General features: G+C 37.8%; 1 protein-coding gene across 5 annotated transcripts; it reads left to right on the forward strand.

The window, feature by feature from the left end:
• Nucleotides 1-529: 529 nt before the first annotated feature.
• Nucleotides 530-51,645, forward strand: LOC148874591 (chloroplast envelope quinone oxidoreductase homolog). 5 transcript variants are annotated; one of them, XM_088962778.1, is made up of 6 exons: nt 628-1,132; nt 11,066-11,368; nt 12,340-12,454; nt 13,752-13,893; nt 14,612-14,703; nt 50,651-51,645. In XM_088962778.1, exons 3-6 carry the CDS (start codon nt 12,407-12,409, stop codon nt 51,338-51,340), a joined length of 972 nt encoding a protein of 323 aa, XP_088818904.1. In that variant the 5' UTR covers nt 628-1,132; nt 11,066-11,368; nt 12,340-12,406; the 3' UTR covers nt 51,341-51,645. The 5 variants fall into 5 exon arrangements, with proteins under 5 accessions (XP_088818902.1, XP_088818901.1, XP_088818904.1 ...); XM_088962777.1 differs by having other exon boundaries at nt 11,066-11,360; XM_088962776.1 differs by lacking the exon at nt 11,066-11,368 and having other exon boundaries at nt 530-1,132.
• The last annotated feature ends 20,444 nt before the right edge of the window (nt 51,646-72,089 follow it).

The raw sequence follows: 72,089 nt of genomic DNA on the forward strand, positions 1-72,089 counted from the left end.
TAAGAACCTAAAAACCCAAAAATTTTAGCAAGGAAAATGCTTTGAAAATCATCTTTTTTTTGCACACTTGAGACAATAACAACCTAGAAACCCAAAAATTTCAGCAATGAAAACGCTTTCAAAATCATAATGATTTTCAGTTTTATTACCATAGTATCGAATTGGGATTTGCTTATAGAAGAATTAATTTTGGTAGAACTACCACAGTATCGAATTGGGATTTGCTTATAGAAGAATTAACTTTGGCTGTTGGGGGCGTATTTTAAGCTGGACATGTTTATAATTCATGCCCATGTCTATGTTTATGATTAAAAAAAAAAAAGGGATAATTGCCATTTAACCCCATTCTATGGTAACGTGGCATTTCTAAAAATGTTTTCAATAATACAGGTTGTTGTCTCTCAACGGCCAAAGTTAATACTCACCTCACACTCACACTTATGAATAATAATGTTTTCAATAATACAGGTTGTTGGCTCTCAACGGCCAAAGTTTATGTTCACCTCACACTCACACTTATGAATAATAATGTCAGCAGCACATAAGGGATGGGGAGCCCCGCAGGTGCCTCCATATGCACGTTTCAACGTGCATTGAGGACATCCTTATAACGGTGGGGGGCTGATGTGAACTCGATGTTCCGAATGTGCGAAGAGATACTGTGAGGTTGGTGTAGGAGCAAATCCGGATTACTGTCGAATCTGCTCCGCACATTACGCTCCTGACACTTTCCTCACATAGTGCACATCTCAGCGTGTATTGTGAATTCGTTTTAGACTCATTTCGTTTACTCTTTGCCCCATCACGGAAAAAAAATGACCCAGTAATGCGAGTTCGTTGGTGAGGGGTCGAATGTTCGAACAAATGCCACGTTTATGAAAACTGACAATTTGCTCCGTGGTTTACTGGATTCAGATAAAAGTGGAAAACAGGAAAAATTTCTTCTGGGGTTCATTGCAGTGTTTTATTTATTACTCTGAGCTCTGAAGAACTGCTGCATTCTTGATATTGGATTTGGTTTCTAATTCTACTTTCTCGATAGTTGGTTTTCCTTCTTCTTGTGAGTATGGCGGGGAAGGTTATGAAAGCTGTTCGTTATGAGGCTTATGGTGGTGGATCAGCTGGTTTGAAGGTAATCTTTAATTTTCTATTTCCTCCAGTCTTTTTACTTCTTTAGTTTTTTGCTTTTTTTTTTTTTGGATAAGATTTATTGGGTTTCTCTGTTAGTTTGGTTTAATCTCCAAAATTTGGTTTTAATCTATAAATTTGTTCTTTCTTCTTTAGGCTGAATTATGTGTTTTTTGGGTTGAAGGGGTTCTTTCATTATACATTTTCTTTAACCGGAAGTTCTGGCTAATTCAATATTTGTTTATTTTAATGAAATAATTTTCAATTATTGGAACCTCGATAAGGATAGGTAGATATATAAAAAGATGTAGTAACTCACTGATGATGAAAATTGGAAAAGAAAAAGAAAGGGATGAGAAGAAAATAGGAGCAAAGATACTGATACAGAGAATATATTGCTTAGATAAAGAAGAAATTAATGATGGAAGGGGTAGGGGATTATATACACTGGGTTCAGAGTTTAAGACCCATTAGACTTGTTCTTTTCTAGAGTTGTCCCTACATGCTGTTAGGGAAGAGCTTATGATGAAGAAGATGTTGCAAAAGGAAAAGAATCATGATAATGTTTAGAGCGCTATTTTGTTTACCTTTTATTTTAAGATCCTAGATGAGCTTAATTAGTGTTTCAGTTTTTTTTTTTCCAGATAAATTAGTGTTTCAGAATATTAGTAAACTTAAATAATAAAAAAAGAATATTAATAAACTTAACTTATCAAAAAAGAATATTAATAAACTTAACTTATCCAAAAAAATATTAATAAACTTAACTTATCCATAAAAATATTAATAAACTTAGAAAGTTGAAAAAAAAGGTTGAATTAAGCATGCGACTTGTTTTTGGAAGGTAAATATAGGCGTTATATTGTATTCAGTGTTGTTAAGGTGGCTAGATGATGTCTATGCCTTTTACCTAGCAATGCACAAGTGAAAACTAACAGTCGCCTAGGCTAAATAAATAAATAAAGAAATATTGTTATAAAATTATTTAAAAATAGCAAGGCACAAGTCTCGATAAATGGTGCTTAATATCTAAAATAACATATCAGAGTATGATACAAGCATATCATATGCGATAAACGTACCCATATCCGTGTTTGGAATTTTAGGGGATGGAGAGTCATTTTATTTTATTTTTTGATAGGTAAAAAAGAAAAATTTCATTAAGGTAACAGAAAAATACAAGGAGAAGGTGATGAGTCATCACCCAATTACAAGCAAGAATGTTCTGAATTTCCAGCACTTCCCCTAAATTTTCCCCCAGATCCCTTCTATTAATGTGTCTGTACTCTGGATGAGCCATAACCCAATCAGCAATTGACTTGCTTATAGCAGCCACAATCCTATTTATGTTATAGAATTTGGCTTAAAAAATTCTTCTATTCCTCTCCTTCCACAAGTTCCAACATATTGCAAAGGGTATGCAGCTCCAAAACACCTTAACCTTCTTGGAACCTCTTAACTTCGGCCAAGCAGGAAAGATTTCTGAAGCAGAATTTGGCAGAAAGTCAGGTACCCCAAACATTTTGGTGAACAGTCTCCATAGGAAATCTGCAAACTTGCATGTGATAAACAGATGTCTGATATTCTCTTCTTGTTCCTCGCAAAGACAGCAGACCTATTTGCCATACTGAAGCCTCTTGATTTTAGATGATCCACTGTTAGAATGTTGTCCATTGCCAGTAGCCAAGCAAATTCTTTTACCCTTGGGGGAACCGGACTTCCCCATACTCCTGACTAGATTGGATTCAAACTGTTTCTGTAATGTGCTAGATAACATGATTTCACTGAAAATTTGCCATTTGAGCACTCCTTCCACCAGAGTTCATCCCTCCTCTGAGGAGAAATCATCACCTCATTTAATTTTCCCAACAAATTTATGCACTCTACCTCTCTATCCAGCAGAGGCTGCCTGAATTTTGGATTCCATATCAACTGATCTCCTCTTCTTTCATAGCAGCTACTAGTAGTAGTTTCAGCCTCAGCCAGCTTATACAATCTTGGGCACAACTCCATTAGCTTGCCAACCCTACTCCAATCATCCTTCCAAAATTATACTGGATAATGCCTCGTACTTTAAGTACAAGGCCTTGATAAAGTTAGCTGAGAAATATAAATTTCAGCATTCTAAATCTGCAGCTTATAACCCCTCATCAAATGGACAAGCAGAAGCTTTTAACAAAGTTTGCAAAATACTTAAGAAGATGGTGTCGAAGAATAAAAGAGATTGGCATGAACGCCTCCCTGAAGCACTTTGGGCATATCGAACAACAATGCGAACAGCCACTAAACGCACACCTTATAGTTTGGTATTTGGGGAAGAAGCTGTTCTTCCTCTAGAAGTTCAATTGCCCTCTTTAAGGATTGCAACACAACTCATACATCCAGAAGAAAATGTAAAGATAAGGCTTGCTGAACTTGAGACACTTGATGAGAAGAGACTCATAGCTCAACAAAGACTTGAAGTCTACCAAGCCCAAGTTGCAGGCGCCTTTAATAAGAGGGTGAGATATCGGTCATTTGCGGTGGGAGATTTAGTGCTAACCGTCAGAAGGCCTATCATAATCACCAGGAAGACTTTAGGAAAATTTGAACCCAAATGGGAGGGTCCATACATCATCACTAAAGTTTTCCAAAAGGGGGCGTATGAGTTATCCAATTCTGACGGCCAAATTAGATATCCTTGTGTGAATGGAAAATTCCTTAAGCGTTTTTATGCTTAATTAAAACCCACCAATTGCTCTTAAGTGGTTAAACTGATGAGTAAAACCCACCGATGCCTCTTATGTGGTTAAATTGATGAGTAAAACCACCATGTCCACATGTGGCTAAATTGCTTGGACAAACCACCATGTTTGCTTCGACAAACCACCATGTCCACACGTGGCTAAATTGCTTGGACAAACCACCATGTCCGCACATGGCTAATCTGCTTGGACAAACCACCAATGGTATCAGTACGTGGTAAAATTGCTAAAATGCCCCACTAATTGCTCTCATGTGGTTAAACTGTTGGAGAGGCACATGAACTACGTTGGTTTGATCCCAAACGGGTACGTAGGCAGCCTAATATTTAGGTCCAGCTACATTCTCATTAATACCTTTTTTTTCTCTTTAATTCTTTGTAGGTTCTATATGATGATTTACACTTTGAGATCACTAGAACCTTTAATCTTGATTAATCTTTATAAATATTGGATCTTTAATCATCAATCTTGATAATTGTTTGAACCTTTGATTTTTTTAATCTTTAATCTTGATATGTTCTATATGATTTACTCTTGGGGATCATCAGAACCTATAACTGATTTTAATCATTTTCTTTAATCTTTATAGGTTCCGTATAATGATCTACACTTGGAGATCATAAGAACCTCTGATCTTGATTTTTAATTTTTGATCAGTTCTATATAATGTTCTACGCATTTAATCATCCATATGCTTAGTCTTTAACCTTTATTTCAATGGAAACCTTTGATTTTAATCGTTTTAATTTTTGATGGGTTCTATGTGATGATCTATCTTGGAGATCATCATAACCTGTATTTGATTTTAATCATTTTAATCTTTGATGGGTTCTATGTGACGGTCTACGCTTGGAGATCATTAGAACCTGTACTTGGTTTTAATCATTTTAATTTTTGATGGGTTCTATGTGATGATCTACGCTCGGAGATCATTAGAACTTGTACTTGATTTTAATCATTTTAACTCTTGATAGGTTCTGTATGATGATCTGCACTTAGAGATCATCAGAACCTGAAATTCAATTAATCTTTGAGAATCATTCATCTTGATCTTTGATGCTAATCGTTGCTGGTTCTATATGATTCTCTACACTTGGAGTTCATCAGAACCACTAATCCCTAATCATCTATACGTTGATTTTTATATGGGTTCTTAAGTCTCAATGAGATCATCAAAACCATTAAAATCTTTTTGATCTTAAAGAATTTCTAATCTGATTTTCCTTTTCTTTATGTGATCTACACCTGGATACCACTAATGTCTTGAGCTAAAATAGTTTTACCCCAATCTCAGGGAGAACGGGAATGTTTGTAAAACAACCTCAAAACATAATGTCAAAGATCAAATTCTCTTTCATCACTGATAAAAAAAATCACAATTCTAAACATTAGATAAATAAAAAAATTCCAGGATTAGGGGAATATCAAAACTGAATCCTTTCAAATAGAATCATACTAAATGATTTAAAGGGTCAACCTTTTGGTGTTGATAGCAGTTAAAAAAAGAGGCAGAATCATATTCAGCCTCTTGTTGTTGATAGCAAAAAGAAAGGAGGGCAGAATCATATTCAACCTTTTTTTCCTGTTAACAACAGTGAAAAAAGGGGCAAAATCATATTCAGCTTTTTTTTTGTTAATGGTAGTAAAAAAAAAAAAGATCAAATCCTATTTAATAGCTTTAGGATTTAGTCTTTTTTTTGTTGATAGTAGCAAGGAAAAGGATAAAATCATATTTAATGATTTCAGGATTCAGTCTTTTTCTGGTGGCCTTATTAAAAAAAAGGTTGAAATAAAAAAATAAACAATCCTATTTAATGATTTAAGGATTCAGCTTAAACATTTGAGGATTCAGCAGTAGTAAAAAAAATATATATAAGAGAGAGATTATCTATTTTTAATTAAACATTTAATAGAATACCTAAGATTTGGAAAAGACAAATCTGTTAAAGGTGCAACGGCATTTTGAGAAGTATTTGCTCCCTTTCGTTTTGAGCCTCCACTTGAATGGGACTGAGACTCAATAAGGCTGAGTCTCTTTTGTTTTTAGGTGGAGAGAAATTTGGAACACAGATCTATTGAAGGTGCAGCAACTCTTTGAGTAGTAGCTCCCTCTCTTTTTGGAGCCTGTACGTGAAAGAGATTGACTCAATAAGGCTGGGTCTCTTTTTTTCCTCTCTTTTGACTGGAGTAATGAGATAAATAAGTTAGAAACGTGTTAGCTCCTATATTTATCTAAATAGAAGTCCTAATCATAGTAGGACTTTTGTTTACGTAACTAATGGACTTTTGTTTAATAAAGAAAGGGGCCTGCAATCTAGTTTAATGAGCAGCAGGCCCCAAATTAATTGGGGTTATTTGTAATACAATAAGCATTTAATGGACTTGCAGTAGAGCCCATTTAATGGAACAACAAGCCCTAAAAGAATAAATCCATTTTGATTAATTTCTTGTGAGGTGTCCCACTTATTTATGAGGGGATGCCACTTGTCCTATTCTAACAAGAGGACTATTTTCCCTCCTTTAACCACTTGAAGTGGGGACACATGTCACCCTAGGGGAGAGAGTTATTTTCCCTCTTCTAACCACTTGAAGTGGGGGGACACATGTCACCCTAGGGGAGAGAGAGTTATTTTCCCTCTTCTAACCACTTGAAGTGGGGGGACACATGTCACCCTGGGGGAGAGAGAGTTATTTTCCCTCTAACCACATGAAGTGGGGGGACACATGTCACTCTAAGGGAGAGAGAGTTACCTCCTCGAACCACTTTAAGTGGGGGGACACTTGTCACCTTGGGAAGGAAGAGTTTTATTTTCCCTCCTTAGCACTCTAAGAAGAGAGGAGTGGGGAGTTACTTAAACCACGTCCCTCCTCTATATAAACCCCTCTCGTACAAGGAGAAGGGGCTAATGCCTTTTTGTTGGCTATTACTAATTTATTTGCAGGATTTCTAGCATTAAGAAACAAGTGGGAGGAGAAAAGAGAGGAAGATTGGGTGGAGAGCATAAAAGTAAAAGGAAGAAGAAGGTAGGGAATCTTGTTTTCTGCCTAGACCACTTCAATATGATACTCCTTGTGCTTCTCACATGAGATGGAAGCCTATATTCTGTCAATTCCTCTCACTCCTTTCTTTCTTCCTTTTATTTTTCTTTTCTTCCTTGTTTCATACTGAAATTCATGCAAGGAGACAACCATCTACAGCCTTGTTCATGAAACTTGGTTGATTATGGTTCCTTACAACCTATTAACCTATGTGTGAGGGGGAAACCATCAACAGCCTTGTTCATGAAACTTGGCTGATTATGGTTCCTCACAACATGATAATGCACATAACCACAATTTAAAGGCCATTTGTAGCCTTATTGATGAAACATGCTTTTTGTGATACCTATTTACTTGTTATGCATACAATCTTTGTTTCTTTATTCGTTGGATTTCTCTCAAACATAGAGGAAATATATACCAGAATTTTCAAAGGAAAATTCTGTAGAAAAATGATACTTGGTTTTGTCTCTATTCATTGGTATTTCTAAATCAGAATCAAAAGGTTTTCTCTGCCACTAGCAGAGATGTAATTAAGGGAATATCTACGTGATTTCCCGAATGTGGCCTACCCAAATAACAAAAAAAAAAAACCAGTTACTAGTCTAATTGGATGAATTATTTTATGTGAGAAATTATGCTAAAAAAGTTTCCATTAACACCATGTTATTCGAAAATCCTGTGTCCTGATGTTACATTTTTCGAATCGGTGCCATACTTCTCTCCTTCTGATATCCCTTCTCCTCTTACAAAGATTCCTCTTCCTCTTCCAGGTGATAATTCCATCCCGGTGGTTCTCATTATGCTTGAGTCTACACCTTCCCCAATGCAGGAGTGTACTGAAAGACCACCAATTCGTCAAGTGTATACTCATCAATAGAGGCCAGCACCTCCACCACCTTCTACTCCCGTGGCTGATCCAGCTCTTTCCACAATTGAATTGCCTTCTGATCTTGACCTTCCTATTGCAGTGCGGAAAAGTAAACGTAGTTGCACACTATATCCAATTAGGGGAATATCAGAACCGAAATTCTTTCAAATAGAACCATATTAGTGATCTAAAGGGTCAGCCTTTTTGCTGTTGACAGAAGTAAAAAAAAAGAAGAGAGGCAGAACCATATTCAACCTTTTTCCTATTAACAACAGTTAAAGAAAAAAAACAATCATATTCAGCCTTCTCTCTCTCTCTCTCTGTTGTTGACAGCAGTCAAAAAAAAAAAAAAAGAGAAAAGAGGCAGAATCATATTCAGCCTTTTTCCTATTAACAACAGTAAGAAGTAAAAAGGAGGCCGAAATCATATTCAGCTTTTTTTTTTAACAGTAGCAAAAAAAAGATCAAATCCTATTTAATAGCTTTAGGATTCAATCATTTTTTTCTTGTTGATAGAAGTCAAAGAAAAAGATAAAATCCTGTTTAATGATTTCAGGATTCAGTCTTTTTCTGGTGACCGTAGTAAAAAAAAAACAGGTTGAAATAAAAAAGGCAATCCTATTTAATGATTCAAGTGTTCAGCAGTAATAAAAAAAACATAAGAGAATGGTTATCTGTTTTTTGTTCTTAATTAAACAAAAATTTAATAGCATACCTAAGATCTGGAAAAGACAAATCTGTTGAAGGTGCAGCAGCTTTTTGAGAAGTAGTTGCTCCCTTTCGTTTTGAGCCTCCACGTGAATAGGACTGAGACTCAATAAGGCTGAATCACTTTTGTCTTTAGGTGGAGAGAAATCTGGAAAAGACAGATTTGTTGAAGGTGCAGCAACTCTTTCAGAAATAATATCTCCCTCTCTTTTTGGAGCCTATATGTGAATGAGATTGACTCAATAAGGCTGAGTCTCTCTTTTTCTTTGCTAAGTCTCTCCTTTTCTTTTCTCTCTTTTGACTGGAGTAATGAGATAAAGAAGTTGGAAATGTGCTAGCTCGTATATTTATCTAAACGGAAGTCTTAATTATAGTAGGACTTTTGTTTACTTAACTAATGGACAGCTGGCCATCTTTTAATTTGTTGAGCCTTTCTTTTAAGCCCATAAAGACAAGTGTGAAGTATAGGACCGCACTTTAAATAATGGCCCATACTTAGTTATTTAAAAGGCTTTTAAGGTCCATTGACATATCATTAAGGCCCATTTACATTAAAAGCTTGTAGGCCCATTAACATATAACTTGGGCCAATTTCAATTTAAAACATGGGACCACACTTTATGTGTGGGCCCATATTCATAAGTTTCTTAAGCCCATTTAATTATACTCTTTAAGCCTTATATAAAAGTTCTTACACTTAAGTTATATGGGCTATTAATAATAAAAGAAAGCCTAACAATATATGGTTAGTCCTTTTTTTACAATTTCCAGCCCATTGGAGGGGCTTTTGTTTTCAACTTCAAGTCTTAATCAAGTCTGATTCACAAAAATCTGGCCCAATCAATTAAAAATGGCTTAAGCACTGCAACCTCAAGCTATTTTTTGAGCTCACAGTTCTCAAGGGGGCACTGTTAAGTCCTTAAGTTTGCTGGACTGAGAGTAGGTTATTAAGATACTCCCAGTCACAACTTAAAAAAAAAAAATAATAAAGAAGATAAAAGGGCTTTCTTTTAAGCCCAATCAGTCCTATTGGTGGGCTGAAACATTTTAATAAAGAAAGGGGCCTGCATTCTAGTTTAGTGAACAACAGGCCCCAAGTTATTTGGGCATATTTATAATGCAATAAGCATTTAATGGGCCTGCAGTAGAGCCCATTTAGTGGAACAACAGGCCTTAAAAGAATAAACCCATTTTGATTAATTAATTGTAAGGTGTCCCACTTATTTATGAGGGGATGCCACTTGTCCTATTCCAACAAGAGGACTATTTTCCCTCCTCTAACCACTTTAAGTGGGGGGACACATGTCACCCTAGGGAAAATGATTTATTTTCCCTCCTTTAACCACTTGAAGTGGGTAGACACATGTCACCCTAAGGGAGAGAGTTATTTTTCCTCCTTTAACCACTTGAAGTGGGGGGACACATGTCACCCTAGGGAAAAGGATTTATTTGCCCTCCTTTAACCACTTGAAGTGGGTAGACACATGTCACCCTAAGGGAGAGAGAGTTATTTTCCCTCCTTTAACCACTTGAAGTGGGGGGACACATGTCACCCTAAGGGAGAGAATTATTTTCCCTCCTCTAACCACTTTATGTGGGGGGACACTTGTCACCTTAGGAAAGAAGAGTTTTCTTTTCCCTCCTTAACCCATTTTAAGTGGGGTGACACTTGGCATTCTAAGAAGAGAGGAGTGGGGAGTTACTTAACCACCTCCCACCTCTATATAAACCCCTCTCCTACAAGGGGAAGGGGATAATGCCTTTTTGTTGGCTATTACTAATTGGTTTGTAGGATTTCTGGCATTAAGAAACAAGTGGGAAGAGAAAAGACGAGAAGATTGTTGTCGAGAATATAAAAGAGAAAGGAAGAAGGTAGGGAACATTGTTTTCTTCCTACACCTCTTCAATATGATACTCCTTGTGCTTCTCGAATGAGATGGAAGCCCATATTCTGTCAATTCCTCTCACTCTTTTCTTTCTTCCTTTTGTTTTTTTTTTCCTTCCTTGTTTCATATTGAAATACATGTAAGGAGACAACCATCTACAGTCTTGTTCATGAAACTTGGCTGATTATGGTTCCTTACAACCTTTTAACCTATGTGTGAGGGAAAAAAAACCATCTATAGCCTTGTTCATGAAACTTGGCTAATTATGGTTCCTCACAGCATGATAATGCACACAACCATAATTTAAAGGCCAATTGTAGCCTTATTGATGAAACACGTTTTTTTTATGATACCTATCTACTTGTTATGCATACAATGTTTGTTTCTTTATATGCTGGTTTTCTCTCAAACAAAGAGTGAATATATACCAGAATTTTCCTTTGAAAATTGTGTAGAAAATTCTTACTTAGTTTAGTCTTTATTCATTGGTACTTCTGAATCAGAATCAAAAGGTTTTTTCTGCCACTAGTAGAGATGTAATTAAGGGAATAACTACGTGATTTCCCGAATGGGGTTTACCCAAATAACAAAAAAACCCAATTATTAATCTAATTCGATGAATTATGTTATGTGAGAAATATTGCTAAAAATAATTTCCACTAATAGCCTGATATCTCTTTTTCCGTCAGTGTGGTAAGCCAATTCATGTAGAATCCTTGGGTGCCTCACTAGGATGCAGTTCTTAGAATTGTGCGGTATTTGAAGGGGCCCCAGGTCGTGGGTTGCTATACAAGCCAGGAGGTGATCTTGAAGTAGTTGGATACACCGTCGCAAACTGGGCTAGCTCTGTATCAGACAGGAGATCCACTACAGGTTATTGCAACTTTCTGGGAGGAAATCTAGTGACTTGGAAGAGCAAGAAGGAGGTTGTTGTAGCAAGGAACAGTGCAGAAGCAAAATACAGGGCCATGACACATACTACATGTGAGCTAGTATGGTTGAAGAATCTATTGCAGGAAATCGGGTTTTCAATAAGCAAACCAATGAAGCTATACTGTGACAACAATGCTGCAATTCACATCTCATCCAACCCAGTTTTTCATGAGAGAACTAAACACATAGAGATAGATTGCCACTTTGTAAGGGAAAATGTCATTAATGGTGAAGTAAGCATTGAGCATGTGAGAACAGGTGATCAATGGGCAGATCTGTTCACTAAAGGGTTGAGTTCGGAAAGAGTGAGCTATATATGTAACAAGCTGGGATTATATGATATATACTCTCCAGCTTGAGGGGGAGTGTTAGAGTCGACTAAAGAGGGGTATTTTGGTCTTTTCCCCTAAGTGTTAGCTGTATGTCTCCTCATATGCAGGGGCATTTCAGTCCTTGTAACTTTTATTTTTTGTAATGTTTAAACATGGTCGACTGGGTTAGATGAACAATCTTTTCAGTTTGACACTATTCCCCTTCTTCTTCTTCTTCTTCTTCTTCTTCTTCTTCTTCTTTCTTCCTCTTTTCTCAGTTTGGTTGAACAAAACAAACATAAACAAAAAGCACTATTTGGATCTCCCTGCCTCAAACCTCTTGAGGCTTGAAAAAACTCCGAGATGCCATTTTGAAGGATTGAGAATGAGACAGTGGACCTGCATGCAAACATCCAAGATCTCCATCTTTCTCCAAACCCCATTAACCTTTGAACTTCCACCAAAAAGCCCCATTCGACATGATCATATGCTTTCTCAATGTCAATCTTACAGACTAAGCCTGGTCTCCTGCTTCTTAATCTCGCATTAATGCATTCACTTGCCACTAAAACTCCATCTAAGATCTGCCTCCCTTCCACAAATGCTATTTGTGACTCCCCTACCACCTTATGTAGGACTTTTCTTTTTCTTTTTAATAAGACTCTATCCAATAGCTTATATGGGCTGCTAATTAGACTTATTGGTCTAAAATTCTTCAGATTCACTGCTCCTTATTTGGAAACACAATGCCAAGAAAGAAGAGGCACTGGAACAAAAGAACAGTTCATGGGACTCAAAACTCCAAATGGTTGTGCACTAATGGTTTCTGAGAAGGTTCAGTACAAACTTTTTGATTTTTTTCTGACAAAATGTTGGTTTGATCCAATTAGGATTTTTTTTTTGTGTTTTTGCAAAAGTTAATGACTAGTTGCAACATTTACTCTCTTTAATCAACCTTTTTGGGTATATTGCTTTTTTTTTCCTTAACAGCATGATCCATAGGAGAAAAACCAAGTAATTTCAATATCAAGGGAGGATGTTATTTGTCATGTAGAATAGGAATTTGACATTTGACTGAGTTCTGATTTGAGTTTGAGAGTTCAAAACTAGTTTCTACTGTACATAGAGATTCAAAGTCTATTTTCCATACTTCAATTTTTCTCTTTCTATTTTAGGTGTTAGAAGCTGTTAAGTTTTATGTTGGTGAATGGTGTGAACATAGTTTTCAAGGCGACACCTTGATGAATTATTTATTTTGTGGGTTTATATATGAGTTTCCTTTTATTACTTTCTTATTTTTAGGGTTCAATCAATACACGTGTTGGTGTTAGACATTGTTAAGTTTTATGTTGGTGAATGGTGTGAGCATAGTTGTCAAGGTGACACCCTGATGAATTATTTATTTTGTTGGTTTATATGAGTCTCTTTTTACTTTCTTATTTTTAGGGTTCAATGAACACACATGTTGGTGTTTTTTGTCTTGATGAATTATTTATTTTGTAGGTTTATATATGAGTTTCTTTTTCTTAACATGTTTGTATTTTCTGTCTTGAACCCTTGACAACTTCGATGCTGATCGAAAAAAACCTTTATGACTTCAAGACCTGAACCCATAAGCAATAAAGATCTTAAGGTTTTTTTTTCCAATCAACACATTCTTTTTCTTCTCTTAGGACAAAAACAGGGGCCCAGCCTTTATATTTTCTGAAATTTGTCTTCTTTATTCCTTTTCTTCTCATGAATATGTTGATTTTCTATGTTTTAGTTTTAAGCTTATACTTTTTTAAGAAGGTTATTGGTAATTAGTAGTGATAGATGTTGCTTGTAATTTGTTGCCATGGACCCTGGGGAATTACCCTAAGATTCAAAGTTTTTATTAAGAAAAAAGGGAGACAACTTCACCTAGGCAATGCCTAGGTGCCCTCTATTGCCTAGCCTTTCCTTGAAAACTACAAGCATGTATATCCAATATTAAGATACCAAAAAAAGGTATCTCCAATATTTGTGTTTTATAGTTCAACATCTATAAAAAACCAAAAACAAATACATCTGTCAAAAAATATTCAATTACATAGATGAATGAGCTTTCAGCATGCTTACTTAGTTGAATTATACACCCTAATCGTTGCAGCATGTGGAAGTTCCTGTTCCAACACCAAAGAGAGATGAAATTTTGCTGAAGCTGGAGGCAACAAGTCTAAATCCGGTGGATTGGAAAATTCAGAAGGGCATGCTACGACCATTTCTACCACGCAAATTCCCTTACATACCAGGTACATCCTAAGGATTTTAATGTAGCTCCTAATTTAAGGTTTTCAACTTGGGTTGTGATCAATGCTTTTCTTTCTTTTTCTTTTTATTTATATTTTTTTTGGGGAGGGTGGTAGGGAGTTAATTTTCAAGTGGAAATCCACCCAAAAGAAAACCATAATCTTAGGTGGGACCAACCCATTTCAAATAGCCTTCACCAGAAAAACCTGCATTACAGTGGGGTTAGAAGAAAGGGCCTCAAAGAAATGGGCATAAGAAAAGGAACCCAAGGGGATTAGACTCCATATGTGTGTATTAGGTTTTGAATGGTCTAGAAATTCACTTCACAGGAAATGGCTTGCCTACCACTAGGTTCAAAAATATCAGCTAGCCTACCTACCTCACTAAACTTTCCTCCAAGTTTCACTAATCCAGATTGGGAATATGATTGGCTATCTATCACTTAAGGTCTTCCGCAACCTGAATGTAATCTTCTTTTCCTAATATATGTATATAACTTAAATTAATTAAAAAAAGTAGATAAAACATTTGGTTGAAAATGGTGGTTGAAAACTTAATGGCTCAAGCTAACACTTATTGTTGGAACAAGCATATTTATTTTAAATTGCTCCCCTCTTTTCTCAAGGATATGATGGACATGCTTATTCATTTCTTACTTATTTTTTTTCCAAATTCTAAAACCAGAGGTATCTGACACTTTTCTAATACTTGATGAAACAGCTACTGATGTAGCAGGAGAGGTGGTAGAGGTTGGGTCTGGAGTCAAGGATTTCAAAGTTGGTGACAAAGTCATTGCTGTGCTTAGCCATTTTGTGAGTACTCAACCTCTTATTTTTTGGGGCATAACGCCCCTATTATTTTCTTGTTCTTGTACTTCATTCTATAGGAATTACTGACTTATCGAGAAGAATCATGTGTTGTACATAGATATTTAGAATGATAAACTGCATATGAAAAGAAAACAATTTAGGTTTGGAGCCTTAATTTGGATAGATCAAGATCTGTAGTTGGTCCAATTATGTTGTAGTAGCAATGGTAGTGCTGCTCTGCTGCACCTTTCGACTAGGGAAAGACAACAGTGGTATAGATTGGATCCTAGAAGACCTAACCAACTGGTGTACTTAGCCAGGAAATAACTGTTAGACAGTTATGCCCTTAGCCCCAATCAGATTGATGTACTTATTGACATTTATTGTAAATAAATAAAGTGCATAATTGATTCATGTTATTGTGGTGTTTTTCTGCGTAATACCCTTAAACTGGAAACTTATGAGACTCGTGTTAGTTTAGAATCTTCACAGCCGTTTGATAGATCTGGGGAGATTTATCTTGCCAAGGCTAACACTGGTGTGCTACCAAGAAGGTTGGGTTCGCTTGTCTTAGCTGCTAAGGTAAGAACCAAGGCACATGTAGTGTGGGTTATCTTGAAACCCTGAATCAAACTAAATTCCAATATTGCCCTGGACCTTAGAGATAGATGGACAAAACTGAAATGCTACACCTGACCCCTAAACTCAATTATGGTACTGCACTAGGTGTCGGATTGTATTGTCTTTGATATGCCAATCAGTGAGATTCTTAACCGGGTCAAAACCTAGGTATGTTGGGGTAGTTCAAGAATTCACCTGAGTGGGTGATCATATTGACATGATCAGCCCCTTTGTCAGACAAAGTGAATGATCGGGAAATGCACTATCTCTGATGAAAACCTAAATTACCGGTAATGATTTCAAACTTGTTGAAATTTGTTTTACAAAATATATTTATATAAAGATATACTTATATATATTATGGTTTCACAAATTGTTTGCAAAAAGGTTTTAATTCCCGGAATCCATGTGTGTAGAGAGTGCAACACTATACCTTGCAGTCGAGGGAGAGGTCCTCTCTTGTCGGGCAGTAGTGTTTGATCATTATGGGCTGAGAGGTTAAGTGTAAGACCATTGAGGGTTATGCTTGATGGGCTAATCTTGCATCTTCCCACAGTCCTTGGGCCTTGACAAGATGGCTCGACCCAAAGACCATTTAGTGTAAATGTTGGGCCCATTAAGAGGCTATACTGATGGACTGAGGGGTTCACTGTGTTCTGCAGTGAATTCGGTCAGGCCTTATAACAGAGGCTAGGCTGAACCCATGTGGCTGATGTGTAGATCAATGCTAGGGTCTCACGCCATACTAAAGGGAAAATGAGTAGTATGACTTAATGGGCCTAAGGCCCATTTCGAACTGGGTTAATGGACTTAATTAAAAGGGGGCGAATTTGGTTTATAAGCTGACTAGGATTAGTAAGAGAATAAGATATGTTTTATCCACTTAAGAGTCTAGATCCAAATATCAGATTTGGATTAAGAGACTCCTTCCTAATTAGATTAGGAAGCTGGTCCAAAAGAAGGCTAAAAGTAGGAAGCAAATTCATCAGTTTAGATACACTTAGCAATCTGCAGAATTCTCCTCCAATTCTTGCCGCCCCTACCCAGTTCGTTCTCCTCTCTTGGATTGATTAAGAAGTATTTATTGATATTGTTTCTTGTTAGAAGTAGCAATTTGGAAGTTGTGCTCACCAGCCCGTACTTGATTCTTGCTGAAGAATTAGGGTTCTTGCTGAAGAACCATCTTGTTGATCTTGCCTCACCATACACTGTGTCATCTTCAACGGAGGCGGTTTTTGGTCTTCTCTTTGGGCGTGAACACCTACGTTGGGAGTTACTTTGATTCCGTATCAGGCATATCCCCCTCCCTCTTTTGGTTTCATATTTGGTCCGATTTTGTTTTAAGAACAAACCTTGAAAATGCAATTTTCTAAATTAGGGAATACGATTCTCGGATGGGAGAAAGAAAATTTTTGAAATTTCGCCCAGTCACCTTGCATGGTTCGGCCATCCATATGATGGATCTCCCATCCTTTCAATAACAAGGTTTAAAATGCCGATGTCGATGGGAATGTCGCTTACCCAAATATAGGACATATGTTGGTAATGTCGGAAATATCGGATGGAAATATTGTAAAAATTATAAACATTGGAAATATTATGAAATATGTGGAAATATGCGATGATATTCTGTAAAATTATAAAATAAACATTAATGCACTTTTCTAGACTGTTATCTTCCCTTGATGCATACCTTTTTGTTCTAATAAATAATTTGAATAAAATCATATAAACAATATAAACCATTTAATATTTTTATTATTAAGAAAATTATTTTATTTTATTCTAGTAAGTAATTAGTTTAAGTAATATTTTTATTATTATATAAAATATCTCACTATATTTGGTTTTTATGATTTTTTTATCTCAAATATAAACTTTCTTATTATTATTTCATTTTTTTTTACTTTTATAATGAGGGTATACAATATCACTCTATAAACTATTTATTAAATCATATGAATTAGACAAACCATTTAACATTTTATTATTATAAAAACATTTTGTTCATGCATTTTATTTTATTTTAATAGGTAGTTAGTTTAATCATTTGTTTTTATGAATATTTTATATTTTATCTTAAGCATTAATTTTCTTATTACTTATTCATTTTTTTTGGCTTTTATAATGAGGGTCTACAATATTACTATAGACCTTCATATACTTGTAATAAGACTAAGAATTATTAAAGATTCTTTTTATAAGTTTTCTATTAGGAGGTCTATAGTATTACAATAGAACCTACTACACTATAACATACTTGTAATTATGTTTTAAAGATTCCATTTAAAGGCGTGCTTTTGTGATGGCCTATAGACTTAAATAGACCATCATGTCTTTTATAAGATAAACTTAAACATTTAGGCTTAAGGGTTCATTAGTCATTCGAACCCTCAAACCTGAAATTTCGAAGACTCTACAAAGATGCAAAGACACAATGCGATTGTATGAGGATTTTAGGAATCTGCAGATGAAGGCGAAGAAATAGAAGAGGAAGATGAAGATAAGCATTCTCCTCAACTCCTCATCTTCTATTTTTTTCTTTTTTTCCCCTTATTTTTCATGGTTATTCACTGTGAGAGAGAAATAGGGATAGTATTGCATACCTGAATCAAGATGAGACTTGAGAGTGAGATGAGAGCGATTTCTTTTGGATTAGATGTCTAGTGTCCTGCGTCTTGTTCCAATAAGGTATTTCAGCGCAAGACCGAGGGTAGAAGCCACTCTTGTGCCTATTCGAGCCTGAAATTGTAGTTTTTCCAGCTTCAGGTAAGTAAACTGAAAACTTCTTTTTTCCCATTTAATCTCTCTCTTTTTCTCTTTTTGTTTATGATGAAATTTGATTGTCTTCGCCTTGAATATGTGCTGATTTGTCGACATTTGGATGAAATGTTTTGAAATATTGTTTTTTTTTTGTTTTTTTTGTTAAACGGCATATGCGATATTTACCGAAATGGTCGAAATATCGACCGTCATTTTGTATTTTTTTAATCCAAGTGAGAATTCATGTCGGTATGTCTTGACACTGACATATGTCAGGTGACATTAGTGAAATGTCGCGACATTTTAAACCATGGGAAAGAAAGAAGAACCACAATTGGATGGGTTGTAGACATATTTATGCTACTTGAATGAACCTTGAGAGACTTATTTTTCTATGGATGATTCATCATAACTTTTTGATCCATCAGAAACTGACAGATCACCAATTTACATCAATCTTTGTGAAAATGGACTCTATGTTGGCTCCTGACTCCAAAAAAGGTTTTTCTTGCTTCTGACATTTAACTGTGATATGGACATGGATATGACAATTGGAATCCGAGGTGTGTCCAGGAATCTGTTATTATAATGCAATGAAAGAACCTGATATTATCTCTTATAACTCCCCCTACCTCGATACCCCTGATGGGCCAGGATTGCCCAAGCTGCAGCTGTCAAAATCGAGTTTGAAAGGTCTAGAAATTGGAGGTCTCCATTTCCTTACAACTCTTTTATTGTTCAAACATTGAGTTTTACCAGCCCCTTGATTATCTTCAAAGTGGAGAAAGGAATTACATATATCCAATGTACCACCCTAAATAATATAATTTCAGTAACCTTTGAAATCAGTGCTAGGAAGGGTGAGGTAAGAGAGAGAGAGGGGGGGAGAACAAATGAAGACATATTTTAAAACATAAGTAACTAAAACTAAATTATACAACCAATTTTTTATGTAGGGATTAAGAATTTAAGATCCTATCATGGACTTATTTGGGCTTGCCTCAAAGAGTTCGGTAAAAAGCGGCTCGTAGAATTAGAGTAATGTAATTCGGAAAGAAATAAAGAGCTTGAAAGTTTCACATGCTTAAATTGTTAAATGCTTGAATATGTTTAATTTCTTATGTTTAATTTTATTGTTACATTTTCACTTTCAATACACATTATGTGTTATGTTTATGCATTTTAATCTGAGCTAATAGGCTTTTTAAAACATTTAGTTTAAATTTTAAGCATGTAAGTTTTTAATTAATATTAGTTTTAATGTTTTCATTTTTTAATTTTTTTTACAATTTTCTTTTTGCATTTTATTTGAAATTTTAATAACTTTGTGCCTTAATTCAAAAAGGCACACACCTTATCTTTCAACTTCCACCTTGAGTGAAAAAAAAAACCTTGCGCTTTTAAAACACTAAAGCTATTCGACCTGCCATGGTTTGGTAACTTAGCTTCTGCACTAGACCTTGCTACCACTGTTAACTTTTTACTCTTCCAGGTTACCAAGTTGCCTCCCACAAAGGTGCAATAACAAATAGTGGATCTTCTATCATCAGCTAAGCCAACCCAATTGGCATATGTATACACCTCAACCTTCATATGACTATGTTTAGCAAATAAGATACCCTATCCAGGGTGCCTTTGCCAGTACCTTAAGACCCTTTACAAGATGTACTGCTTGGGAGAGCGCATATGTTAGCTAAGGACCCCCCTCTTAGGCAATACCATATCTAGTCATTGATGGATATGGCAATTGTCCTTCAACCAACCTCTAGAATCTTTTGACATCAGGGAGGGGCTCCCATTCACCATCCTCCAATCTATGATTCTGTTCAATGGGACTGTTAACTGGTTTGACCCCCAGCTTGCTTTAATGTTGTAATAGATTTAGGATATATTTTCTGATCAAATATAAATAAAGGTCTAGCATATATTTCTTTTGTGATATGAAGATGCCCCTGTTGGAATGGGAAATCTTCATCACAAGGAAATAGCATAGAGGATAGATCCTTCACCTCAAGCTTAAAAACTAAGAACTCCATCAGCTTCTCTATTTCTAACTTCTAGTTACTTGTTATTACTATATCCTCTACATAGACAATCAAGGTTGCAATTTTATCTTGTTCTCTCTTTACGAATAACATGTGATCAGTTTGGTATTGCTTGAAATCCATCTGCCCCACAACCTTGTTAGATCTACTAATCCAAGCTATGGGAGATCTTTAATCCATGTAGGGACTTCTTCAACAAACAAACCTTTTTCTCACTTAACTTGAAAGCCAGGAAGTTGGATCATATACAACTCTTCCTCTAGATCTCCATTGAGAAAAGCATTCTTGACATCAAATTGGGGGAGATCCCAACAAGAAATATCTACCAATGATAGAGAATTCTAATAGAATTCATTTTAACAATGCCAATAAGAGCGAAGGTTTTGTCATAATCTACTCCATACACTTGCAAGAAACCTTTGGCTACCAATTTGGCTTTGTACCTTTCTATTGAGCTATTTACCTTATGGTTCACTGAAAAAACCCATTTACATCCAACTGAAACCTTACCTTCAAAAAGATCCACCAATGCCCATGTGTTTGTTTTATGAAGAGTTCAAATTTCTTCTTTCATAGTGTTTGACCATTCAAGTGAAGCTAGCGCTTTATAGCATTCTTAGGAACAAAAACATTAGTCACAATTGTCAAGAAAAAGTGGAAGGAGACAAGTGATTAATTGAAGTAAAGTGTGCAATTGGGTATTTGGTAGTGCAAGATTGAACACCACTACAAATGGCAATAGGAACGCCAATGTCATCAATGGCAATAGGAACATCAGTGTGAACCATATCAGAAGGGGAATCAACTAGAACAATATTAGATGAAGGATTAGTGGGAACAAGAGTACATTGATTTTTCTGTTGAGAGTTTGGCAGTATTGGTTGCACAACTTTAGGTCTCTCCACCTCTTGTAGGTTCTGATGATCCTTATGGTGATGTGAGTGAGAAAACACATGAAAAGGATGTGGAGGAGAAACATGAATAGATATGGGAAGCTGGATTTGCCTCTCCAACCTAACATTGCCCCCTAAAGAAAGGCAAGAAAGAAAGTTTGATTCTTAGAAAAGGATACATCTATGGAAATGAACTACTTTTGAGAGCAAGGATCAAAACACTTATGCGTCTTTTTAAAGAAAGGCTAACCAAGTAGCACACAAGGAATATATTTATAATCCAATTTACCACATAATGGGGAAATGTTATGAACAAAAGCATGACAGCCAAAAACATGGAGGAGAATAGGAAACAATGACAATTGAGGAAATAACAACTGATGTGGGGCCCAGAACTATAGAACAGTGAAGGGAAGAGAGATCCATCATATGGATAGCCGAACCCTTTAGGAAGGTTGGGCTAAATTTTAAAATTTTTCCTCTCTCCCATGTGGGAATCACATTCCCTATTTTAGAAAACTGCATTTTCAAGGATCAATCTTGAAACCAAACCGGACCAGATCTGAAACCAAAGGAAGTAAAGGGATATACCCGATACGGAGTAACAACAACTCCCAATGAAGGTGTCCACGCCCAAGGAGAAAACCAAAGACTGCTTCCACTGAAGATGAAACAATGTGAGGTTGAGCAGAATCAGCAAGATGTTTCTTAAGCAAGAACCAAATTCTTCAGCAAGAATGTGATGGAGGGCCGGTGAGCACGACTTCAGATTACCTTTTCTACCAAAAGGTAATATCAAGAACCTTTCTTGATCGCTTCCACAGGTGGAGATCGAACTGACAGGGGCGACAAGAGCAGTCAAACTATAGATTCTTCCCTCTGTGTATTCTGCGAACTGAGTGTTGTCTTGGAGGTTCGCCCTGCTCCTCTATTTATAGCCTTTAAAGAGAGCATCTCCTAATCCCATTAAGAGTTTCCTAATCCAAATCTTGTATTTGGATCTGGACTCTCTTTAAGAGGTAAGGATAATCCCTTATCTTATCTGCAGATAAAGATCAACCTTCCTAATCAAATTAGGAGTTTCTTGATCCAAATCTTTATTTGGACCTGGACTCTCTGAGTGGATAGGGATAATCTCTTATCCTATCTGGTGATCTAAATCCCTGAACCGCCCCTAATTAATTAATCTTAATAAGCCAGTTCGAATTGGGCTTTAGGCCTATTAAGTGTATGTGCTCACTTAACCTCCTAATTGCTGCCCAATTGGCTATCCTTGTATGGCGTGGGACCCAAACATTGATCTACACATCAGACACATGGGTTCAGCCCAACCTCTGTTACAAGGCCTGACAGAATTCACTGTAAGAAACAGTAAACCCCTGAGTCCATCACCATGGGCTCTTAATGGGCCTAGCATTTACACTAAATGGTCCTTGGGTCAAGCCACCTTATAAAAACCCAAGGAATGTGGGCAAATGCAAGATTAGCCCATCAGGTATTACCCTCAACGGTCTTACACTTAACCTCTCATCCCATAATGATCAAACACTGCCTGACAAGAGAGGACCTCTCCCTCGGCTGCAAGGTACAGTGTTGCACTCTCTACTCACATGGATCTCGGGAATTAAAACCTTTTACAAACATTTTGAAACCATAATATATATGTGTATATCTCTATATAAATATATTTTGCAAAACAAATTTCAACGGTTGAAATCAACTGCCGGCAGTTTTGGTTTCCATCAGAGAGATTGCATTCCTGATCATTTACTTTGTCCGACAAAGGGGCTGATTCTGTCACTATGATCACCCACTCAGATGAATTCTCGGACTGTCCCAACATACCCAAGATTTGACCCCCTCTAAGGATCTTACTAATTGGCATGTCAAAGACAGCCCAATCTGACACCTAGTGCAGTATCATAATCGAGTCTAGGGGTCAGGTGTAACATTCCAGGTTTGCCCATTTATCTCCAAGGTCCAGGGCAATACTAGAATTCTGGTCCGGTTCAGGGTTTCAAGAAAACCCACACTGCATGTACCTCAGGTCTCACCCTGGCAGCTGAGACAAGCCACCTCAACCAACTTGGCGGCACATCAGTGTCAGCCTTGGCAGTATAAATCTCCCCAGATCTATCCAACGACTGTGAAGATTCTAAACTAACACGAGTCACATAAGTGTCCAGTTTAAGGGTATTATACAGAAACACACCATAATAACATGAATCAAATATGTACTTTATTCATCTACATTAAATGTCATAATGTACATCATTCTGATTGGAGCTAAGGGCATACACTGTCTAACAAACAGAAGATAGCATTTTGTTGATCAAATATGCAACAATTAATATAGCATCAGCCCAAATTTATCAGGAACATTCATATGCAAAAGAAGACTACATGCAACTTCAAGCAGATTACAGCTCTTTCTTTCTGCAACACCATTCTATTGTAGTGTTCTAGGGTATGAGCTACACTGGAGAGAACCACAAGATGAATGGACTCTTGTATATCACCTTTAAAAGATTCTTTTTCATTGTTAAATTGAAATATTTATATTTCCACATGAAATTGAGTGAAAACCATACAATGAAACTCGTGGATAATTTTGGGTACTTCCTCTCTGGAACAAAGAGGATAGATCCATGTTTGATGTGAGTAATTATTAATAAAGCTAATAAAGTAGCAGTAACCACTTTCAGCCACAATAGAAGTAGGGCCCATAAGTCCAAATGAATAATATGAAAGGAAACAGAAGATCTTTTATTGCTTTGAGGAAAAGTAGTTATATTATGTTTACTTAATTGACACATTTGCAGGACAAAGATGACATTTGAATAGACTTAAACTCATGAAACAGGACTCTCAAAGATTCAAAGGATAAATGACCAAGACAATGATGCCATAAAATAGACTTACAACTCACTAATTGACTCATAAAACTGATAAACTTGATGTCATTGAACCATCTCCACTCTACAAATTTGTAAAGATCATCAACCATGCGTCCTCTACCAATCATTGTCCCTGAAGTCGAATCCAAGACACAATAGTGAGAATAAAAAAGGTTATAGAACAGTTTAAAGAATGACTAATACTATTGACTGAAAGAAGATTAGTGGGAAATTTATTTTTAGAAAAGATTGATGGGAAATTTTGGAACATTAAAAACAAAAGAAATATCAACACCCATTTGGAAGAGATAGGGTTCCTTGACTAGTAATGGTGGAAAAATAGCCATCTACTAGTCTCATTCTATCCCTAGTTCCCTAGCAAATAATAAATAATAAGAAGAAAACAAATTGGGCATACTAGTCATGTGATTTGAGGCCCTAGAGTCAATAATCCAAGGGGACTCAAAAGGAATAGATGACACATGTAGGATAGTTGCCTGGTTACCTGATGTAGACATGTTCCAAAAATGATGTAGATGGTGGGGTAAGTGAAGTCCTCTCGAATTCGAGCAACATCCTACCACTGCTCAAAGTAATCCCTCATGGTATTCAGAAAATCATCCTTAGGTACAGAACATTTTGGATGGTCACGGGGAGTAGTAGTGGTAGGCTAAGACCCTTGGGAAATGGGAAGCAACACTAACTGAATTATACTTCTTATTCTCAGGTTTCTTGGTGAACTTTGGTCTACCAACAAAATCCAAACAAGTCTCTCTAGTATGCCTGTCTCTCTGACAATAAGTGCACCATAATTTATCTTTGTCAACACCTCCATCAGGCTTCTTACTACCATCATTGCCACCATTGGCAACTAAAACAATCTGCTTCCCCTGAATAGGAGACATATCCAACTTATGGATTTCCTCTGACCGAATGAGTGCATAAACCTTCTGTATGATGAGCAGATATTTACACCCTAAAATCTGCATAGTGCATACATATAGGTCCATAGGTAGGATTACGACCACCCAAGAAAGCATAAACTCTCCTTTGATAACATTGTACGGTAGGCCTTGGCATCTTACTTTTTTATGCTATGGGTTTATAATGGTCCATCTCCTTCCACATAGATGTAAGAGCCCCAAATGATAGGCTGAAAGACTCTCTTCTCCTTGTTTATAAGCTGAAGATTAATCTTGTAATTGATACACTCTAGTATGTTGCCTCTGCTCCGAATAAGTGGCCTTAGCCAGATCCATATCTCTACTGTAGTGTCTGCCCACATGAAATTCTTTCTCAAACTAGGTTGGATTGTTGAAAGAAGCCATGAAACAATCATAATTTTCTTGAACCCACTCATGAGCTGAATCCTTTTCCTTTGGCTCCACAATATCACCATCTCAGTAACCCAATTTTCCTCTTCCCCCTATAAATAAATAGTTTCACACCTTTGGACCACTCCAAGTGACCGAGTCCATCTAGAGGGGTAATAGCCACAGGAAAGTTGTTTGTCTCCATGCTGTTACCAGTTGTAGCTGACTCTTCAGCTTATACTAAATGAAAGAAGACACTGATAGTAATTCAGCCCACCAACTAAATAAACTACCAGCAGCCTACACAGACTTTAATTAACATCCATATTCACTGCAATGTCAAGCAGCAATAGAAAACAGCAACTGCAGACACTGGGTATTAGAACTCACCTATCAGAAACAAAATAGTGGACTTCTTTATGGCCACTAACAGAAAAAGTCCTAGTACCTAAGAGCCTCAACAAGCCAATGGACAGGGCTGGAATCACCCTTTATCTGTAAAACGGTACAATAACCAATCACCATAACTTGTGGAAGTTCAGATGTACCTAAGGATAATCTGAATCTGATTGCATTGGCACAACTTTCAGTCCTAGAGGTATACACCCCAGCACCCAGAGCATCACTCAATCCAAATTTATTGGAAGAAGAATGAGTTCTACATTCCCATAAGCACTGCACAGTCACCAGAACAAATGTTTCTTGGTCCTATGACCAAGAAATAACAGAGAAAAGAGAAAAAAATAGGAGTTTATATCAGTCTGAGACCTTCAGGACTTCCTCCTGTGGCCCTTGTTCGATCTAGCAGCCCACTTGGGAAAACAACAAAAATGGATTGATTGTATCACCAAGGAAAGTTCTCTGATACCATGAAATCAGTGCCTAGGAAGGGTGAGGTAAGAGAGAGAGAGAGAGAGAGTAAATGAAGAAAATCAGTGGGTCTGAAGGTGCCCCCACAATTATTTTATTAGGGTGACATAAAACAATATAGAATGATCAAATTGATCCTGCACATTAGCCGAGGCATAACATACCTTACAACAGCCTCCTTTTTTGTTCTCTTTTACTCATTAAGAATTTTGTTGTTTCTCTTTTCCCAAATAGACCACAAAGTGGATGACTGCCCTTGCACATCTCCAAGACTTTAAGTCAACAAAAGGTGACCATCCACACCCACAGAGAGAAGAAATGAAACCCAAACACCAGAAGCAAAAGTGCAGGGGATTAATAGATGATGTGTAGTTTCCCCACTTGTTTCACAAAGAGAACAGATATGCAGTGAAAGGCAACAATTTTAGTTTCCTCCCACAAGAATTGGTTTCAAATTAAATACTTCCCAACAAAAAATAGTAATTATTATTACAAATTTTATACATGGTGTGCTAAACTATTTAGGATAAGGAAGTCAACTGATAACTGTCTTTCAGTTTACTGATGACTCTTTGATATTTGCAATTGCTCAACAATCAGATGTTGTTTCTTAGGTGCTGTTGATACGCTTTTAAGCAGTTTCAGGTTTGAAAGTGACCATCCAAAAAATGAGCCAATCCCAGTGAGAGGTGTCCCCAACATTGCAGAATTAGCTTCAACTTAGGGTGCAAATGCAACTCATTACCATCCAAGTTTTTGGAACTTCCATTGGAAGCTTCATATCCAGGGAGTTATGGACTCTGGTGACAGAAATATTTCAAAGATGGCTGGGTGGGAAAAGGGTATTAATCCAAGGACAGGAAGGTGCCTCTTATTCAAAGTGCAGTCTCAAACTTTTCAGTCATGGAATCAGTGATTCCTGAATTAGAAAATATAAGGTGGGACTTCTTATGGGGTGGGATAAATAATGAGATGAAAATTCACATGGTGGCTTGCATATGTCTACCAAAAGCAAAAGGTGGTTTTGAAGGGATGGGAGATCCATCAGATGGATGGCCGGACCCTACAGGAAGGTTGGGCGAAATTTCAAAAATTTCTTTACTCCCATCCGGGAATCCTATTCCCAATTTAGAAAATTGCATTTTCAAGGTTCGTTCTTGTAACCAAACCGGACCAAATCTGAAACCAAAAATAGGGAGGGATACACCTGATACGGAATCCACGCAAGAATGCTCCTCCTAACGTAGGTGTTCACGCCCAAAGAGTGTACCAAATCCTCCCTCCACTGAAGATGACACAGCTTAGGATGAGGTAGGATCAACAGGTAGTTCTTCACCAAGAACTTGTGATTCTTCAACAAGAATCGAATGGGATAATGAGCACAACTTCTAAATTGTTTCTTCTGGCAAGAAACAACATCAAGGTCAAATCTTGATCAAATCCAGGAACTGGAGATCGAACAGGGTAGGGCGGCAAGAACAGGAAGAAAAATAGCCGAAGGCAAGACCATTCTAACTGAGTTGTCTTCTCTCTGTATTGAGTGAGTGCATTTTCAAGGTTCACCCTGCTCTCTTATTTATAGTCTTAAAGAGACAATCTCCTAATCTCATTAGGAGTTTCCTGATCCAAATCTTTATTTGGATCTGAACTCTTTAAGTGAGAAGGATAATCCCTTATCTTATCTACAGATAAAAATCAGCCTTCCTAATGAAATTAGGAATTTCTTGATCCAAATCATTATTTGGATCTGGACTCTTTAAGTGTATAAGGATAATCCCTTATCTTATCTGCTGATCCAAATCTCAGATCCTCCCCTATTTAATTAATCTAATTAATCCAGTTCAAAATGGCTTTTAGGCCCATTAAACTTTCAGGCTCACGTCCTCTTTAATGCTGGCTAGCTTGGCTCTCTTTGTATGGCATGGAACTCTATCATTGATCTACACATCAGCCACATGGGTTCAACCTAGCCTCTGTTACAAGGCCTGGCAGAATTCACTACTGAATATAGTGAACCCCTGAGTCCATCACTATGGGCTCTTAATTGGCCCAACATTTACACTAAATGGTCCTTGGGTCCAGCCATCTTATGAAGGCTCAAGGACTGTGGGCAGATGCAAGATTATCCCATTAGGTATAACCCTCAATGGTCTTACACTTAACCTCTCAGCCCATAATGATCAAACACTACCCGACAAGAGAGGACCTTTCCCTCGGCTGCAAGGTGCAATGCTGCAATATCTACTCACATGGATCCCGGGAATTAAAACCTTTTGCAAACATTTTTAAACCATAATATATATATGTGTGTATCTCTATATAAATATATTTTGCTAAACCAAATTTCAACGGTTGAAATCAACTGTCGGTAGTTTAGGTTTCCATAAGAGAGAGTGCATCCCCGATCATTCACTTTGTCCGACAAAGGAGCTGATCCTGTCACTATGATCACTCACTCAGATGAATTCTCGGACTGTCCCAACATACCTAGGTTTTGACCCCCTCTAAGATCTCACTGATTGGCACATCAAAGACAGCCCCTGACACCTAGTGTAGTATCATAATCGAGTCTAGGGGTTAGGTGTAACATTCCAATTTTGCCCATCTATCTCCAAGGTCCAGGGCAATACTAAAATTTTGGTCCGGTTCAGGGATTCAAGAAAACCACACTGCATGTACCTTAAGTCTCACCCTGGTAGCTGAGACAAGCTACCCCAACCAACTTGGTGGTATATCAGTGTCAGCTTGGCAGGATAAATCTCCCCAGATCTATCCAACGTCTATGAAGATTCTAACTAACACGAGTTTCATATGTGTCCAGTTTAAGGGTATTACACAGAAACACACCATAATAACATGAATCAAATATGTACTTTATTCATTTACAATAAATATCATAATATACATCATTGCTGATTGGAGCTAAGGGCATACACTGTCTAACAGGTTTGGGCTTGAGAAGTTTGAAACCCTTAAAACAAATATGCTTGGGAAATCGCTTTGGTGTTATGGGGAGAAGTATGTTTTATGGTAGAGGATAATCCATTCTATATATGGCGATGCTGGTATCTGGTGAGAAACAACTCCTATTATGAGTTCATATGTTACGAGTTTATTGAAGAGCATTATGAAACACAAAGATGTTGTCCATCCCAATGTGTTGCTCAAGGTGGATAATGATGAACACATCTGGTTCCGGAAAGATGTGTGTGGTGTGGCTCAGTTCCATTTATGAAATTGTACACAACAGTGAGGCCACCATTAAGAACTATTATGAGGAGAGGGTGGCAGGTAATAATCAATGCCCACATCATAGTTTTAAGGCGACGCCTAGGTGACAAGGCGCCTATTGTTGGTTGCCCCCCTTTACCACTTACCTATTTTGTATATGCTGCCATGAAACACTTTTATATTCTTTGTTTTTTAATATTATAATAATACAATAGATATTACTAAAAAAGGAACTAGTATATAAACCCACAAAATGAATATTTTAGTTTAGTATATACAATTATAGAAAAGCCCTTATAGGGGTAAAGGAAGAGAAAGGAAAGAAACAAAGAATATGTAAGATACAATAGAGACTATGATAGTATAGTGCAACATCAGGACTCTTCACACTCCCCCTCAAACTGATGCAAATTCATCAGCATCAGTTTGCTTACAAGAAATAGGTTCTAGATATCATCATGGCCTTAGTAAAGATGTCATCAATCTACATATCTGAGGCAACATGAAGAAGTGAAATAGAACTAGCAAGAAACAAAGTGGCAATCCATCTCAATATGTTTCGTCCTCGCATGAAAGATCGGATTAGAGACAATCTTTATAGCACTAGTGTCTAAATATAGAGGAATAGGTGTATAAAGAAGAACATCAAAATCCTCAAGTAGTGATTGATGCCAAAAAATCTCACTACAAACATATGGCATTAACCCATACTTAGCTTTTGTAGATCATTTAGTGATCATTTGTTGTTTCTTGTAGTTCCATGAGTTTAGGGAATCATCCATGAAGACACACCACCCCGTAGTGGAATTCTTGGTGTTAGGGCAGCCTACCCAATCAACATTGGCATAATCCCTCAATTGGATAGGAGAAGACAAAGAGAAGAATAGCCCATGTGATATTGTACCACGAACATAACGAATAATTTGATGAACAATAGTCAAATGGGGTTGACGAGGGGCAGAGACAAACTGGCTAACGACCTGAATCACATGAGAGATGTTAGGACGAGTCATAGTAAGATAGATGAAAGACCCAACAAGTTGTCAATTGAGTCTAGCATCAAGGAGTAAGGAACCTTCTGACTTAACATTTAGCTCTAAAGGAGTATCAACTTTGCTTATCGTTAGTAAGACTGGCTAACTCAATAAGATCTGATGCATACTTATGTTGGCAAATAAAATATCCCCCATTTACTCCTTTGGACTTCAAGTCCTAAGAAATAGATGAGAGGGCCCAAATCCTTCACGTGAAAGGATTGTGAAAAAAGAGGCTTAAGTTCCTGAATTCCTTCTTCATCATCTCCTGTCAGCAACATATCATCCACATACAAGAGGAGAATCATGATACCCTAAGGCTTTTTTCAGACAAAGAGAGAATGATTAGAAGCATTATGATTGTACCTGGCAACAATAATGACATCACAAAATTTCTCAAACTATGCTCGAGGGACCTATTTCAGACCATACAATGACTTCAACAGCAGACAAAGAAATGATCACTATAGTATCCAAGAGCAGGTTTCATATACATTGTCTCCTTTAGTTGGCTATGAAGGAAATCATTCTTCACATCCAACTAACAAATAGACCAAGAGTATACAACAAGAAGGGCCAAGAGAAGACAAATTGTAGTAATTTTAGCTACTGGGGCAAATGTCTCCTCATAATCGATACCATACTCTTGTGTGTATCCTTGAGCCAGAAGACGTGCTTTATATCTGTGATGATTTCAGTTTCAGATCTTAACTTGATGTAGAAAAGAAGTAAAAGAGAGAGAGAGAGGGAGAGAAGAAGAGGAGAAATCAAAGAAGAAGAAAAGCATGTTAGAACCCAAGAGAAGAGAACCTTTCTCATTCTCTCTTAGGTCGGCCAGGATATATACATTACTAAAATGAATAGAAAAAGACTTTTATGCCCCCATTTAAGTTGGGACTCATCAGCACTCAATAAAGACATAACACCTCATTAATAAAACTTAATTGACTATTCTACCCTTCTTTACTCGACACTAACACTCCCCCTCGAGCTGGAGAGTATATATCATATAGTCCCAGCTTGTTACATATATAATCCACTCTTGCCCGACTCAACCCTTTGGTGAACAAGTCTGCCCAATGACTCCCTGTATTAACATATTATGTACTTGTCATTCCACTAAGAACCTTTTCTCTCACAAAGTGACAATCAACCTCTATGTGTTTTGTTCTTCATGAAAAACTGGGTTAGAGGAGATGTTAATTGCAGCTTGGTTGTCACAATATAGCTTCATCGGAGCGGTAATCGACTACCGCATCTCTTGTAGGAGATTTCTCGGCCATACTAGTTCACAAGTTGTATGTGCCATGGCTCTGTATTCGGCTTCTGCACTACTTCTTGCCACCACGGTCTGCTTCATGCTTTTCCATGTCACCAAGTTACCCCCAAGGAAAGTACAATAACTTGTAGTGGACCTTCTGTCAGATATAGATCCAGTCCAATCAACATCTGTATATCCCACTATTTCAATATTTCCACCACTCTTACATAGAAAGCCACGACTAGGAGCTCCCTTCAAATACCTTACAATCCTTAGGACCACGTCCAAATGTGGAGCTCCCTTCATTTCCACCACTCTAGTCGAGTGATAGTTAGATAGTTTAGCTTGCCCACTAACCTTCTGTACCTTCCTAGATCTTCAAACTCCTCACCTGTATCACTGCTCAACTTGGCATTCAATTCCATGGGTGTTTCTGCTGGTTTGGCACCCAATAAGCCTGTCTCCTCCAATAGATCAAGTACATATTTTCTCTGGCACAAATTAATACCATATTTGGACTTTGCCACTTCTATCCCTAAGAAGTATTTCAATTTTCCAAGGTCTTTTGTTTGAAAATGATCATGCAAAAATGTTTTCAACCTGTCAATCCTGGGCTTGTAACTGCCAGTAATAACAATATCATCAACATAAACCACTAACAAATCTTCTCCGCATTAGAGTCATAGATGAATGCTGAATGGTCAACCTGACACTGTTTCATGCCAAACTTCTTTACAAATTCATTGAATCCGCCAAACCAAGCACGAGGGGACTGTTTAAGTCCATAAATAGGTTTCTTGAGCCTACACACCTTACCATCCTCCCCCTGAGCAACAAACTCGGGTGGTTGCTCCATATACACCTCTTCAAGAAGATCACCATGCAAAAAGGCGTTCTTAATATCAAGCTGAAACAAGGGCCAATCATGTATAGTAGCTAGAGAGACCAAAACACGAACAAAACCAATCCTGGCAACAGGAGAGAAGGTCTCTGTGTAGTCAATACCATATAACTATGAATAACCCTTGGCAACCAACCGAGCTTTCAATCTTTCAACACTACCATCAGGAAAATACTTGACCTTATATACCCACTTACATCCTACAGTGCTTACCCGGGGGAAGAGTGGTGAGATCCCACATATGATTATGAGCTAGAGCGGAGAGTTCTTCAATTGCCTGATGCCAACCCGGAGAGATAAGGGCTTCTTGGACATCCTTAGGAATAGAAACAGAAGATAACAACGAAAGAAATTGTCGATGGGAAGGAGATAGGTGAGTAAAATAAACATAATTGGAGATAGGATGAAGGGTACAACTACGTTTACCTTTCCGCAAAGCAATGGGAAGGTCAAGGTCAGGAACGGGGGGTGATGGTGCTATGGAAGTCACTTCTGAATCTGTCGACGGTGAAGAAGCTAGAGGGGCCGATGCATGTCAATGCGTATACACTTGATGGATAGGTGGCAGTGTACAAGGAAGTGGCACCGGAGGTGAAGACTTAGGCATAGCTGGAACAAGAGGAATGGAGTCCACGACAGGACTGGAAGCGGAAGGAAAGAAGAAGGGGAAGAGACATCTGACCCAGAAAAGAACGAAACCAACTCAAAGAATGTAACATCGGGACACACAAAACAACATCAAGAACTGGGATTGTAACACTTGTACCCTTTTTGGGTCCTAAAATAGCCAAGAAAAATACACTTTGTAGATCGTCCATCTAGTTTGTCTAGTCCGGGACCAAGATTATGAACAAAGCATACACACACCCAAAAACCTAAGTAAGAGGAAAAGGAGACAACGTAGGAAATAGAACAGTGAAGGGAGACTGACCATCAAGGATGGACATAGGCATTCTGTTAATAAGAAAGCAAGATGTAAGCACAACATCACTACAGAAACGCTTGGGTACATTCATATGGTGCAACAAGGACCGAGCGGTTTCTAAGAGATGGCGATTTTTTCGTTCAGCTACCCCATTTTGTTGGGGAGTGTAATAGCAAGAGGTTTGATGAATAATACCATGTTCTAAATATTGCTGAAAGGGTGTATAAAATATTCTCGGCCATTATCTGAACGTAGGATCTTAATGTGAATACCAAATTGAGTGCGGATTTCAGCATGAAATGTTTGGAAAATAGAAAATAATTCACTTCTTTCATAAGATAGAGCCATGTCATCCTTGAATAATCGTCAACAAAAATAACAAAGTACTTGTATCCATTGTGTGACACTACTTTATTTGGACCCCAAATGTCCAAATGGACCAAAGAAAAAGGACTCGACATACGATAATAAAGAAGAGGCGGAAAGATATGAAGAATGGGATGTTTCTTTATGCTTCTGTACATCAAAATTTATAGCTCTCTCTAGGATACAAACTAGGTAACAAATCTCCCTAATTAAAGGAAAAATAACACTGATTCCTAAAAATATTTGTACAACTCACAAATCTCTCAACTACCTAAAATAGCACATAATCAAATATAATACATAATTACAGAAATCTTCCAACATATTTGTACAACTCACAAATCTCTCAACTACCTAAAATAGCACATAATCAAATATAATACATAATTACGGAAATCTTCCAGCACTCCCCCTCAAGCTGGCATGAATATATCACTCATGGAAAGTTTGCTAACTAAGTTTCCATACTACGCCCTAGGAAGCCCTTTGGTGAGAATGTCTGCTACTTGGCTCGTGGTGGGTATGTAGGACATGCATATCACACCGCTGTCTATCTTCTCCTTGATGAAATGTTTATCCACTTCTACATGCTTTGTTCTGTCGTGTAGAACTGGATTATGAGCTATGGAAATAGCTGTCTTGTTATCACAATAGACTTTAATAGGTGTTGGTGTAAGAACCTTCAACTCTTCTAGGAGCCTTTTGATCCATAACACTTCACAAAAGCCATGTGCAACAGAGCGGAATTCTGCCTCTGCACTACTTGCTACAACACTCTGTTTTTTGCTTCTCCAGGTGACCAAATTCCCTCCTACCAAAGTGCAGTAACCTGAAGTAGATCTTCTATCATTTATATCACTTGCCCAATCTGCATCTGTGTAGGCTTCGACTTGGAGATGACCCCTATTTTTGAACAAGAGTCCTTTCCTCGGAGTTCCTTTCAGATATCTCAAAATCCTGAACACAACTTCAAAGTGAGTAGGTCCAGGTGAATGCATAAACTGGCTTACTACATTTACTGCAAAGGCTATGTCAGGTCTTGTGTGCGACAAATAGATTAGTCTTCCAACTAATCTTTGATAACGTTCTCGATCAACCACCTCATTTGCTGTTACTGCTTTTAACTTCATATTTGGGTCCATTGGAGTTTCTGCGGCTTTACAACCTGTCATCCCTGTCTCCTTGAGCAAATCAAGAATGTATTTGCGTTGGTTGATAAAGATTCCCTCCTTGGACCTTGCAAACTCCATTCCGAGAAAATATTTAAGTTTTCCCAGGTCTTTAATGTCAAATTCAGCCTCAAGCTTATTCTTCAACTTGTTGATTTCAAATAAATCATCCCTAGTCATGATAATATCGTCTACATATACTATCAAAATAGCTATTTTACCTTCGGTGGAGTGCTTGAAAAATAAAGTATGATCAGCTTGACTTTGTAAGAAGTCATGCCGCCTTACTACATCCCCAAATCGTTCAAACCAAGCTCTTGGTGATTGCTTTAGCCCATATAGGGATTTTTTTAACCTGCAAACTTTGCCTCTTCCAAAACTTTCTTCAAATCCTGGTGGTAGGTCCATGTATACTTCTTCCTTTAGGTCTCCATTCAAGAATGCATTCTTGACATCGAATTGACGAAGTGGCCAGTTAAAATTAACTGCAAGAGAAAGAAGTATTCTGATAGAGTTAATTTTAGCAACAGGAGCAAAAGTCTCTTGGTAGTCTATACCATGAGTTTGGGTAAATCCTTTTGCTACGAGTCTTGCTTTGTATCTCTCCACACTTCCGTCAGCCTTGCACTTCACTGTAAACACCCATTTGCACCCGACTGTCTTCTTGTCATGGGGTAGATCAGTAATACTCCACGTATTACTTTTCCTAAGAGCATTCATCTCTTCCATCACAGCTAACCTCCACTTCGGATCATCTAATGCTTCCTGAACAGTTCTTGGCACATACATATTAGAAATCCTAGACACAAATGCTTTATGAGTATGTGATAATTTCTCATATGACAAGTATTTTGCAATAGGATGTTTTGTGCAAGCTCGGGTACCTTTTCTTAATGCAATTGGAATGTCAAGATCTGAAGATGACAGATTAGGCAAATCATTAGATAAAGACGGAATAGGAGTAGAAGAAGAATTACTCTGAGTTGTAGGACCTTCACTCGGCAAATTGGATTGGACTTTTGCTGTAGGAACAACTGGAACAGTAGTACTTTTGTGAAACCTCTTCCTGGTATAAAACTGAAGCTCAGGATGAGGATTGTGATCCGTTTGAAGTACTTCTCCCCTGTCTCTGATAACGTAGTATCTGGCAAATTTAGATTAAGAGTACTATCAGTAGGTTCCATTCTTTCAATAATTGTTTCCGAAACTTGCTTATCAGAATTAATCAAAGGTATAAATTCTTCTAGAATAGGTAAAGTTTCCCAAAAATTATCTTCCTTACTTATGTTCTCCCCCTGAAGAGAATTTTTTTGAAAGAAAGGTTGGTCCTCAACAATGTGTACATCCATACTCTCAAAAAATTTCTTTGTAATTGGATTAAAGCATTTGTACCCTTTTTTGTTAGAAGCATAACCAAGAAACACACATTTTTCAGCTTTTGGATCCAGTTTTGATCGAAAAACATTTGGTATATACACATAACAGACACAACCAAACATTTTTAAAGGAAGATCCGTAGTTATTCGAGATGTGGGAAAACAATTTTTCAGATTCTATAAAGGAGTTTCATATTTTAAAACTCGAGATGGCATTCTATTTATCAAGTAACATGCAGTTAGGAGAGCATTTCCCGTGAGATATTTAGGTACATTCATAGAAAACATGATGGCTCTAGCTACCTCAAGAAGGTGCCTATTTTTTCTTTCAGCAATTCCATTCTGTTGTGGTGTGTCACAACAAGTTGATTGATGGATAATACCTTTTTCGGTCAAAAATGCTCCTAAGTATTTGTTAAAGTATTCGGTCACATTATCTGATCTTAGAATACCAATTTTGGTTTGAAATTGATTTTCAATCATTAGGAAAAATTCTTTAAATCTTTGTTCAACCTCTGATTTCTTTTCCAACAAGTAAACCCAACATACCCTTGTATGGTCATCAATAAAAGTCACAAACCATTTTTTTCCAGAAAGTGTGTTAACCTTAGATGGCCCCCAAACATCACTATGTAACAAATAAAATAGTTTTGAAGCAAAATAAGGTTTTATTGGAAATAAAACACGATGATCTTTAGCCAAATGACAAGCCTCACAGTGAAGTTTTGACCAATCAATTCCTTTAAACAATTTAGGAAACAAATGTTTGAAATATGGAAAACTAGGATGTCCTAATCTTCTATGCCATAATATAACTTGATCACAGACAAAGATTGAACTCGTACTACTTAAACCATGAACTTTTTTATTACCAATAGCGGTTTCATCAAAGTAGTAGAGTCCATTTATCTCTCTAGCAGTTCCAATCGTCTTCCCCAAGTTCTGGTCCTGAAAAACACAAGTGGAAGGAAGAAAAAGAATGGAGCAGTTAGTATCTTTAGACAATCTGCTGACAGAAAGAAGATTGCAGGCAAGTTTTGGAACATGTAAAACGGATTTCAGAGTAATTTTTTCTAAAATTTTAATGTTTCCTTTGCCTGCAATAGATGAAAGACTACCATCAGCTATTCTCACTTTTTCAATACCAGAACAAGGATAATAGGAACTAAATAAGTTAGAGCAGCTTGTCATATGATCGGAGGCCCCTGAATCTATGATCCAAGGGCCGGATTTTCCTAGAATTGAGAGTGCCAAAGAATTGCTACCTGTTTGTGCCATAGACCCGACAAGAGTATTAGGTGACGAATAGGATTTTAGAAGTTTAAGAAGATGATCTATTTTCTCTTTACTGAATGGAGATGATTCAGCCTCGTTTGTTGTAGGTATATTCTGTTCACCAAGTTTGTTCGCCCTGCCAATGGATGGCCTCCCGTGCAGTTTGCAGCAATTCTCTTGGGTATGGCGAGGTTTCCCACAGTAATCGTAGCGCAAGTTATTCTTGTCTCCAACCTGCTGATTTTGGGATGACTTTCGACTGACTTGGGCCTCGGAAATAATCAGGGCTGACCCTTCCACAGGTCCGATTGTACCTGCAGCCTTCTTTCCAAGCATCACTTGTCTCCGACTTTCTTCTCTACGTACTTCTGCAAATACCTCACCGATTGGGGGCAGAGGGTTTCTTCCAATAATTCGGCCATGAACCTCATCGAATTCAATGTTTAAACCTGCAAGAAACTTGAAGACTCGGCCAACATTCACCATCTTCTTGTAATAATTGCAGTCATCGGGTGACTTCCACTCGTAATCGTTGAATAAGTCCAAGTCCTACCAAATTCTCTTAAGAGAATTAAAATACTTAGTCACAGAGTTCTCACCTTGGCGAATATCTCCGAGTTGTAGAGTTAATTCGTACACTTGGGATTGATTCCCTAAATCAGAGTACATCTGTGAAACATTGTCCCATAATTCCTTGGCTATAGAATAGCAGAGATAATTTGCCCCTATCTCTTCAGTCATGGAGTTAACCAACCACGCCATCACCATGGAATTTTCAGCATCCCAAACAACATAGGCTGGATCCTTCACATCAGGCTTCTTCGTGTCTCCTGTGATATAGCCAATTTTCCCTCTCCCTCTGAGATACATGCGAACAGATTGTGACCACCAGAGAAAGTTGTCACCATTTAGTCGGATTGTAGTGATCTGAATATGGTGATTTTCAGGCAGATTCCGGACAATCTGGGGCTCAAGCTGAGAAGGCTGAGGAGGCTGAGAACTGGATGTGACTTCGGACATTTTTTAGGGACAGAAACATAGAAACAAACCCTAGGTCTTTTCTGCTCTGATACCATAAAGAAGAGACAAAAAGATATGAAGAATGGGATGTTTTTTTATGCTTCTGTACATCAAAATTTATAGCTCTCTCTAGGATACAAACTAGGTAACAAATCTCCCTAATTAAATGAAAAATAACACTGATTCCTAAAAATATTTGTACAGCTCACAAATCTCTCAACTACCTAAAATAGCACATAATCAAATATAATACATAATTACAAAAATCTTCCAACATATTTGTACAGCTCACAAATCTCTCAACTACCTAAAATAGCACATAATCAAATATAATACATAATTATAGAAATCTTCCAACAGATAATCGACTCTAGGACTGAAGGAAACCCGATGATGTTTCCCATACTGACACGATTCACAATCCAAAGTAAAATGACGACTCAATGCTGGAACAAGTTGCGTAAGTGCTTTAAGAGACGGGTGCCCAAGTCTGCAATGCCAATGGAGAGGGGTGAGAGACAACTGAAGAGCTGTTGAATAACCACCACCACCACCATCAAGGTAATACAGTCCACCAGCTTCATGCCCTCCACCAATCTTCATCCCCGTCTTGAGATCCTGAAATACACAAGATGAAGGGTAAAAGGTGATAGAGCAATTAAGAGACTTGGTCAATTTACTAAGAGACATAAGATTAAAATGAAATTTGGGTACATACAGAACTGAAGACAAAGATAATGAACTTGTTTTAACATCACCAATACCACTTATGGAAGAAGTGGAACCATTAGCAAGAGTGACAGTGTTGGTTGTAGAGGATGAAGAAAGTGAAGAGAACACACCTGGAGTCCCAGTCATGTGATCGGAAGCTCTAGAATCAATGGTCCAGTGTGAGGGTTTGGATGCCAGACAAACCATACCTGAGTGGGCAAGCGTAACTGCACTCGGCTGAGAAGTAGCCTAGATCAACCGCTCATATTCAGTACGAGAAATACTCATCATCTCCTGTCTGGAGGCATCTATAGGAGAAGGTGTCGGACTGGTCTGTTGACCCCCATGTTCTATATCACCACTTGCAACTGCATGATTTGCCTAGGATAACAATGGGCCTTGTAGATCATCGCAAAAATTAGTAGTGTGCCCATCCATACCACAATGCGTACATTTTCTCAGACCATGATTACGTCCTCTACCACGAGCTCCCCCTGAATCTCAACCGCCAACACACCCACCACCACGACTGTACATGTTCCCACCTCTACCACCACAGTCTGGCTAGCCCTGATGAGCTACTCCTCTACCACCACGGCTGCCCCCTCTAGCCACCACAAGCGCAAGGGAGTCCTATCGGATATGGTGGGGTTCTCTGGAGAGCCAACAAAAATCCTCTGGAGATGGGCAAACAACTCCTTGAGAGAGGGGAGGACAAACCCACCTAGTATCTGAGCCCTCACTGGTTCATATTCAGGCTTCCCACCAGAAATCTGGTTACATCAAGTTGCTCTCTCTATTGTTGCTGAATTTTTACATCAGATGTAAGGGGGTGATACACACTCAACTCATTCCTCAAATTTCTCTGACTAGCATAATACTCTTCAAGACACTGGTTACCTTGCTACAGACTAAAATACTCTTGATAGAGCTGATATACTCTAGTGGTGTTATCCTGTCCTGAATAAAACTTCCTTGTATGATCCCAAATTTCCTTGGTTGTGTCTAAGAACATGAAGTTTAGACTAATCTTAGGTTCCATACTGTTCCACAGCGAAGTCATAATCTATGCATCTTCTTACTCCCAATCACCATACTCCTGGGGATCAACTGGGGGTTTTTCTTCTCTTATATGCTTTACTTTCTTCTTGGCTCTGAGAAACACTAAAATAGATTTGGCCCAAGGTACGTAATTTTCTCCATTCAATTTAATTGAGATCATCTGTACGTTCAAATAGTCTTGAGGGATCATAACGAACTTATGTTCATAATCTCCCATGGCTGTAATTTTTCTTTTTTTTTGTTTCAACCTGCCTTACCCAGTAATCACTAAACTGCACTCCAACAACACTGTACTTCACTCCTCAAGTTAATCACTCACCACCATATGACTGACCATTGCTGAAACATACACTGTCACAGGTTTCAGCAATGTTAAACTCTACTATTGTCACTTTCGGCACCTCACAAACACATTGCACACAAGAGTACCACATATCTGAACCTGCCACCATACGACTGATACTAAGCTGCACTTACCACACATCTGCACCATACAACTGATACTAATCTGAACCACACATCTGCACCTACCACGAAACCTACTGTTGCAGCCCTCTTCGTTCCATCGAGTAGAGGGTTCTCTACCAATCACCTGAAACCACAGCTTCACACCCAACCGAACACATTAAAATCTCCAGAATGAAGATACAGCAACTCCTTTTCAGCCCTTTTATGGAACTCCAAAAAAAGAGAAGAAAATTGAGAGATTACGAACAGAACAGATCTGGACCGGCTTAACCTGGCTCTAATGCCATGTGACGATTTCAGTTTCAGATCTTAACTTGATGTAGAAAAGAAGAAGTAAAAGAGAGAAAGAGGGAGAGAAGAAGAGGAGAAATCGAGGAAGAAAAACCTATTCGAACCCAAGAGAAGAGAATCGTTCTCTTTCTCTCTTAGGTTGGCCAGGACATATAGATTACTAAAATGAATAGAAAAAGACTTTTATGCCCCTATTTAAGTTGGGACACATCAGCACTCACTAAAAGACATAACACCATATTAATAAAACTTAATTGACTATTCTACCCTTCTTTACACGACACTAACAATACTGATTTAGTGAACCATTAGACTTCAACTTGATAGTGTAAACCCATCTACTTCCAATAATAGAAGCATCTAAGGGGGTAGGAATAAGATCCCGCTCATTTTCATGCAAATCTTGAATCTTTGCATCCATGGCATCTGTCCAATAAGGACTGCTAATGGCCTACTGGTAAGAGCAAGGGATATCTATGGAAGACAAGGGAGTAGAGAAGGAGCTATGGTTTGAAGGAAAACCACAGTGGTCAAGTAGTCTAGATATATTAGTAGAACGACACAAAGGAGCAAAGGAACTAGAGGGGTATCTGATATAGGAGTATCGCTTACAGGGGTGATGACTGCAAGGATATCTAAAACAAATTGATGATCTGGACTGGGAGGAAGAGGGGTCGTAGGTCCAGGTGCTGAACACAAACTTGTTTGTGAGAGAAGACAAGAAGATCCTTCACAACAATTGAAGAAGGAGCATCTTGTGAATCAAAGTCATACAAAACATAAACATATGATGTAAATAGTGTAGCTACTTGGGCAAAGAAGGAAATATGCTCAAGGAAAATAACATTACGAGAAATATGAATACAAGTAAAAGGATCATAACAAAGAAATCCCTTATAGTCAGAACTATACCCCATAAAGGCACACATAACAGATTGAGCAAAAAGCTTAGAATGTTCAAGAGAAGGAAGGTGCACAAAACGTAAACATCCAAAAACTTGAAGATTAGATAAGTTTGGAGGACAACCAAATAATTTCTGATAAGGAGAAATATTAGCAAGAATAGAGAAAGGAACACAATTGTATAGCCAGTACTGGCTACCTCTACAGTAGAGCATGTATACCCACTCTAGTCAACATTGACAACATGTCCATTCTTATGCCTGTCACACTGATCTACGGAGTGTTTGGACAGCTTCGTTGAACTTGTATTACATGATTCTTCAAATAGAACAAAAAATCTCCATCATAGTATTCTCCCTCCGAATCTGAACAGAGGATCCATACATTTGATTAAAAATGAACTTGAACCATAGCATGGAACAACTATAATGTTGGGAAAACTTCTGATTTGTTCCTAGGGAAGCAAATCCAAGTGTACCTAGTATATTCATCAATGAATAGTACAAAATATTTATATCCCAAGCATGAAATAACAGATAAAGTCCACACATCACTTTGTATAATTTTGAAAGGAAAAGTAGCATGTTTAATTGTATGAGGAAAGGGCAAAGTATGACTTACTTAAAAAAAGTAACATAAGATGTATCAAAAGTCTATGAAGAAGGAATTTTATTTCTAATAAAGCAAGAGTCAAATAAAAACTTCAGTTTTCCAAAGTTGGGATGACCCAAATGTTCATGCCATAAATCCGAAACATTATTTCTTTGACCCAAACAGGACTAGATGAAAAACTAAAATATAAGCTAATGATTTAGTTGTTTGAGATTTCATGAACTCCAATGCAAATAAGCGGCTTAGCTTATGCCCCTTCCCTTTCACCTTCCCATTGTACCGATCTTGAATCAAACAACCATTAGAAGAAAAAGTAAGAACGTGACCATCAACAAGCTGACCAACTAAAATAAGGTTAGTAGTAATATTAGGAATAGAGAAGGTTAGGAAGTCAAGGGTAAAAGCTTAAGGCACAAATTATTACTCCCAATGATGCCTATTTCTCATCATTGGCAGTAATAATGTGTTTATAGTGGGTCTCAGAAAATTTACTTGATGGTTCAGGGAAGGCTTCAATCATATAATTGGTAGCCCTAAAATCAATGATCCAAACATGAGAGGGGGAAGTGCAGTTGCAAGAGAACACACCAAATAACCCAAAGAGTAGAAAAGGCAGAAGAAATAGTAGAGGATACTAGTTATCATATTTTTTCCTCATCCATAGAAGCAGAAAATTCACCTTTCTCCTTGTTTGGGTGTAGGCGGAATCTGCTGTTGGATGTTCAAAGCCTATTTGCACCATCTTCTTTTGCATAGCCAAATAAAAAGGGAAAATCTATGTGGAGGTGTCTGAGAGCTGCAACAGTATGGACAGTTTGGGAAGAACGAAATTCTAGAGTTTTTCTAGAAAAAGAGAGAAGCTTTTGAAGAGGCTAGGGGAACAATTTTGATTAGAGCAATAGCTGAAGTCCATAGATGCTTTTTCAAATGTATCAATGGACAATCTGCTCAGAAATTGGAAAAAAAGTTGTTTTGTTTCTAATTACCAGTGGTATCCACCAGAAGGAGGTTGTATCAAGTTTAACTTTGATGGTAGTATTTTGGAAAACCCAGGAAGATCAGGTATAGGTGGAGTATTCAGAGACAAGGTAAAATCATTGCTCTCTTTTTGGGTCCAGTTGAGGAAATTCTCTCAGAGCAGAAGTTCTAGCCATGATGGAGGGTATACAAAGGGCATAAGAACTAAATATTAGAGAACTGATTATTGAGGGAGATTCAAGATCGGTAATTATTTGGATACAAAGTGATGAGATGATGATGTGGATCTACATTAATGAAAAGAAGAAATTTAGATGGCTGACAAGGGAGATGGAAATCTCTTTCAACTGGATAAAGCGCTGTGCTAATTCTGTAGTGGATGGTTTAGCTAAACAAGGGGTGGGAAGAGAAACATTTTTCTGGGCACAATTGTAAATCAGAAACTTGGGTGTGGGGAGAGATATCTTTCATTATCTTTTTACCTTGTACACTTTGTACTTATCTGCCCTGTACTATTAGCATATATTTTCTAATGAAAGTTTGATGTTATTGATAAAAGAAAGATTCACCTTTGGTAGCAGAAGCATCAGTAGTTTGTCCCTCAATCACAATGTATGTAGCTAATTCTTCTTCCAAGTACCCTTGGGTGAATGAATAGGGAAATCTGGAATAATATGACCACACTGTTTATAATTAGTGCAGACATTCTTTTTCTTGCAATGAGAAGCAATGTGTCCAAACCCTTTACACTCAGAACACTAGGTTTTAGAAAAATCCTTGATAGCAGATTTCTCACTCCCTTGTGCAACAAAGATTGTATTGGCCCCGGAATCTATTAGTTTTCCATCAATGCTTGCAACAGCCATAAGTCTAATATCTTCCCTTAGCAGCTCCCCCATTTCCAAATCCAAATATGGAAGTGTTCCTCTACTCAAAATGTTAGACCTTATTTTCAGGTCAAAGCCTCATAAGGAACTGTTTCAACATTCTCTTCTCAAAATATTTCTGAAAGTACTTAATACACTCAAAAAAGTCAGAAGAAGGATCAATGTGAACTAATTCATATTCAGCCCACAAGTCAAGGAAGTCAGCATAATACTCCTGTATCTTCTTATCTCCTTATGAATAAGCAAAGATTTCAGATTCTATTTGATATTTCCTTGACATGTTAGACCGATGATAAACTTTCTTCAGGTAAGTATACATCTCATAGGCCGTACTCATTCTTCTCATAGGTACAACAATGTGAGGCACAATAGAACTAAGGATCCAAGATACTAATTTCCATTGTCAAGCTTCCATTGCTGAAAAGCTTTCACTTTAATTTCATCTGTTTAGTAACAATCCCATTCAAGGTGAAATGGAGCTTCCATATGCTGTAATTAGTTCGACCAAACTTCATAGGTATGACATCCATTTTTTCAGCCATCTTCAAGAAATAAACACAGTCCGGAGAGAGAAAACAGCAATAAAATTGATACTAAAACTGAGAAAACCAAGCAAACTACCAATAAAAATTGATCAAGGTTCAATCTAGACACTTGGGGAATACCAACCACTGATAGAGAAAAGTATTCTTAAAGAAAAATACTTAACAGCAAGTTTCCAGTGATGACAGTCCAAAAAAAGGAAGGTTACAGGACTGCCGATCCAAATGATGGATCAAAAACCCTTCAAAAAATAATCCAAATTCAAGCCAAACAATAGATATGATAGATAGGGCAAGTCCTAGGCTGATTGGATCAGCCAATTGAGAGAAGACAATAAATAACCAGCCTGCTAGCTGTCTTTTCCAGGCAGAACAGCAACTTCTTGGACTGATCAAAACAGCCTCTAGAAAGCTCTCAATCCAGCAATCGAAGATGGAATAAAAAGCTCTTGAAACACTCTTACAAACCAATGAATCAGACTTCTTTCACTGCTGATTGAATTACCTGCTCTGATACCATGTCAATTTGGTGATCCGAACAAGAGATAAAACAAGCATTTCAGAGGTGTCTAGAGAATGAATCGACCCCCACCCCAAAGAGTCCTTTATATATACTAGCAAGTGGGCACATGCTCTGCATGTGGCAATTTTTCATGATGATGATGATAGTAAATAAGATGTTTCCAAAATTTTCTACAATTATTTTATATTTCTATGTCCATAAAAATTATTCTTATTTTTCACACTTATTTTTCTTTAATATGATTAATATACGATATTCAAGATGTGCCCAAATGTTTTCTACCAATTTCTTTTGTATTTTAAATACTTTTGTATGTTTTCATCTTTTTTATTTTTAATTATTTAATTATGACATCAAGGGTTGACACATTTAACCCAAAAGGTTGAATTATTCACTCACCACCAAACAAGAAAACAACTCCATTTTTTGGTTGGTTGTAATTTTGTGTTTTATTTCCATCATCGATTAAAACAAATTTTCTTTGTTACACATATTTTTCTTTAATATGATTAATTAATATAAAATATTAGAGATATGCATGCCCAAATGTTTTCTACATAATGTATATATATTTTTTTTGTATTTTTATGTTTTTAATTTTTATTATTTAATTATGACATCACAGGTTGACACATTTGACTAAATTGTTGATCTACCACCAAATAGAAATCAATTTCACTTTTAGGTTAGTTTTAAATCTTTCTATTTTATTTCCATCATCAAAAGGAAGTTAAAAACATTTTTTTTGTTTATGGTGTTCAGTTTTTCGTATGATTAATATAAAATATTAGAGATGTGTCCAAATGTTTTTTACAAAGTTTCTATATTTTTCATATTTTTTTGTAATTTTATATTTTTTAACTTTTATTATCTAATTATGAGATCAAGGGTTGACCCATATAACCCGAAAGGTTGAATTATCAACCTTCCACCAAGAGAACAATTCCATTTTTGGGTTAGTTTTAAATTTTAAATTTTATTTACAACATCAATAAAATCAAATATTATTTATCATACTTATTTTTATTTGATATGATTAATACAAAATATTAGATAAGTGCTTAAATGTTTTTTTACAAATTTCTATATTATTACATAATGTTTTGTGTCTTTTATTTTTTACAACTTTTTATTTAATTATAATTATCAAGGATTTACACATTTGTCTCAAAAGGATTAATTGTTGACCCACCACCATGGATTGATTCGAAATTTATATTTCATTCCAACATCAATAAGAATAATTATTATTTATCACACTTATTTTTCTTTAATATGATTAGTATAAAACATTAGAGATGTACCCAAATTTTTCTATATTTTTCATCTTTTGTATTTATTTCTATTTTAAAAGTTTTTTATTTCATTATGACATCATGGATTGACCCATTTGACTTGGATGGTTAATTGCTTACCTAGCATAAGGATGAAGAACAGTTCCATTTTTGGGTCAAATTCAAAAAACATGTATATTGTTAAAATTATTGAATATTGAATATATATATATATATATATATATATAATTGATAGAATTTATTGGTGAAAAAAATAGCTTAAATACAGGATTCAATAGAATGAGTTAATACCCTAAATATAAGACTCATTAAGAGGGAATTGAACGAGGAGAAATATAGTAGTTCAAGTGACATTTTGTGCCCTCACAATTAGAGAGACTAAATTCAAAAAATAGGGGTATTCTAGTCAAAAGTAGGGGTCAATGAATGATAATAGGAGTTAATACCTTAAATATAAGATTTAATAAGAGGGATTTGAATGAGGAGAAAATGGTTGTCCAAATTACATTTTTGTCCTTACAATTAGAGAGACCAAATTAAAAATTAGGGTATTTTCATCAAGCAAAAGTTCCACACTCTCATTCGCACTTTTACTAGCAGTATAGATAAAGATATGTACAATTACATAAAAGCCCTTAAAGGGATAAAGAAAGAGAAATAAAGAATATGTAAGATACAATGGAGACTATGATAGTACAGTACAACAACATGACTCTTCACATATTTATAGGAAGATGAAAGTTATTTTGTATATTAGAGGTTTACTTATATCAAATAAGCAAGAATAGAAGGTAAAATTATATGTAAAGTGTCACCTCAAGAATCCATGGAGTTTAGAATGTGCCACGTATCAGACATGGACATTTCATCCATTTAGAAGAGTCCATGAAACCATGCATGATTAAACCTGCATAAATTAGAAGTTGGACTGAATTTTGTATAATTCCTGTTGTTATTAACTATTTTCTGCTTTAATTTTTAATGAATGCATGCCCACTACCAGGAAACCGATTACACCTTTCTATAAGAGGTTAAAACAATTAAGGTGGATTTCATTCATATTTTTTTTTATCATTCTGGTTTAAGATAAACAGATTAGGAGTTAAGTGGATTTCATTCATTTTCATGTGGTTATTTTGGTGTAAAAGCATCAATTGTCCCCATGCAACCAAGATACCTTTAAGGGGAGCATGTGTCCTGTGCATAAGGTTTCTCCTACTCTTGCGTGTAGGATTTGAAGGGATGAGAGATCCATCCCATGGATGCCCAAAGATTGCGGAATAAGGGGCGAATTTCAAAAAAAATTCTCTCCCTTCAATTGGGAATCACATTCCCTATTTAGAAAATCATATTTTCAAGGATCATTCTTAAACCTTAAATTGAACGAGATCTGAACCAAAAAGAGTAGGAGAGAATTATACCTGATACAGAGAAGTAGTATCTCCCAATGGAGGTGTTCACGCCCAAGGAAGTATCCAAAGACTGCTCCCACTGAAGATGGCGCAGTGCAGGATGGAGCAGAATCAGTAGTGTTCTTCTCCAAGAACTCTATCCTTTGCAAGAATCAGCAGGATGGCACGTGAGCACAACTTCCTCTCAATTCTTTCTCAAAGAATTGATGTCAAGATCGAATCTTGACTTCTCCCACAACTGGAAATCGAATTGGCAAACAGGGTGACAAGAACAGGGAGGCGACAAGAGAGTATTCGCAGGGTGCAGAATTCTCTCTTCTTGATTTCAGCACTAGAGAAAATCTGATGTCTCTCCTAAAGGCTGCCGCCTCCTTCTTCTTTTGTTAACCTAAAAAGATCAACTCCTAATCTCATTAGGAGCTGCTTATCCAAATCATATTTGGATCAGCCTTCTCTTCAGGTGATAAGGATAAACCCTTATCTTATCTGTAGATTAGATTAGCTTTCTCCTAATCTCATTAGGAGGTTTCTAGATTTGAATCACATTCAGATCTGGACTCTCTGAGTGGATAGGGTCAAGACCCTATCCTATCTGCTAATCCATCTCAGAATTCGCCCCATTATTAACTAAATAAATAGCCCAGTTCGAAATGGGCTTTAGGCCCATTAAGCTTATGTACTCACTTAACCTTCCTAACTGCTGCCCAGTTGGGCTTCCTTGTATGGCGTGGGACCCAAGCATTGATCTACACATCAGCCACATGGGTTCGGCCCAACCTTTGTTGCAAGGTCTGGCCGAATACACTGTTAAGGACAGTGCACCCCCTGAAACCCATCAAATGGGCTCTATGGGCCCAACACTTACCTTAAGTGGTCCCTGGGCCAAGCCACCTTGTAACACCCAGGGACTGTGGGCAGATGCAAGATTAGCCCATCAGGTATTATCCTCAATGGTCTTACACTTAACCTCTCAGCCCTTAATGATCATACACTGCCCGACAAGAGAGGACCTCTCCCTCGGCTGCAAGGAACAGTGTTGCACTCTCTACTTATATGGATCCCGGGAATTAAAACACTTTTGCAAACATTTTAGAAACCATAATATATACTTTTATATCTCATATAAAATATACTTTGCAAAACAAATCTCAACGGTTGAAATCGGCTACCGGCAGTCTTGGTTTCCATTAGTGAGAGTGCAGCCCTGATCATTACCTTTGTCCGACAAAGGGGCTGATCCTGTCACTATGATCACCCACTCAGATGAATTCTTGGACTGTCCCAACATACCCAGGTTTTGACCCCCACTAAGGATCTCACTGATTGGTACATCAAAGACAGCCCAATCCGACACCTAGTGCAGTATCATAATCGAGTCTAGGGGTCGGGTGTAACTTTCCAGTTTTGCCCATCAATCTCCAAGGTCCAGGGCAATACTGGAAATCTGGTTCAGTTCATAGATTCAATTAATCCTACACTGTATGTGCCTAGGGTCTCACCCTGGTAGCTGAGACAGGCCACCCCAACCGACTTGGTGGCACCACAGTGTCAGCCTTGTCAGGATAGGTCTCCCCAGACCGATCCACTGGCTGTGAACATTCTAAACTAACACGAGTCTCATTAAGTGTCCAGTTTAAGGGTATTACACAGAAACATACCAAGGGAACATGAATCAAATATGCACTTTTATTCATTTACAATAAACTCATAAAGTACATCATTCTGATTGAAGCTAAGGGCATACAAAACTGTCTAGCAGGATTAATACTCACTACTTTCCACTTTTTCTCTCTTTTCCTGCATATCTATTCTGGCAAATGGTGCCCCCCCCCCACCCCCCCAAAGAGGATACATATTTTGGACATGGCATTTCTGGTACATCTAGAACAGAAATAGGAAAACAGGAAAATTTTTGAACGAAAAACAAACTTCGAATGCCAATTTTTGGTCAGATTGTATCACCATCATCATCATCATCCACACCTTATCCCAACTATACGGGGTCGACTACATGAATCCTGTTTTGATAATTTGTTCTATTTAAAACCATATCCACTGTTAAATTGTTAGTGCTTTTTGGCCAAATTGTATCACTGATTTCTTTCGGTAATCCATCTTTAGCAGTTTTTTGTATATTTTTTTGTCATGAGTGGCAGTTAATAATTCTTATTAATCTTTATATATATATATATATATACTTCTGGTATATTCCTTTTAGCTTTCTATGCGGAAAGGCTATAAAGTCCTTGTTCCGGTCAATAATCGCTTATTCTGCCCGTTGTTAATCATGGTCATTTGAGATACAGATAGGAGGTGGTCTTGCTGAGTTTGCTGTGGCCCAAGAGAGCTTGACAGTTAAGCGGCCTCCTGAAGTATCAGCACCTGAAGGTGCAGGATTACCTGTAGCTGGCGGCACTGCACACCAGATGCTTGTCAGTTCTGCTGGGGTCAAGCTTGATGGTAGTGGCAAGCCAACAAACATTCTGATTACTGCAGCCTCAGGTGGTGTAGGTCACTATGCTGTTCAGCTGGCAAAGCTTGGGAAAACACGTGTCACAGCAACCTGTGGAGCTCGAAACATCGAGTTGGTTAAGAGCCTAGGGGCAGATGAAGTTCTTGATTATAAGACCACAGATGGAGCAGCATTAAAGAGCCCTTCTGGTCGGAAATATGATGTAGTTCTCCACTGTGCAACCGGTATTCCTTGGTCAACCTTTGAGCCAAATTTGAGCGATAACGCCAAGGTTATAGATATCACTCCGAACCTTAGTTCCTTGTTGACGTTTGCATTGAAGAAGTTGACTTTCTCAAAGAAGCAGTATGTGCCATTACTTCTAATCCCCAAGAAAGACAATCTGGAATTTTTGGTTAATTTGGTGAAGGAAGGGAAGCTCAAGACTTTACTGGACTCAAAATATCCACTTAGTAAGGCTGAAGATGCTTGGGCTAAGATCATAGAAGGTCATGCTACTGGGAAAATAATCGTGGAGCCATAAATTATTAGTCCCTTGGTGGTGGGGGGATGTATTTCAGTAATATCACTATGCAAGGGACTTGTAGAAGATATACTAGAATAGTCCTTGTGCACAATTCTTTTGTTAAAATTCCTGTGTATCTAATATACTGTTTTCTGGAAACCATAGTGCCTTTTCTATTTGACGGTTCCATTTTTAGACCCTGTGGTTGTATTATTTTATTCTGTGCAATATTTGACATAGAGCACCTATGTACAGTCTTCTAATGTGTTTGTGCTTGGAACTTGATGTTTTGTTCTATGATCTTGGCAGCATTCATATCTCTACTTGTTTTTGCAAATATTTCATTTAAAGAACACATATATCTAGTCTTCTTATGTGCTCATGTGCTATAGAAGTACTTAATGTTGTTGTGTCCCATGATTTTGGCAGTAAGCTTTGAAGACTTCTAATGCTTGTCAAAGAGACAGATCTTGACTAAATCTTCGGATAATCTATTCTCCCTAGATTTGGGTGATGGATCAGTTGAAAGTTAGGATAGATATTCAATTTATGGAAAAGAAGCATATCTAGCTCAATGATTTTTCTTTGAAAGATTTGGGTGATGGATTTAGGTTTGTCCAGTTCACGATTACTGGATGAAAAACTTGGAACGTACTTGAGTGGGTTCTTGAGATGTTACGGTTTAGGGATGAATAGGATGGCCTGACCCCGAGGAATCTCTGTGAGATTCATCTTTCTGCAAAATGTATATTGCTAAAGAATAAATAGGGAAAAGGGCTCCATGCCAGCACCAATTGGCCAATGATCAGCCTCATCATGATTATAAATTTGCCCAACTTTTACCAAATTTCAGTGACATTGAAAAGAGTCCTGTAATGGTAAAAAAAGATATAATGCCTAACAAAGTTATAACCAATAATCAGTATTTTCATTCGATAATCTCGTGGCTAAAAAGCGGTTTGATGTGATATTTGTGATTTTTCAGAGTGGTGATCCTTTAGGGAAGCAATCTCTTTGTTAAAGGCTTGGGTGAGCCTTAAAAGGAAAAAGGGGGAAATTCTTGATTAGTAACCTTTACTTTGGGCTAGTGCCAGTTTGGTCCCCCAAATTTTAAAATGCAACAATTCAGTACCCAATTTTCAAAACGTACTAATTTAGTACCTGTCATTAACCAGCCGTTAAGTGGCATATGAAAAGACATGAATGCCCTTTGGATGTCACTTAATTTTCTTTATCAACCATCCAAACTCCCTTTTTAAAACTAGAACACTATTCATCATCTTCTTCCTCAACAGTTCTTTGGCATTGCTTTCCCCAACAAGCAACCCATGATGGTGTATGACAGCCTATGAAACATATACGATTGCAAGGTTCAAAGTATCGATACGCATTGGCTCATATCAGCCAATACCTATCATGCTGGTGGCTTCCCGATATGCCCCTACAAGGGGTGTATTGGGGTTCTGACCGGCTCAGGGGTGGAGGAGTCTTAAACTGGCCCCACTGAATTGGTTTTGAAAAAATAAATAAAAAAAAAGCCTAAAAAACATTATCAATATCACCTGATACGCCCCTATTGACGTATCGGGCATATCGATATTTTGAACCTTGGACGATTGGACGACGAGAAGTGGGCTTGTGAAAACTGATTGGTCGCAAGCACCTTTCATCTCTCTCTCTCTCTCTCTCTCTCAGGTAGTCTCTCTTCAAGATCTGATTTGGGTCACAGAGCACTATTTCAGTCTCAAGGTAGAAGATGATGAACAGTGCTTTTAAGGGTGGTTTTGACATTTTAAAAGTTTTAAACCACACACCATCACATGATACATATAACTGACAGATCACTAATAGAAGGTATTAAATTGGCATGTTTTGAAAATTTGCATATTGAATTATCGTGTTTTAAAGCTCAATGACCAAAATGGTAGTAGGCCCAAAGTATTCAGGAATTTTCCCGAAAACTAAATGGTTATCTATAGAGCCCCCACTAGGAAAGAAATTATGATTACTTGGTCTTTACAAGTATAAAAGATTCTCTGATGCTATGGCCCTCTGCCTCCACAACTTGCCACCTGTCGAGCCAGAACCCACTCTCGGATCACAGATGCACGGATGGGCCCCCACTAAAACAAGTCTCGTTCATTGATACTTTTTTCTAATTTCCTCCCCCGCAATAAAAAATTAAAAAGAGAACTGAATCTAATCTTATTTATCAACATTAAAAAAAAGTCAGAATCTTCAAAATTCCATTGACCTTGACATATGAAAATATGGCAGTTTGGAAAGAGTATAAATACAAATATGTAGAGTGCAAAATCTTATATTTTGTATTATTTTGTATTATTTTGTATGAATTTATACTGTATATATTTGCATTTATATTCCTTCCAAATTAAGCCAGAACAAAACTTTTGCACGGAAATGAATGATCTAATCGAAGAGAGAGCTACCATAATCTCTTCTTGATTCCTTTCATTCTCATGAAGCCCTTCATCAATCTAATAATCTCTGGCACTGCCTACACCTTATATATGCTCCCACTTATTAGGTCCTTGTTAACTACAATCCCCTGGCACTGACTTGTTCAAAGACTTTTTGGTGGATGATATATTAAGGGGATGGTCAGCAGTGGCAAATTCTTCATTTAGACAGTTTGTGCTTCAACCTTATGGGACACCTTCAACACAATAAAGGGTAAAATTAAGCTTTGACGGAAGCTCCTTGGGCAATCGAAGACCCTCTAGAGCTGGGGGAGTCTTCAAGGATGAGGGGGGCAGACTGATGGTATTATATTCTAGTCTCAGATGTAAAAGAAACAGAACCACCAACTCCCAATATTTTCAAAACATACAGTTTTGTGAATAAAATCGAAATCATTTCAATGCTGGCTAATTTCTATAAGATACCGGCGTTTATTGCACCTGCTCAAACGATACTCCTTACTTTGATGGCAGCTGCCTACTGAGTGTTCTTCCTAATATGACCATCTCAATTGAAATCGGCTTCAGTGCTCACAAGACCATGCTAACACCATTCGCAGTCTTTGCAGCCTTGCATTGAGAATATCTCCCCATAAAAAAAAGCATACAAGTACGAAGATATTCTCAATGCATGGCTGTAAAATGCTGTGTGAACGATGTAAGCATGGTCTTGTGAGCATTGAAGTCAATCTCATCTCAATCGAATGTAGCTAGGTACCATGATCGGTGGGACCAGTCAGTCAAGTCTCTCTGAATGAAAAGTATGATCTGACCTAGTATTTTCCAAACTCACATCCTCTGCACCCGCAAATGAAAAAAAAAAAAAAAGTCATGTCTAGCTCTCAACTTCCATGAGTTGGGATCAACGACCAACGAAACACATTCTAACACCCTCCCAACATGATTTGGCACCCTACGTCTTACTATGAGACTAGGAACAACCATACAAATGGGACCTGCCGTGTATGAAATGTGTGGCATAATATCATGTTGAGTGGGTGTTCAAACGTATTTTCTTGGCAACTCAAATTCCATAAACTTAACATAGTCTAGATCGTTAACCGGCGTTTGGGCTCTAAAAAGCCATCTCCCTTGAATTCCCCTCCTATGTATGTTTATTTTCTCTCCCCTACCTCTACCCCCTCTCTCTCTCTCTCTCTCTAACCACCACCCCTGGTTCACTAGTGAGAAAGACTACAAGTGTGAACCGTCGTTGGCTGTTGTTCTTGCCAACGCCGTAGTTATGATCACAAATAATAAATATATTGAGTGTGTTGCAAAGGACACATGTTAAATGGGGTGAAGAAGTTTCAGGCAAAATACTAAACACAATTAAAATTATTCCTTTAGAAAGTGCTAAGGCTGCTTTTGGAAATGATGCAAATATGTAGTGTAAAACGGTCCATTTAAATTACAAAATTTGGTTAGTTTTTCACTAACAAATTTACTTTCTTACCAAACAGACTTTTAGTTGTAATGGATGCAAACACAAATTCTAATAAAGCATATGTTTCTTTTTTTTAATCAAAAGTCCATTTGAATGCAAATTTACTTCTTTTTTATTGAAGTACTTTTACATCTTATTATCAATGTAAATATGCAGTGGTTTGACATTTGTCAATGCATAAATGTAATGTTGCCAAATACAAGCAAAAATGAACCAGAGTGCAAATTTACCCTAAACCGAGATTTACACTCCATTTGCATCATTTCCAAATACAGCCTAAATGCCCAATAACAAGAGAAATAATAGGTAAAAAATTCTTAGTTTGAAAAATATGTGCACCCCTGCTAGCCCATTGCATGTAGCTAGATCTTCAAGGTTCAAACAAAAACAAGCCTGGTGCAAGGTGTAAATAATAGTTAGAGATGGATCTTGAATGACAAAAGATGTGGGTTAAAAAATACATAGGAAGATAATTTCAACCAGAAATTCCATTTGCCCAAAAATTCTTTATTGTTTCTAAAGGAAAAAATGGCTTACCCTATGAAATATGCTTAAATTCTTTTTTGGAAAAATTCCAAATTAGTATCTTGTACTACTTTAAGGATAGTCTTAGTTTAGTACTCAAACCTCAAAACATGAAGAGCCAATTATGCAGCCCATAACGGATGATATGGATGTTACTTTTGTAACGGGAGATCCATGCTTGAAGGAGACCAAGAATTATGTCAGCCATGCAATCAATACCCCTTCCGAGGGATATAGTGCAATGGATATCTCACCAGCCTCGAAGCCTATAATTGCTACTAAAGCAAAACGCACAATGGGAGATTTAATTGTCAATTCAATGGGTCAACCTTCCACTTCTTATGCTGTGACCAATATGAAGAATAGAGCAAGATCGTTACTTTCCTCCTTTCAACTCTAAATAACTGAATGTTGTAAAAATAATAAAGAAGGTAGAATAGAACTTATCAGTAATCGCTTTCTAAACTGAAATTAAAGTGATGTGGTATTGTAAAATCTCGAAACTGAGAATTGTAGGGAGAAGGAAGGCTAAGTTATGCCACTTGGTCACTCTCCTTAAAACCGCATTTGCCCCCTATGGTGCAGCCGGGTGATCGGTCGCCAAGATAAAACAGCCCACAGGCTTCTGGAAGGTGTGCACTCACTTACTAGACCTCCATGAACCACAGAAGACTGATGCTCAGATTTACAGAGAAGGCAGAGAGTCAAAAAAAGTTGTGTGTAGATTGGGTCATTCAACACTCTTCTTATAGAGTGTTCTCAGAACTGAATGGACACAGATGTGTCCGTTCAGACATGAGCCTATTCAGAACGGTGCACCTGTTCGAAGAGACACGTTTTAAAAAGACACGAAAAGAGAAAATGTTTTAATTTAAAGTGTTAAATTCGAATTCGAAGAGACACGTTTTAAAAAGACACGAAAAGAGAAAACGTTTTAATTTAAAAAGTTAAATTCGAATTCAAAGAGACACATTTTAAAAAGGTTTAATCCGGTTAAAACCAAAACGATTTAGTGCATCACACACGCACATGCACCCGCGCCCACGCCCCGACCCGGCCCGGCTTGGTTCGGGCGTGCATGTGAAAAGCATCCCCTCACATGCATGGAATATCTATAGTACTCTCCTCCTATGGGTCTCTACCCATAGAAAGATCAAACTACAAATATACTCAACTTCCACTCATTTCCCAACCAATGTGGGACAATGAGTCTTCCCATGCACTCAAGGGTGGGAAGAGGAAAAGACAAAAAACAAGAGGGAGGAGAGAGATTCTTGAAAATTTGAATCTCCCTCCAACAGATCCCCACAAGATTCAAAATTACAAGAAAATCGAACAATCTGAGCATCGCAGTGAGAAAAGTATTCATGGTGATATCTTTTGGACTTCAATCAATACTTAGGTATGACAGATTATGTTAAAGAGTATGGGTGAAGTCACACTCCTTTAACATTTCCTCCTTATTGTAACTAACTAACCGGCCAACCAACTCAACTCGCTAATTCTTTAGTGGTTATTTTGTTTTGGAATATTTCGGTCTTGTTTCTTGGAATCATGAGTGTTTTAGAGAGTCAGCCCTATATCTCTCTTAGAGCGGCCATACTTCACACTCACTTAGGTCAGTTATTAGTGTGCATTGCACACACTATTCCTAATTGATTAAGAACTTCATGCTCAACATTCTCAAACTGTAGTGAGCACTATCTTACATTGGCATCTGAAATGGGACACAAATTGATAGTGCTTTCCCAAGTCATTTAGCAACACATTTTTACCCATTCAACGTAATTCTAGGGATCTCCTTTCACATAGGTTGGGTGTCCATCACTAATGACTTTGTAACGGGCTTCAGCCCCATTCCTACCGATGCCTCATAAACCACCTTAGAAGTATGTGGTTTGGTTAACGAATCTGCAAGGTTCTTTTCAGACCTTACAAAATCCAGAGCGGTTGTACCTTTGTTTAGGTATTGTCTTATCAGGTTATGCCTTAAGCGGATGTGCCTTCTTTTACCGTTGTACATCTGGTTCTTGGCTCTGTCTATTGCTGCTTGGCTATCACAATAGAGAGATATGGATGGAATTGGTTGTGGCCAAAGTGGTATATTTGCCAATAAGTTCCTCAACCACTCTACCTCGGACCTCGCCAATTCTAGTGCAATAAACTTGGCATCCATTGTTGAACTTGTGTTGCATGACTGCTTTACCAATTTCCATGATATTGCTTCTCCATCTAGAGTAAACACATATCCACTGGTGGAAGTACTATCCTTTGAATCTGAAATCCAATTCGCATCAGTAAAGCCTTCTAAAACAGGAGAAAAACCTGAGTAATGCAAACAAAAATTTATAGTTCCTTTTAAATATTTTAATAATCTTATTAGAGCTTCCCAATGTTCGTTTTCGGGATTATGAGTATGCTGACTTAACTTTACCACAACTATAGTTATGTCCGATCTTGTATAGTTCATTAAATAAGACACAAATCCAATTATACTTGCATACTCCTTTTGTGAAACAGGTTCTCCTAAATGTTTCCTTAAGTGAATACTACAGTCAAGAGGTGTTTTAACCGGTTTATAGTCATAGTGTCCAAGTTTTCTAAGAATACTTTCTACATAGTGTGATTGGGAGATAATAAAGTTTCCTTGTTGTTTATAGATTTTAATCTCCAAGATTACATCAGCCTCACCCAAGTCCTTGGTATCAAATTTGAACATTAGAAATTGTTTTGTTTCTTTTACTACCTCTAGATTAGTTCCCATTATTAACATATCATCAACATATAAACAGATCATGGCTCCTTTATCATTTTCAAATTTGTTATAGACACATCTATCTAAACCATTTCTATTATATCCATTGGTTACTAATACATTATCAAATGTTTCATGCCATTGTCTGAGAGCTTGTTTTAGGCCATACAAAGACTTAATTAGTTTACATGCTTTATTTTCTTATCCTGGAATTATGAAGCCATCAGCTTGCTTAATATATATTTCTTCCTCTAATTCCCATTTAAGAAAGTTATTTTCACATCCATTTGATGAACTACCAGTTTGTAGATGGATGATATAGCAAACAAAACTCTAATTGTTGTTAACCTTGCAACCATGGAGTAGGTGTCAAAGAAGTCTACATCTTTTTTTTATATGAACCCTTTAGCAACTAACCTGGCCTTAAAATTATCTATTGTACCATTTGGTTCTAGTTTTTTCTTAAAAATTCACTTACAAACTAGTGCCTTAGCTCCATGTGGGAGATCTACAAGTTCTCAAGTGTGATTAGTGATTAAAGAGTCTATTTCACTTTTTATGGCTTCTTTCAAAAATACTGCATCAGGTGAAGTTACAACTTCCTGATAGGTTACTAGGTCATTGTCCACCAGAAATGTGAACATTCCGTCACCCAAGTTTGTTTCTCTTCTTTGTATTTTACTTCTCTTTTAAGTCTAGTTCTTGCCTAAGTGAAGTACTGACTCCTTGAGCACTCGATTGATCTTGGTTTCTGGTTTGGTTTTGGGAAGGTTTCCTATTTATTATTTCTGTTCTCAAAGGAAAGATGTGCTCAAAGAACTTTGCATCTCAGGACTCTATTATTGTGTTGTTTTTGACAACATTATCAATTGTTTTAATTACAAGGAATCGATAAGCTGTACTGTTTTGTGCATATCCAATGAACACACAGTCACAAGTTTTCAGTCCTAATTTTTTTCTTTTAGGTTCAGGTATTCCAACATTTGGTAGGTAGCCCCAAACTTTTAAATAGTTTAAACTAGGTTTTCTGTTATACTAAAGCTCAAAAGGTATTTGTCCTTTCTTCTTAGGTGGTATTTTACTATATAAGTGACAAGCCGTTAGGATTGCTTTCCCCCACAAACTAGTTTAAACTAGCATTGCATTCATCATCTCTTTTAGTGTTCTGTTAAGTCTTTTCTGCAACTCCATTAGATTCAGGTTGGTAGGGGGTTGTGGTTTCATGTATGATTCCATTTTCTTCAAAGAATTTTCTAATGGTTTGTCCATCATACTCAGTCCCTCCGTCTGTTTTAAGTCTTTTTATTTTCTTTCCTAACTGATTTTCTACTTCAGTTTTGTTGCTTATAAAAGCTTGATCGGCCTCATCCTTTGATATAAGTAGAACTACTTTTGCATATCTAGAGAAGTCATTTGTAAATGTTATATAGTATCTTTTTCCTCCTTTAACTTCATGACATTTAAGGTCTCCTAGATCATTGTGTATAAGTTGTAAAAATTCAGTTTCTCTTTTACACTTTTATGAGGTTTCTTAGTGAATTTTGCTTCTACACATACTTGACATTTTTCATTTGTAAAATTAATAGGAACGTTCAAAACTCCTAATTTACATAATCATTTTAAATAAGAAGCACTACGATGTCCTAGTCTAGCATGCCAAATATCAAAAGATTCAACAATATAAGCAGAAGAAGAAGCAATAGTTTTATTCATAACAATATCAAAAATATTCAGTACAAAAAATCCTCCAGCATTGCATCATTTTCCAATAAATACATTATTCTTAGTTAACACGGCCTTGTCTAGTTCAAATGTGTGCTTCAGTCCTACTTTGTTGAGGAGTGCTCCCGATACCAAGTTCTGTCGAATCTCTGGCACATGCAGCACATCATTCAGCATTAGAATTTTCCTGAAGTCAGTTTCAGTAGCACCTTTCCTTTGCCAATGACCTTCAAAGTTTGTGAGTTTCCTATGAAGACTTGCTCTCCTTTAAACTGAGTTGTATACTCATTGAAGGAACTATGGTCCCCATAGAATAGGCATTATACAATTCATTGAACAAGTAGTTGAGGATATGGTTGGTGCAGAGGTGGTCGACTATAGTCCAGTGTTCTACAACAACAGAACGGGCTAGCTCCCCCATGTTTGATGGGTTCAATTTAGTCAAAGAAAAGGCTACCCCTAACTGTCCTAAGGCAAAAAGCAGGCGTTGTCTCCAACACTTGTAGTTGGTTCCATTGAAGGGTTCAATCTTAGAAAAGTCGAGAACTGTTGATAGTATCTGGTTCCTCATGAAGAGGTTACCAATGATACATTCCATAAATGCGGTTTTAAGGTTGTTGTAAAAATAATAAAGGTAGAATGGAACTTATCGGTAATCGCTTTCCAAGCCGAAGTTGTAGTGATGTGATGTTGTAGAATCTCGAAACTGGGAATTGCAGGGAGAAAGAGGGTTGAGTCGTGCCACTTGGTCACTCTTCTTAAAACTGCATTTGCCCCTCTATGGTGCAGCTGGGTGATCGCAAATCGGTTGTCAACACTCTTCTTATAGAGTGTTCTCAGACCCAAATGGACACAAAGATGTTCGTTCAGATAGGAGCCTCTTCAAAACAGTGCACCTGTTCGAAGAGGCACTGGGAGGAAGAAGAGACATGAAAAAAGAAAAATGTTTTAATTTAAAAATTTAAATCGAATTCAAAGAGACACATTTTAGAAAGGTTTAATCCGGTTAAAACCAAAATAATTCAGTGCACCGTGCGTACACATACACGTACACGTACATGCACCCATGCCATCTATTTGGACAGACACGTCCATGTCTTCTTTCGTGAGGTGCAGGAAGTTGGCAATTACATATTCCTTATTTCCAACATTTTTCAGAGTATACTTATTGTCCAATGCGTTCAAGATTTCATAGACATAATTGTAGGAAGAATAGACATTATATAGTTCATTGGATAAGTAGTTGAGGATATGGTTGGTGCAGAGGTGGTCGGTTGTAGTCCAGTGTTTTGCAACAACAGAACATGTTGGTTCCTCCATGTTTTATGGGTTCGGTTTAGTCAAAGCAAAGGCTACCCCTAACTATTCTAAGGCAAAAAGTAGGCATTGTCTCCAACTCTTGTAGTTGGTTCCATTGAAGGGTTCAATCTTAGAAAAGTCGGGAATGGTTGACAATATCTGGTTCCTCATGAAGCATTGATAGGTTCCATAAATGTGGTTTTAAGGTTGTAAAAAATAATAAAGAAGGTAGAATGGAACTTATCGGTAATCGCTTTCCAAAACCGAAGTTGCAGTGATGTGATGTTGTAGAATCTCGAAACTGGGAATTGCACGGAGAAGGAGGGCTAAGTCGTGCATTTGACCTTTTTTATTTTTTATTATTTTTTTATTTTTTAGTGTAAATTACAACCCCCCTGTACTATGGGGTCTATGACAAAGACCCCCTTTTGTTAGCCTTCCATTAAAGTCCACCGTTGCAATATTTTTTATTCCCCATACTACCCTTATAATAACTATTTAGAGAAACACACTATTCATCTTCCCTGACCTCACGATACATGAACAACAATGGTGGTAGCTATTGTAGCAGCGGCGAACTTCCGAAGTCATCCCTCTCTCTCTCTCCCCAATCTCTCTTCTTCCCCTTCCCCTTTCTTCTTCCCGATTTCCTCTGTTTTCCGCTCCTCGCAGATGGAGAGAGAGAGAGAGTAAACTAGTAATATGTCGGGAGAGATGCAGACAATAATCGGGGCCATGACATCACTTTTATGTGCTTAATTACTATGGAGAGAGATGCATTTTAGCCTTAACGAGTAATAGAGAAATGGCCACACCGGTGTCATATGCATGTGAGAAGTATGTCCTATGCAAGGAAAGCAGCAATTTGATTGGCTTGAATTATTGCAAGCAACAACTATTTTGGACAACTAGCTAGTAAAAACTCTATTTTGGCTGCTATTAAAATGATGAAAAGTTTCAAATGGGAGAAGGTTTTCTAAGTCGGATTCTTAATCAGCAATCAAAACTATAATCTTCTGGTATTCCTTGGAAGTTTTTATTTTGATAGATCAAATCTCTTCATCAGAAACAGAACACCACATGTAATTGCTCAAGAAATTAAGAAAAGTGAGCAGAGCAGTTAAGAAGCAATTACCTCTAGGCACTGGAGATTAGTCGTTGTAGATGCTTCCTTGACATTGGCCACTAGAGGGCCTTCTGGTGGGGGCAAAGAAGGATCCCCTAGCTGAGTAAAGCAAAATGCCGCATCCAGTATACTGATTCTAACAAAAACTACCATCAATCCAGGTATAGAGTCATTCATGTGCTTAAGATATAAAGCCATTCTATCGATCGCAGATACTTCTACAGGTGGCCATCTTAGGTTGATGATGGTTTGGGTAGTGGGTTAAGACTTCCTGCATTAACCTTGTAGCATGATCAATAACAACACTTATATCAATAGTTTCACCTTCAAAAACAAACTTATTTCTTCTAATCTAGATAGACCAACAAATATTCATAAACAGAGAAATAATTTCCTTGCAATGAGGTCTAGAAATTGAACTGTCATTAATCCACTTGAGGATCCAATCCTTTAGGCTCCAAGACACATTCAGATTAGGTCTAAGCCTAAGATAGGAGACAAACCAAATTTGCTTGGCTAAGGGACACAAAAGCAGAGCATGTTCTATAGACTCCAAACTTGTTTTGTAGACAGTACACATTCTCTTGACCCACAATTCTCTTTGCAAAAAGGTCTCTAACAGGCAGTCAGTGGCAAACTGTGGTGCATGTAAGGCTCTCCAAAAGAAAATTTTAACCTTGGGGAGGGTTTGAAGCCCAAATCACCCTCCACAATTTACCTTCTCTATTAACCAAAGACTGGAATATTCAGGCTCCCCTCGCTTATAGTTTTAGCAACTAAGCAAGCAGTTTTAACTGAGAACACACCAGATTTCTCTAGAGGCCAATAGAAACGATGTTGACTGAAAGAACGACGGATGTAAATTTTAACAATCTCCTTTGAAATATAGGACCGAAACCATTCTCTAAGGACTCTCATATTTCAACACCTGGGCTGATTCTCTATTAAATCTAAGACTTTGGATATAGGGCAGTTAGCCAGTTTATCCATACCTACCTTGAAGTTTGGCAGTGAAGGAATCCATCCCCAACTCTACACATCCCTTCTTTTCTTAAAATCTCTTCCCCTTCACAAATGCTCCACCAACCCCATGAACAGCCCTTTCTTGCCTTTGCTTTTAAAAAATCACCATTGTTGAAATGCCTTGCCTTACACACGTGAGCCAATAAGAACTTAGGATTTCTCAAAATCTTCCAAGCATGTTTTGTTGACAAAGCTCTGTTAGAAACTTTGGATGCCTAAATCCCAAACCACCTGCAAGTTTGTTTTTATAGAGAGCAGTCCATTTAATCCAGTGAATATTCTTGTTTCCTCTTTTGTGCCCCCACCAGAAGGCCCTCTATAGAAGCATTTAAGACATCCAAAGTTTCAAAACCACAATCAAGGAGGGTTCCAAATTATTAGCTTATTCTCTCCCCCCCCCTCTCTCTCTCTCTCCATCTGAAAGGAATGGAAAATAGAGGAAATCGGGAAGAAGAAAAGGGAGGAGAGAAAGGGGAAGGGGAAGAAGAGAGATCGGGGTAGAGAGAGAGAGAAAGAGAGAGAGAGGGAGAACTTCGGAAGTCTGCCACCGCAGCAACAGCTACCAGCACTGTTGTTTGTGTATCATGAAATCGGGGAAGATGAACAGTGTTTCTCTCCGTATAGTTAATATAAGGGTAGCATGGGGATTAAAAAATAGTGCAATGGTAGACTTCAACGGAAGGCTAATGGAATGGGGTCTTTGTCTCACGGTCATAGTACCAGGGGTCTTTGTCGCAAAACAAAGTATAGGGGTCTTTGTCACAGACCCCATAGTACAGGGGGTCTTTGTAATTTATCTTTTTTTTTTTAATTTGTTTGTCACAATGGGCCATCCGTTCGAACTGGACGATTGGAACATCGACACAGAAATCGGTGGCCAAAATGGTTCCATTTCTGGGTCATTTTCTAAAATGCTAGATCAAATATCTATAGATCAAAGGCTTCTCACTCACTTCCGTGAATTGATCTAAAACTACATAGCATGTTCCCCTAGGAAGATGATACTCAATGGAGTTCCTTGTGAAGGGAAGGGAGATCCATCATATGGATGGCCGAACATTGCAGGTAGGTTGGGCAAAATTTCAAAAATTTTCTTTCTCCCTTCTAGGAATCCTATTCCCAATTTAGAAAACTGCATTTTTAAGGTTCGTTCTTGATACCAAACTGGACCAAATCTGAAACCAAAAGCAAGAAAGTAGGAAAATACCTAATACGGAATCAAGAAAACTCCCAACGTATTTGTTCACACCCAAAAGAGAAACCAAATCCGCCTCCATTGAAGATGACAAAACGAATGTTGAGGAAGGATCAACAACAAAAGTTCTTCAGCAAGAACCAGTGATTCTTCAACAAGAATCGTGTAGAGTGATGTGAGCACGACTTCAGATTGTTTCTTCACCAAGAAACAATATCAAGAATGGTTCTTAGTCGCTCCAGGAGGTGGAGATCGAACTGGGATGGTGCCAAGAATTGAGGGGGAGAAAAGACTACAGAAAGAATCTGTGGAATTCGCCCCCTATTAAAAATCCTTTCAGGATCAGCTTTCTAATCAGATTAGGAATGAGATTCCTAATCTAAATCTTGTATTTAGATCTGGACTCTCAAGTTAATAAGATCTATCTTATTCAACTACTAATCCTAGTCAGATTATAAACCCAGATTGGCCCATTTTAATTAAATCACTTGAGCCTAGTTCGATATAGGCATATAGCTCACTTTACCCAATAAATGCTAGCTAGTTTGGCTCTCTTTGGATGGTGTGGGACCCTAGCATTGATCTACACATCAGCCACATGGGTTCAGCCCAACCTTTGTTACAAGGCCTGGCCGAATTCACTGTATGACACAGTGAACCCCTGAGTCCATCACTATGGGCTCTTAATGGGCCTAACAATTACACTACATGGTCATTGGGTTCGACCATCTTATGAAGACCGGAAGACTGTGGGAAGATGCGAGATTAGCCCATCAGGTATTACCCTCAATGGTCTTATACTTAACCTCTCAACCCATAAAGATCAAACACTACCCAACAAGAGAGGACATCTCCCTCGACTTCAAGGTACAATTTTACACTCTCTACTCACATGGATCTCGGGAATTAAAACCTTTTTGCAAACATTTAGAAACCATATATATATATATATGTATGTATGTATGTATGTATGTATATCTCTATATAAATATATTTTGCAAAACAAATTTCAATACATTTGAAATCAACTGTCGGAAGTTTAGGTTTCCATCAGAGAGAGTGCATTCCCCAATCATTCACTTTGTCCAACAAAGGGGTTGATCCTGTCACTATGATCATCCACTCAGGTGAATTCTCAGACTACCCCAACATACCCATGTTTTGACTCGGTTAAGGATCTCACTGATTGGCATATCAATGACAGCCCAATCCGACACCTAGTGCAGTACCATAATCGAGTCTAGGGGTCAGGTGTAACATTCCAGTTTTGCCCATCTATCTCCAAGGTCCAAGGCAATACTGGAATTTGGTCCAGTTTAGGGTTTTAAGAAAACTCACATTGCGTGTGCCTTGGGTCTTACCTTGGCAGCTCAGACAAGCCACCACAACCTTCATGGTAGCACAGTAGTGTTAGCCTTGGTAGGATAAATCTCCCCAAATCTATCAAACAGCTGTGAAGATTCTAAACTAACACGAGTCTCATAAGTGTCTAGTTTAAGGGTATTATATAGAAACACACCAAAATAACAAGAATCAATTATACACTTTATTCATTTACAATAAATGTCAATAAGTACATCAATCTGATTAGAACTAAGGGAATAACTGTCTAATAGCTCCCAGTTGCACTTAGGTCCAATTAGGTACAAGCCGGAGTCCCATACTTTCCATGTGTTTCTCAAACACTTTTTGTGTGAGTGGCTTAGTCAATGGGCCTGCTACATTATCCGCTAACGCTATCTTCTGAATTTGGACGTCCCCTCTACTAGCAATCTCCCACAGTACATGGTACTTCCTCTCGATGTGCTTCAACTTTGAGTGGGCTCGTGGCTCCTTAGACTATGCAATAGTTCCAATGTTGTCACACAACAGCGGAATGGGTGATGTGCTGGATTGAATAACTCCTAATTCCTGAATGAACTTCTTCATCCAAACGGCTTTCTTGGCAGCTTCACTTACGGCAATGTATTCAGTTTCGGTTATGGAATCTACGGTGGACCCCTATTTGCTGCTCTTCCAGCTAACTACCCAGGACCCCATCATGAAGATGTATCCAAATGTAGACTTTCTATCATCTGGGTCTGACTGTAAGTCAGCATCAGTATACCCTAGGATCTGTAGTGAACTACCATCGAATACTAGACAAAACTCTTTTGTCCTTTGAAGGTATTTTATTATGTGTTTCATAGTTGTTTAGTGCTCCTAACCTGGGTTAGACTGAAATCTACTTACCACACTCACTACCTAAGCAATGTCAGGCCAAGTGCACAGCAAGACATACATGATACTCCCTACGACTAAAGAATAGGGAGCCTCTTTCATGCCCTCAATCTCCTCGGGAGTCTTGGGAGACATGCCCTTGGAGAGAGGGGCATCGTGCCTGAAAGAAACATTTCCTTTCTTAGAGTTCTGCATATTGTATCTTTTGACAATCTTCTCAATGTAAGTAGATTGAGATAATCCTATTCTCATCTTCAATCTATCTCTATAGAATCGAAGTCCCAAGATACAGGAGGTTTCTCCAAGATCATTCATGGAGAATTGCTATGAAATCCATACTTTCACCATAATTAACATTCCTACGTCATTCCCAATGAGTAGAGTGTTATCTACATATACAACCAAGAATGTAACATTATCTCCCATTGTCTTCCTGTAAATACAGGGCTCATCTGGATTCTGCTCAAAGTCAAATTGTTTGACGGTAGAGTCAAACTGGATGTCCAACTCCTACAAACTTACTTAATTCCATATATGGATCGATTGAGTTTACGCACCTTGTGTTCCTGACTTGAAGCAATAAATCCTTGCAGTTGCTGCATGCACATATCTTCAATAAGATCTCCGTTCAGGAATGCAGTTTTGACATCCATTTTCCAAATCTCGTAGTCATAGTGTGCTGCTACAACTAATAGGATCCTTATGGATTTAAGCATAGTCATAGGCGAAAAGGTTTTCTCATAGTCAATTCCCTCTTTCTGTGTGTACCCTTTCACCACAAGACGAGTCTTGTAGGTCTCAATTTTACCACAGGGGCCCTTCTTCCCCTTATAGATCCATTTGCAACCAATTGCTTTTACCCCAAGGGCAGATCTACTAGAGTCCAGACTCCATTGGTCTCCATTGAGTCCATCTCAACTCTCATGGCATCTATCCATTTCAAGGAATCTATGTCCAACATAGCTTCCGTATAAGTCACGGGATCCTCCTCACTAGTCATGGCTTCCACCAAGTAACTTTCTTGGTCATAGGCATAATGAACTAGAGGCCTGGATACCCAAGTAGACCTTCTAGGTTGGTTATCGTCTGGATCTTGTGGGACATCTCCCACTACCCCTAAGCTCTCCTCATCAAGAACAACTTCCTGATGAAGATTGTCCAAGATGTAATCTTTCTCTAGGAAGTAGGCATTTCGACTGCAAGACACCTTTTTCTCTTTTGGATCATAAAATAAGTAACCTACAGAGCATTTGGGGTAACTTACAAATAGGCAATGACTGGTTTTGGGTTCCAGTTTAGCACGTAAATTATAGTCTCTAATGTGAAACCCCAAATGGATATAGGCAACTCTGAGTGGATGAGAAGAGAACGGACCATATCCAATAGAGTCCAATTTCTCCTCTCTGATACACCGTTTAATTATGGTGTAGTAGGAGGAGCCAGTTGTGATACAATCCCGTTTTCCTTCAAGTAGTCCCTGAATTCGTCTGAGAGATATTCGCCTCATCGATCTGATTGAAGGGCCTTAATGTGTCTCCCTAACTGTTTCTCAACCTCTTGTCTAAACTCTTTGAACTTTTCAAAGAATTCAGACTTGTGTCTCATTAGGTACACGTAACTATACTTTGAAAAGTCACAGGAACGTGCTAGTTACATGTCCTTACATTCACGGGACCACATACATCAAGCTTACCTGTAAATGGTCGTTTCATCATCTTACCCTAAAGGCAAGGCTCACAAGTTGGAAGATCTTCTATTGTTAGAAAATCCAAAGGACCATCATTTACCAACCTTGTGATACGGTCTATATTAATGTGGCCAAGTCGGTAATGCCACAGGCACGTGGGATTCACTGTATCACAAATTCTCTTCTTGTGGATTATTTCCGACATAGTTTTGGTTAAGTTCGTTTCCAGAGAATGATAGAGAACATAGTGAAGGGATGGGATATCCATCACATGGACGCCCAAGTCTTGCGGAACGAATAGGGCGAATTTCAAAAATTTCTCCCATCTTTGCAGGGAATCGAATTCCCTATTTCAGAAAACATAATTTCAAAGATCAATCTTGAATCAAGAACCAAATCAGATCTGAACCAAAAAGAGTAGGAGGGAGGATATACCTGATACAGAGAAGCAATGTCTCCCAATGGAGGTGCTCACGCCCAAGGAAGGATCCAAAATCTGCTCCCACTAAAGATGGTGCAGTGAAGGATGGAGAGAATCAGCAACGTTCTTCCAAAAGAACTTGACCCTTCGCAAGAATCAACTGGATGGCTTGTGGGTACAACTCCAACCAATCTTTTCCCAAAAGATTGGAATCAAGATCAAATCTGGATTTCTCCCAAGAACTGGAGATCGAACTAAAGGCAATGGCGATGGCAGGAAGGAGGCGGCAGGAGAGAATTTGCAGGGTGCAGAAAATCTCTCTTTCTGTGATTTTTAGCTCTGAAGAGAATTGAACATCAAAAATCACAAAACTCTGTTCGCCCCTTTCTTCTTTCATAATATTAAAGGGATCAGCTCCTAATCTCATTAGGAGTTACTAATCCAAATCATATTTGGGTTAGAAGTCCCTTTAAGTGATAAGGGATAACCCTTATCTTATCTGCAGATCAGATCAGCCATCTCCTAATCTAATTAGGAGGCTTCCATATCTAAATCTCATTTAGATCTTGGACTCTCTAAGTGGATAGGGTCTACGCTCAATCCTATCAGCTGATCCATCTCAGAATTCGCCCCTCTTTTTAATTGACTGATCAAATCAGCCTAGTTCGAAATGGACTTAAGGCCCATTTAAGGTTATGTACTCAATTAGCCTTCCAAACTGCTGCCCAGTTGGGCTTTCTTGTATGGCGTGGGACCCAAACATTGATCTACACATCAGCCACATGGGTTCAGCCCAACCTTTGTTACAAGGCCTGGCCGAATACACTGTTATGGACAGTGCACCCCCTGAATCCCATCATATGGGCTCTATGGGCCCAACACTTACCCTAAGTGGTCCCTGTGCCAAGCCACCTTGTAACACCCAGGGACTGTGGGCAGATGCAAGATTAGCCCATTAGGTATTATCCTCAATGGTCTTACACTTAACCTCTCAGCCCATAATGATCATACACTGCCCGACAAGAGAGGACCTTTCCCTCGTCTGCAAGGAACAGTGTTGCACTCTCTGCTTATATGGATTCCGGGAATTAAAACCTTTTGCAAACCATTTCGAAACCATAACATATATATACATATCTTTATATAAATATATTTTGCAAAACAAAATCTCAACAATTGAAATCGGCTGTTGGTAGTCTTGGTTTCCATAAAAGAGAGTGCATCCCCGATCATTACCTTTGTCCGACAAAGGGGCTGATCCTGTCACTATGATCACCCACTCAAATGAATTCTCAGACTGTCCCAACATTCCCAGGTTTTGACCCCCACTAAGGATCTCACTGATTGGTACATCAAAGACAGTCCAATCCGACATCTAGTGTAGTATCATAATCGAGTCTAGGGGTCAGGTGTAACTTTCCAGTTTTGCCCATCTATCTCCAAGGTATAGGGCAATACTGGAAATCTGGTCCGTTTCAAAGGTTCTATTAATCCTACACTGTATGTGCCTGGGATCTCACCCTGGCAGCTGAGACAAGACACCCCAACCGACTTGGTGGCACCACAGTGTCAGCCTTGTCAGGATAGGTCTCCCCAGACCGATCCACTGGCTGCGAATGTTCTAAACTAACACGAGTCTCATTAAGTGTCATGTTTAAGGGTATTACACAGAAACATACAAGAGAACATGAATCAAATATGCACTTTTATTCATTTATAATAAACTCATAAATTACATCATTTTTTATTGAAGTTAAGGGCATACAAAACTGTCTAACACATAGAGACAATTCTCAAGTTCTCCGTATGCGAGGAATTTGTTATTCCGTTTAATAGTAATTACATTACTGAACAAAATAAAATAACCATCCATGCACAATTTTGAATCAGAAATCAAATTTTTTCTAAGTATTGGTACATAAAGACAATCTTTTTGTTCAACTATTCCTTCTCTAAAAACTAAATCTACCTTTCTTATGGTTGTGGTTGCAACTGTTGTAGAAGTCCCCAAATAGAGTGTAACTTCTCCATCACTCAGTCTTCTGCTTGTCCTGAACCCCTGTAATGTGTTACACGCATGAGTAGAGGCCCCAGAGTCAATACACCAGGAAGCAAAAGTGACCAACAAATTGGTCTCTATGACAAAAGATTCAAAATTACATCGCTTCTTAGTCTCCAAATACTGAGGGCAATTCCTCTTCCAGTGGTCGGTCTGCTTGCAAAAGTGATAGTCATCTGATGTCTTGTCCTTCTTTTGTCTTTTAGGCTTGCCAGCCTTTTTCTAAGGCTTCTTCTTTGCCCTCCTCTTTCTTTACCTGAATTGCCACCTTCAACAAGCATGGCAATCGGTTTGTCCTTCTTAATCAGTTCCTCAGCCCTCTACAACATATTGTTGAGTTCCTAAAGGCTAACATTTAGCTTATTTATGTTATAATTCATGATAAATTGATTGAATAAGGGAGGCAAGGAGTTTAGGATGGCATCAACTTTGGTGACATAATCTAGCCTTGACCCGAGATCCTCTAGTTCGTTGATGTAGCCCATCATCTTGAGACAATGGTCATGAACCATTTGGCTCTCAATCATTTTGGTGGTCATAAACATCTTTAAGAACTTCTGTCAAGTATAACGATTTTGCTCTACATACATTGTCCTCAGACTATCTAGGATATCCTTGGACACTTCGATCTGATCGAATTGTCTCTATATCAGATTGTCGGGGGAGGCTATGATGTATCACCGGGCAAGAGAGTTCTTCTCCTCCCATCTTGATACTCTTTCCTACGGGCCTCAGAAGCCCTATACCTGGATGATCTAGAGTAGGGTTCTTAGTAACCTTGCCCAATTTCTCAGATGTCAAAACCAGC

Source organism: Nelumbo lutea, chromosome 1 (genome assembly GCF_056320005.1).
Source record: "Nelumbo lutea isolate HS-2025 chromosome 1, American lotus-T2T, whole genome shotgun sequence".
In the NCBI taxonomy this organism is placed as follows: domain Eukaryota; kingdom Viridiplantae; phylum Streptophyta; class Magnoliopsida; order Proteales; family Nelumbonaceae; genus Nelumbo; species Nelumbo lutea.

Bases quoted from the DNA above. Each gene is read 5' to 3' on its own strand.
- LOC148874591 (XM_088962775.1), top strand. From the start codon at position 1,067: ATGGCGGGGAAGGTTATGAAAGCTGTTCGTTATGAGGCTTATGGTGGT. The intron at 1,133-13,751 runs GTAATCTTTAAT...TAATCGTTGCAG, and splicing joins GTGGATCAGCTGGTTTGAAG to CATGTGGAAGTTCCTGTTCC. The intron at 13,894-14,611 runs GTACATCCTAAG...TTGATGAAACAG, and splicing joins CAAATTCCCTTACATACCAG to CTACTGATGTAGCAGGAGAG.